At 37.0% G+C, this 72,089-nt stretch overlaps 1 protein-coding gene across 1 annotated transcript; it reads right to left on the bottom strand.

Annotated features, from left to right (window-relative positions):
• Window positions 1-38,151: 38,151 nt before the first annotated feature.
• On the bottom strand, window positions 38,152-67,888 carry TMX3 (thioredoxin related transmembrane protein 3). The gene is made up of 17 exons (XM_041399216.1): window positions 67,678-67,888; window positions 66,930-67,172; window positions 66,655-66,709; window positions 62,408-62,447; window positions 61,290-61,413; window positions 58,353-58,398; window positions 57,042-57,122; window positions 56,059-56,158; window positions 55,729-55,806; window positions 53,503-53,569; window positions 51,454-51,552; window positions 49,407-49,464; window positions 48,642-48,695; window positions 48,283-48,339; window positions 44,736-44,865; window positions 42,507-42,575; window positions 38,152-41,143 (listed from the first exon to the last, which is right to left on the bottom strand). The coding sequence occupies exons 1-17, from the start codon at window positions 67,886-67,888 to the stop codon at window positions 40,877-40,879; spliced, it is 1,779 nt and encodes a 592-aa protein (XP_041255150.1). The 3' UTR covers window positions 38,152-40,876.
• Window positions 67,889-72,089: the final 4,201 nt, after the last annotated feature.

Genomic DNA, 72,089 nt, shown 5'->3' with positions numbered 1-72,089 from the left:
GTGTATATGATCCTTGGGTTGGGAACAGTTTCTGCTTTCAGCCCTACATTAGTATCTTGTACTAAATTATTATTATTCCAATGTTACTCAGAGTAAGAAAGTTACTAAATACAAATAAGCATAAAACCACACTATGTACCGTACCTTGCAGTTCAAAGACAAAGAAGGAAGAACATATACAGGCATGGAATAAATTCCTCCCATCTAAGGCATTGAAGGAAAGAAAGAGCAGGGATACCTGTAAAGTGTTTGAATAGGATTACCTTCTACAAATAAAGACCTTTTCTTAAGTCTGCAGAAACACCTCTGGAAATGCAGCATGAAGGAATCAACTTTTGAAATATCACATATAATGGAAGTATACAATAGATGACATAATATTGCTGCTTAACAAATAAATATATACTTGTTATCTTTTGCATTTTTAATATTTTCACATTTTTCTGATCTGCATATTTAATTGCTATATTTTTATACAATTCATAGTATGTATTCCAAAATATTTTGGCTTATTTTAACACTAAATGAAATTACTACAATGTTTCCTTAATTTAACCTTCTTGTTTGATACAATATATATAACTTAATTTATCTCTATAACTAATGCTTGGTAGGAAATTTGTTCACTGAGTTATGCCTTTCAACATTTTTTTTTGCAGGCAATGGAATATATACAAATAAATCACATTTCACTCTAGTATTTTATGGTATGCTGTCAGCAAATGTCCAAAGAAACACAAACCTAAAGCATTAAAAGTGAAACCATTAACTTGCAGATAAATCATAGAAACTTGTCATTTAAAAAATTATTTGTAAAGGTCTAATGAACTGTTAGGGATAAGAACTGAAAATTACTACATATTAGAATGGTAATTTTCCTCATCTCTAAAATAAATACAACCTTATTTCAGATGGACACAAAAGTAGATTCCACTAGTGTCATTTATACTTTTAAACCACAGAAAGGGTAACTATAACAATGCAAGCACCTTCTTTCATGTTCAGTGCCTAGGGAAAAATGTGAATATATTTCCCTCACTTAAATAAAATTCATGCCTGAACTGAGATTAAAATTAGAAATTTATTCCTGAACACATAAATATGGCAGTACTGTATTTAATTTCTGACGACTATAACTGTCATGCTTGAGTTGGTTTTTCATTCTCTAAAATAGACTTTTTTATGTATTACACCACATTACTGAATACTGTTAATCTTCAATATATTTAATGCATTAGGCAAAAATATTAATTTCTTGTGGGTTTTACTGCAAGAAAATATATTTGAGACAGTCATTTTGGTCTGAATTTGCCAGTTGTGGGGAAAAAAAAACCAAACACAAACAAACCAAGCCACCACAAAACAAAACAGAAATTTTGTGGAAATTTAAACCACGTCTCCTGACAAAGGAACTATCATATAAAACATAGGTTAGAGCCTTCCATTCATAAATGATTAAGAAGATAGTTTAAATTCTGCTGGTTTTGGGTCTTTTTGTCATTATTGGTTTGGGGATTGCTTTTCCTTAGTTGTTCACATGTTGCCCACCCCCTCTGCCTCCACTGTGAGTAAGAGACTGTACAATGGACTTTGATAAGAGACTACGAGCCACCCTTTGTTAATGTCATGCTGTATGAGACAACAACAGCCCCAATATCATTTATTCAGTATTAGAATAATTTTGAACTTAAAGGATTTCTGTCTCCCCCTATGGCTCTAGTTAGAATGAACTTAGTCCATTTTTCAAAAGCAATGCTTATTCAGCATATATGGCAGGAAGAGTGCGAGTGGAGGCTGCACATGCTCTCAAGAACTCCAACGACCAAATCTTTGGAGTTTCTGAAATATGCAGTCAGGCTCTTTCTCAGAAAGTAGAAACATCAGAAAAGTCATGCCACTACTGGGAAAAGGAATCTGAAATGTCATTTGAGACTTATATAGCTATCATGTAGTATTAATACTTTAAAAAAATCACATTTTTTTAAAGTAAATACTGTCACTATCTTTTCTATCTCTTCCTCTGGCACCCAAAGGTTTGTTCATTTTGACATTTCTGTGGATTGAAAGTTTTACAGAGCAAAGGAAAACCTCATGCAACAAGTGGAAAAGTTTAATGAGAGAAAAGAGGATGGCTTCATTTTTCCTCTAACATCACACTGAGTATTTCAGGTAAAGTAAGAAATCTATAGATTTCCCCTAACTTCAGATCTTACTCTGAAGCCTTGTTTTCAGACCTTGAGAAAAGGAACAGGAAATTTAACAGAAATTGAGGGAAGATTTCACAAACCAGTTCACTTCCTCACTTTTTAAGAAGTATTACTGAAAAAAAAAAAAAAAGAAAAGAAAAGAAAAGAAAGAAACCAAAACAATAGAATGACAAGTAGTCTTTAAATTTTTATTTTTATTGTCAGTCAGGCAAAGAAATTCTCAGCACATATCTAACGGAGACTATTGAAACTGTGTAAAAAAACCAAGTCATTGAGTTATGATCACTCTATTACAATATCCAGGCAAATCTTTCTTCTACCATAGTCAGAATTACTATGCAATTGAGAGTGTTGGCATGTTCATAGTTACCATCTGACACCACACTTTTTCAAAATCTTCAGAATACTCAATCTCATTACATAGGGGTGTAAACTACAATGATACTACTGAAATACTATTGCGACATGGCTGAAGATTCTGTAGCACAAGCAAACTTACCTTACCACAAAACCCCACTAACACTTGCTACTAAAATTAATGGACTACTTTACTGAAGACAAATAATGGAGGGATTGGAGGTGTTGTCAGTAAATCCAAAATTCTTACGAGCAGATCTAAAATCCAGGGATTGTTTCATTATGGCAATGTATAATTTCAACTCCTAAATCACCTGGAGAAGGTTAGCACTGGAACAGTACCATCATCTGAAGAAGACACAGTACATTCCATTCACCCTCTTAAACTTTCAGCTGGGAGAGCTGGGTGTTGGAAAGGAAGGATAACATCATACTTCCTTTTCTAAGTTCAGGTCTAGTGATAGATTTTCCTAGCTATACTCAATCAAAAAGGCACAGCTGTGGGATTAGAGCTTTTCCTACTAACCTAAATGCATACAAGGTATGTAAGAAAATTTTTGAAATATGCTACATGAAAAACAGTCAGTTGTGATAGCCAGTATATTGTATTGATTATTCATTGAGTTTTTCAGACTTTCTAACATGACCTCTGTATTCTTGATACTAGGTCTGTAATACATCAAGAGCAGTAAAACTACAATTAATATTTAAAAAAAGAAAAAGGATAAAAAAAGGAGATGCAGTTAAACTCTTCAGCTGATTTGTAACCATTTAGTTTCTCTGTGACCTCCAGAGTTTTCAGTGTTACACAACTAGGGAGACAGAGTGCGCACAAAACTGACCTGAGCCACAACAATGCTGAGGTTCAGTGGCCCAGTGTCTGTTAGGTGAGACATGAGGCATGTCTGCTGTCACCTCTGCAGCATCCCAAGGACAGCACATTTCATGCAGGGAGAGAGATTTGCTATGAGTGCTGTAGCCCAGCGAGATCTGAGAAATGTGCATTGCAAAAAATCAAGAGAAGAGAGAGTGAAAGCACATCATTTATAAAACAGCTTGACTGAGCAAGTAAGTCTGATTACCTGCACCGTGCCACTATTGTCACGACGGCTCCACAGGGAGCACATTCATTTGTCATTTCCACCGTACCGTATCTCAAGACATACAAGTATTACATCGAATGCATCTCTCAGCAGTTGGCTCGCAGCCTGCTTTCTGGCACATCTCAAATCCATAGATAAATGCTCAGGAGCAGCATGCTGCTCTTCATCACCCTATTTCTAACCTCTTGTAAAGCATCTGCACACAGGCTTTATTTCACTGGCTTCAGGTTTTCCCGGGTTACTCTCCGTTACAGATATTTGCGTCTGAAATAGGTGAGAGTGCTCCTTGTGGGACTCCAGGGCCGGCGGGACCCTGCCAGAGCCAGGGTGCTGCCAGAGGGGCAGGACCCAGACCGGGTCAGGGTGGCAAAGGGAGAGGGGGAGGTGGAGCGGGGTAGGGTAGCGTAGCCGGAGCGGGACAAGGTGTAGGAGGAGCGGTTCAGGGAGCTGTAGGGAGGGCGTGTAAGTGTGCCGTAGGTGGCACGGGTGGAGGAGTAGCCCAAGCGCCCCTCGGGGCTCCACAACGATCGGGAGGTGGGAACCCACGTGGAGCCAAAGCGAGTGGTGGTCTCATAGGAAGGGCCCCACTGAGGGCCACACAATGAGCGAGAGCCAGAGGCGCCCACAAGCTGGGAGAGGGAGCGAGAGGTGGAGGCACCGAGGGAGCGGGCTGTGGGACCTGCCAGGGGGCGCGGGGATGGGGAGCACGGCAGGCCGGCAGCAGCCGACGTGTCCAGGGGCTGAGCGGCAGGCGAGCTGGCAGGCCGGGCCCCCGCGGCCACCAGCGAGGCGGAGGTGGGCGAGCACAGGGAGTGGGCTGCGGGGGGCCCCACGGGGCGGGGGGCTGGAGAGCACAGCGAGTGGGATGCCGGGGGTCCCACGGGACGGGACGCCGGGGAGCACAGCGAGTGGGGTGTAGAGGCAGTGCCCACCTGCAGCACTGTTGGGGTGCTGCTGCGGTCAGCAGCACGGGGCGCTGGGGACGCCACAGGGGAGCACAGGCCGTGGGCTACGGCGGCATTCAGGGGCTGGGAGGACAGGGTGGCCGCTGGGCCGCACGCAGGCTGGGTGGTGGGAGAGGGCGTGGAGCTGCAAACCACATGTGAGATGGAGGCACCAGGCACTGAAAGGGGAGTTGCAGGTTGCATGGGATTGCCAATGGTGTGGATTACTGGAGAGCACATGGAGTAGGATGGTGGAGCAGACATTGGGACTGCCTGGGTTGCACCACTGGGACTGGGGCCACCCATGAAGTGGGTCAGCAGCGCACTCACCGCATTATTTGTGGGGACAGAGACAGAATAGGACATCGGCCCCCCTCCACCTCCAGAGGGGTGTGTGGGAGCAGGACCTGTCTCAAAGACCACGTGAGGCATAGGGGTGCAAACAGGGTTGGATGCCGGGGCTGGCATGGAGCTGTACATGGATGGAGCCATTGGAGCACAAGTAGCAGGAGGTACAGTCTCGCATATGACACGGAAGCCAGGATCGCATCCCATCTCAAAACCAGGATTGATGCTTGGATTGAAGCCTTGGTTGCAGATGGAGTTGCACAAGGGATGGCCTGCAGGGAGGTACACAAAATCGTACACAGGCTGTCCCCCTGCACTGCAGTTTGGGTTGCACACTGGGATACATATATATTCACACATGGAGTTGAATGCAGGATCTGCCACAGGGACAGCCGTTCCCGCTCCCCCAGAGCCGTTCATGGGGACTGAGCCATTCTCACACACTGGGAGTGACCCGTTCTGGCTGACAGGCAGGACGCCATTCTGCCCTGCTGAGCAACACACTTCAGCTTTGGCACATCCCTTGCAGTAGGCAAACTTGTGGCACCCAAGATTGGCCAGGAGCCGGTGGCAGCCAAGCCTGTAAGGTGTGAATTCCACGATGGTCCGTGCCTGTTGGTTGGATGCCAGCGTTCCCAAACTGGAGCAAGACAAAGAAAAGTATTAGGACCCTAATCCTTAGCTCAGAGACCTAAGCGCTACAAGATAAGCACACAAATTAAGTTTGATTTGTTACAACATATTTTAGAAACAAACTGTTATGACAACTTTGTTATTCTTGTCTTTTTTAAAAAAAAAAAAAAAACAAAAAACAAAAAAACAAAAACATATTCTCTGTTGTGAAAAGCATGGTAAAAACTTTTGTCCCAAAAGAAGATTTGGAAGACTCCCACAGTCGCTTCTGTAATTGGAATTGGAAAATCATTTGTGGTACTGACTTGAATTCTTAAAAAGTGTAGCACCCTTCTGCCTCAAAGGTGTATTTATTGCTTACCATTTCCAGCAGTTCGACAGGGCAGCTTTGTGGAATCCAGCTCATTACTATTCAGTGAGAACAATTCTTAACTTCTTGCCCTCAAAACTAATCATACTTTTGTCAGTTCTCCTTGTCATGAAAAGAAGCAATGCATATTAATGAACAGCTACTTTTCTTAAGAGTGTTACAACATCTTGGAAGCTTCCAGTTTCCTGTGATTAACGTGTTATGAGCTTAGAATGCATATTGGTATTTCTCACTGTCTTTCTCTAATTGTTCCTATATGTGGTTAGTGCCAGTTCATGAATATTTAGAGGAATTTTATTACAAATTCAATAGCATTGTAAGGGACAGGGGATCCAGCTAGTACTTCTCATAAAGAGAAGTGTACAGACAGATATTTGATGCCCCCACTTAAATTAAATCTTGAGAAAAATGAAGCAGCAGCATTCCTTGCCATGCTTTAAATGATCAGTTTCAAGAGGAGTGAGGCTTTTAATGGAGTCTCAAACTAATAAGAGGCAAAATGTCCTGTCCATGTGCTAAACACCAAAAATATCAGAACTATTTTCTCTCTCAAAACCTGTTCTGAACTTGCACACCTTAGTAAACCCCCAATGTTATCCCCACTTCAAGAACTGATGAACTTACTCAATGGTCATTGGCTCTTTGAATAAACCACAGCCTTCTAATGTCATTACACAATTCTTCATATCCTCCTGGAGAGGATTACAGAAGGAGATCTCTGCAGTACATGGTACTTTCAGTCTGGGTTGGCTCAGTAGCTAGTTAAAAAAGAAACCAACATATTTTATGGTTCTTAATCCTTACAAAATTGATAATGAGGCAGATAAATGGAAAGGAAAAAAATTTAAAAGGATTATTAATACTAATTTCTTTCTGACTTGCTTCTATGTACTATATACATTACTAAGTCAACTGTTTTGCTTTAAAAATCACACCATTCTCACTAACTAAAAAAAAAAAAAACCCAACCAATAAGATAAAAAGAAAAATGTAAAATATTTCAAGTTTATTGGTGTTGTACTTAGGAAGTGGCCAATAAGAGATCCCAGGTCTGTTCCTTAGATCCCAAATTCCATAATTAAAACTACTTACCTTTACAATAACAGGTGGTCTGTTGACCACAATATCCCTGCTCACCATCAGAATTTCTCCACACTCTGGGTCTGAGACAGCAACCACTTTCATAATGTTGTGATCACAGAGATAAGGTCCATATTGATTATATGATATACACAGCGGAATTTTTTTCACTGTAAAACAAATTTATTCCTTTTGGTCTTCTGATTTTTTTTAATATTTCCCCTTTCCTTCCTCCTAAGTTTAATTCACACTTACAATGGCTTAATTAAATATTAAATTATCATGACATCTTTGAAAAGAGACAGAATTTTTCCTGACTTAGGGTGATACATTGCTATTTTCAGCAACCAGTTTCACAGTTTTCAATTCATCTATCAGTGAATTTGCAAGATTAGTTGGTGATGATGATAATGATAATTATTAAGAAAAATTTGGAATCTTTCCTCCCAGTGTAATTCCTAAAACAATAATTTAAATATAGGCAAATTAAAGCCTCATAAAACAGAATTTTAATATCAGCCTGAAATTTTGTCTTATCTGTTATAATGAAAGGGATCTTGTTTCTTCCAGAAAAAGACATTAACTATGGAAACAGGCATTTATGTTCTGCTACACATTTGCACTTCCCAGCATATGGTATGCCTAGATGCTCTAAGCAAGTGTTTTACACTGGGTCATATCTTCTGGCTGAAGGAAACATTGCTTTTCTATTACACAATTTCAGCTTTATCATTGTATTGAGTACAGAGTCCAGAATTAAAATTTTAATGAAACAATTTTTTAAACTATCATAAGAATCTCTAAACTTTGAGAAATTAAGGAAAGACTACAATTTACCTGTCACCATACGTGCAGTATTGACATGGTGTTTATTTTTGAGTGATGTCCCTAAAGGGAATCCAGCTGTCAATATTTAACACTGTACACATCTCTCTTCCCACCACTATTAGGAAGTCTCCACAAATCCTAAAAACCAACTAGCTCCTAAAAAGAACAAACTATTAGACAATTTCACCTTCTTACCTTCCCTTGGACCCAATGTGACATTCACACAGTCTTTCCAAAATTGATCCATTGGGCAACCACTGTAAGTTATAATTTGTGCGCACAGATTAAACTTCAGGGTTTTGTTCTCATTACGCAAATTTTCAAGCAGCCAGTTCAATTGGACATCTTCACCATACATTGGGCAGTTGGCCATCTTTAACCTCATGTTAATTCCAGAGTCACTCAGAAATGGGTTTTTCAAAGACGATAACTCTCTGTCGATATGACAGTTGGAAGCATTGCAATACCCTGGGTGAATCCTTCTGTAAGCCCGGTAATAGGCTTCTTTGTTTTTCACAGAACCTGTTGAAGAAGATATATGATAATGAATCTGCTGGAGGCACAAGAACCCTATTATTATTCTACCCAAATAATAAAGATAATTAAATTTATTGCTTCTTCTTCCTGAAACCCAAAGTAGCAGGTTGTTGTAGAACAAATGCACCAGATAATGAAATATGAGAGACAGCAGACTGAATGCACAAAAGAAAATGAACACCTCGGGGGGGAAAAAAATGATAAACCTTATTTTACTTTTAAGTAGTTAAATATAAAAATGGTCATGTAAATCTCAAAATGCATAGTTAGTGTAAAACTCAAAATATAACTCTATAACTCTTTAAAAGGCTAAGGGTGAATATGAGATGATACCATTCTCTCATAAAAGAAATTATCAATTGTTTTCTAATCAACCAAAAATAAACCAGAAATCCCCACAGAGCTTGCAAATGTACAATCAGCTGTGATCTACTGCTCATTCCTTTATGCAGTCATGCTGGTTGAACTCCTTCCATCTACTGGAATATGAAAATCAGTAATCCATGGCCCAAAGTAAGAACAGCAGAATGTGCTAATACATGACTTTAGTAAGTAGGCATATTTTCTGACAGACCTAGTACAAGAAGAAACAAGTAAGGTGTTAATCCTAAGTTTAGAAGAATAAGTGGGGTTTTTTAGATTATCTCGAGTCTGCTAATATTTTAAACTACTTTAAAGGTGAGACCAAAGAACACATGTCCTGTGAGGAGCATCTAAGAACTTTGGCTTTGTCTAGTTTGGAGAAAAGGAGGCTGAACAGCGACCTCATTATTCTTCCTAGCTTCCTGAGAAGAGAAAGTGGAAGGGGAGCTGCTGAGCTCTTTTTCCTGGTGTCCAGTGACAGGAAGCATGGGAATGGTTCAAAGCTGTGCCATGGAAGGTTTAGTCTAGACGTTAGGAACAATTTCTTTATTGTGAGTCCGGTCAAACAGTAGAACAGACTTCCTAGAGAGGTGGTTGATGGGCCATGGTTGTCAGTGCCTTAAAAAGAGTTATTTAATAGTATGTTTCAACTTTCACTAGTCCTGACATGTGAGGCAGTTGGACAAGATGGTCATTGTTGGTCCTTCCAGCTGAAATACGCTATCCTATCCTATCCTATCCTAATTAGTATGTGCTTTGTTTGAATAATCTAAATAGATTTAGAAGTTTTAAAATCAAAGTCTTTGAAGAGAAAAGCATCTGCCCCTTTCTCAAAAATTAAAAGACAACTTCTGATTGTTTTGCACATTTAAACACAGGAGAGTTTACTTTGATACTTTTATATGATTAGCCTGTAAAATTTCCTCCAACCCATTCAATATGTTTTCATCTTACCTAGTTCATACTTGTAAGCTCCAGTGATATCTTCAAATTGCTCACTGCCAACACTCTTGGTGATTAATCGTTGTCCACATGGCCATGTGTCACAGAAAAATTTTGTTCTTTTGGCATTGTTTTGGGAAAGCCAGCCAACATAGTTTGAATTTACTCGAGAAAACATATGATGACCATCATAATCCAAGTCCAGTTCCCCTTCCCTGATGCTTCGAACCCATGTAGGACCACTGCAAGCTGAACCTAAGCCAGAGAACAAAAATGTTGTAACACATCGTAACCTGAGTAGTAGGTAACTCAGCAATGTAATCTGAGGAAAATTATTCCAACTATAGTAAAATTACCTCTGCCTGTTTCCAGAGGTGTTGGATCCAGACACTGCCAGTCACCACAGCACTGGTTTATATCTCTGCGAGCCATCCAAGATTCATTCCAGCAGTGGTATCGCCTGTAGAATGAAGGAATATTCAATTAAAGACCTCTCTTGGATTGCCAAGGTTAATAGCTATGACAGAGGAAAACCATGTCAGCAATAATTTTTTGATCAGCTGAAGATTTTGTATGTCTAAACACTGTTAATGATGTTTATGACAGGAGTGCTTTTGTTCGCTTTATATCACTTAGGCTGGAAATTTGTTCCAGAACCCCAGAGACCTGATTGCAAAACATGTTTCTTTTAGTAGATAACATGACAACACAGTTCTCCTCTTTAAGTTTAACAGGAATTGAAAGGTTTATAAGAATGAAACAATCCATGACAAGGAACTTCAGGAGGACAACACAGGTATCAACCAAGTGATTATGACTGAAGATAAAAGTCCATATTAGTGATAAATTTTCCCTAGCGTTTCATGATCTACTTTACACTTTTACAGCTACTAAGTTTGATGGCCTTATTTTTTTCACTTGAGAAGGATAAGCAGGCAGCATGGATTCTCACAAGAGGTTTTGCTTTTTTCTTTTTTGAAAATCTACATTGAGTAGATTGCCTCTTTAGTAATGTCATGGTTTTGAAGTGCATTATTAAGAAACCAAAGAGCATTACCACAATAAAGAGATACACCAAAGAGAGACACTGATCTGCTAAATTTATACAGGTTTTTCTATCATATAATTTTTAAAAAGGCAAAACTATTTACCATAGTTTGTCTTTGCCACACAGGTTTTTACCAGTAGAGTCAAAAATCTCATTGATTCCAAGGGGATTCTCAATTGAGCAAGGAAAACAGAAGCTTGTGACAACACGGCTTGGAATTCCCAAACATCTCATCACTGTAAGAAAAAAATATGAATGAATCATTACAAATCACAATTAGTCAGGCAAATCCTTCACTTATTTTATAAATAATTATCTTATATTCTAATTTGCAGTTATAGAAACACAATGAATAGGAAGTAATATTTGGGATGCAGTATCTTCAAAATTCTTTTTAGTTATTTAAAAGCAATTTGAAAAAAAGCCTAGTAGAAAGGAATGGTTTGTTACTCTTCTATCTTAAAATAAGAACCAAAAACATCCACAAAACCAGATGGTTTAAGTTCAGAAATCATTAAGTTGATTTTGCACTAATAAAACAATTTATTTTTTTTTTTTTTATAAATAGTGTGGTACATATAGATTCACCTACAGGACCTCAATTTAACTTTCTTCATTCAATGTAGAAGCAGGTTCAGTAGATAAATGGTACAGAGCTGGAATTCTGTCTGTAGAGTTTAGTGCACTATTATCTAATCTTTTGCATTAAAAGGAGAGTATAGCCTAATGCTCTTGTGTTTTGGGGGAGACATTACTATAGATCTTCCTGTTCATAACTTAATGCTTTTTCTTATCCTTCAAACATCACCCAAAGCATAAATTTTAGCTCCACAATGGGATTGTGGAGGTTGTCTTGTTTCCTTCCAACCCCAACAACTCTATGTTTCAATGATGCTGCACTAGCTCTGTGTTTTAATATAAGTTTCAGTATTGATAACTGCATAATATAAAGGTCACAGAGAAGATGGAACTACTTTTCTTGCTCTTCAATTTGTATAGGAAAGCAAAAGGTTGATAATAAACACTTTATCAGGAGCACGAGAAAAATACTCATTTTCTTTTCTGCTAAAATGCTTATGAGTGAAATTATTCAAGTAGTTTTGAAAGTCAGAGGTTTTTGATCCTTGTTTTCTCTCTTCTTTTCTCTATAAACTAGGTAAAGGCAAAGTGAAATATCATACCTGTGCACATTACTGAAGCAAGAGATCCACAGTACCCATATCTGACTGGCCTGCATCTGCCGCTGTACCACTGCTGTAGAATAGGGACACTTCCATTCCAGCAAAACGGCTTTGTTCCTTTCAGGTAATCATTGTTTTCTGGAATCTTCATGATACTGTTAGTGGTATGGCTGCTTATCTAGAAAGAGAAAAGAAAACCAACCTTTACAAATAGCCAACCATGTCCTCACATTCTAAGCATGCCTCAAAATTATCAGAGGTTATCATTAAAAGATTAATTTTCCTGTGAATCTGAGCAGGAAGGATTTCCCCTGCTCGCCTGCTGTGTTAGATTACCATGCAGTTTGTCCTTCTACAATACAATGATGTGTGACCTGATGTATTCAGAGGTCTCACACCCCCACAGATCTTACCATGTGATTCACCACCATGCTGACATGCACAGGGTCATTGCGCCAACAGTGGTCACGATCAGAGCCATGATGGTAACTTGCACCCATATCTAAGATCTTCAAGCAGATATCCAGAATCCCATCTTCAAACTGTGGAAAAAGACAATAACACAGGCATCATGTTATGATGATGTTGCTAAAGTACCTTTTTTATCAATAATCCAATCTTTTTTCAATTATATGAGTTGTCTTTCACCTCTCCTGCCCCTTTTTTTTTCCTTTTTTTCTTTTTTTCTTTTGTTAAATCAAGCACAGCTCCTAGTAGTCTGCGTGGTGTTGCCTATCTGCCTGAAGGAAAACCAAAGGCAAAACCATGTTTGACCAATGGAATAATTTTCCTTCTGATGCACAGTGTTTGTTTCACCTGTTCCCAGAACACTGTGCAATTTCCCTCATTTTACTGGATAAAACTTTGTTCCAGTTATTTGGGCTACAGTGAAATTCTCAGATATTTTGGTTTGCATATACATAGTCTGAACTGATCCTAAAAATCTTTTCATTACAAATGGAGCATAGATTTCTGAAAAAATATAAACAACACTTCATTTATCAGTATATGGATGTCATCTATTTCTGAAGAAGTGTTAGAAAAATACCTGTCCAAAGTGCCATGGTCGAGAGGTTATGTGCTTGTGGACTCCTTCATACAGTATTCCATGTTCATTCAGAACATATTCTTCTCTATGGGCCTGATTGTCCAAATATACAGGATCATCTAGAAAAGATGAAGAGCTTTGATTCAGACAAAATATGCCTTTCTAGTACTTCTGTGTTTTTGCATCACTGGATCCCTCTTTCCTTTCCTACCAGTTTTTGATGTATACTTTTATGTTGAAGGTTGTGGGTTCTTTAAGCACTCACAGACAATTCATTCCTACTTACAGCTAGATAATATGTTTATTAAGTCTCTCCCTGGTGTAGAACAGATTAATGGAAGAGCTTGCAATTTATCTTCACACTAAGCTGTTCTACAAGTCAAACACTCAGCAACATAGAGTTGTGTATCTGATTTAGATCAAATCAGCACAGACAATGTGAATATTTGTCATGTAATGATTTTGGCAAGGTCCTACAGCCTCCAGAATTGCTTGCTACCTGAGCCAGATCTACAGAATTTAATTTGTATTTGTACTGTATTATTTTATGATGACAACACAGTATTCACAGAATTACAAAATGGTTGAAGTTGGAAGGGGCCTCTGGAGGTCCAGCCAGTTTCCCAGGCCACATCCAGATGGCTTTTGAATATCTCCAAGGATGCAGACTCCACAATTCTCTGGGCAACCTGTGCTAGTGCTCTCCCACTCTCACAGCAAAAATGTGTTTCCTGATGAACAGAGGAAACTTCTCAATGCTTTCTATCCTGTCAAGATTTTGTAATAGTTGTGGGGAAAAAATTGCACCTCACCCCTACTACCACTAAAAAAAGAAATTGAAACAATGGCTTGAGACAGTCTTGAACTTGGAGGAAAAAGATTAAAAAAACATTGTTTCTGTTACTACATCCTTTACGCACCAGCTAAATAATAAATATCTTCAACAGTTTTACTCATCACTAGCTAGTTTTCTTAAAACAATCTGATTGTCATTAGAGATCTTACCTGCACACCAAGGGTTAAAAAGGACATAAAAATCTCCAAGACACCGCTGATATGTGTGACCACAAGATGTGATTTGCATATTGAGAATATAACGGCCAATGCAGACATTGGAAGGAGGAAACACGCTGATACTGATGCATTTTGGCTGATGAACTTTGTAGGAAGCACTCCAGCAGGTTTGATCCAGACATCTGCCCATTGGGAAGGTGCATTTTGTCTCATTTGATTCACAGGGTCTGAGGCCTTTTCAGGAAAATAAAAACCACTTCCATCAGACTACTAAACAAAGTACATGTAAAAGGCTAGTAATTTGCTTAGGCATCATTTGCAAGGCGAAGCTCCCAAGGGTGGATTTCTTTTTCACTTGTCACTTGTCTAGCAGAGTGAGAAAACTTTACATATTAGAAGAACTGCCTGATTTAGGAGAAGGTAGTCTCTTCACATGGAACATGAGTAGGTTATGGGAATATGAAGACTATGAAAGAAATCTTCTGAAGTCTATGGGAAATATTATTAATCAAGAAAGGACTAGCAAAGTCTACAGAGTATTTGGGAGTGACTACCTGTCTCCACGGTGAAAGCAGCCTGGTCCACGGAGTCATCCCAGTCTCGATTTTGGAAGCGAGCATATAAGCTAAAGGCTTGCCCTCTCCTTATTATCTGTCTGTCAGTTCCGAAGAAATGGGTATTATGTATTTGACAGTTGGAAGGACAGTTCAAGTCGACTTCTCCCAGCTCAATAACTGCAGGACAGAGAAAGGAGCACAAAGAAAAAGCCCCGTGTAATTAAGTTCCCAGCTTCGACTGTGGTTAAGATTCGGTGAAAGAGGAGACAACAATCAAAACCAGAGATAACTCTTCCAAAATTCATTCAAGACTTTGTTCAAAATTCAGCAAGACTGAAATTGAGACATACATCCATAGAAGTTCCTTTACAAGTTCACCACTTTCCTAGCTTGCAGATGGAAACTTGTCTAACTCTGATTTTTGTAGCTGTGCTACAAGTTTCACTTCTTTTATATGGTGCCTGATTGTATTATAAATACCTGATGCTGAAAGCCAATATTAGTATCTCTACTTGAAAAGCTGACTTTGCATTGTAATATTCTCTCCACACATTACAAATGCTTTCTACAGATAGTTACAGTTTTGTGCATGCTATCACTTGAGATGTTCGGGGTTTGTTTTATAAAATAAATAAAAAATTAAATAGAATAAATAAAAAAAACTTGATAACGTGTATGTATTTTAAAGCTTAAGTGGAACTCCAAATTATTTATGCAAACAAATATATATATGTATCTATCCAAAACTTAAAATTAATTTTGAATATGCATGCAGATGTCTCAGTCTGCACTTCCAAAGTAATAAAAAGTTTGCAGATATCACTGAGGAACTTAATGGAGAAGGATATATTCACAAGTTGTGACATTTTAAAATGCTGACAATCTATCCCAGGTGCTGTGATTAGCTTGACAAAAATCTTGGCTGATTCCCCCTTAGGCATCCTGCCTGCATATCAGTCATTTCATAGAAGTAATTATGACACCGGTGCCAGAAGGATGGGTGGCAACATTCATCTTTACTTATTTGCATACAACTTTTTTATTTTCCAAAGTTCTTCATTCTAATTGAAGATGAAGGGAGCCACAGATTCTCAGCAGTTTTGGAAATTTGGTTTACTGATGTACAAAGTCTTGTATATTATTATAATTTTAAAGGGTTAAGTTTGGTCCTGCTAAGCCTACAGAAAAATTTAACAATGCAGCTTCTCTAACTAGATGGGTACCTACAGAATTAATATTTAAGGGAAATTAATTTTTCACATCCAAAACCAAGGGTGTATCCACTCAAGGGGAGACTCACAGCTAAGCCCTTGGGATCAGGACATTTTTAACACAAACCAGTGGAGTTTCCCAGGATCAAAATTAAATAATAATTTAAATTAATTGGGGGTGGGAGGGGAGGTGGAATAAGTAGGGAAGAGGCAAAAAAATGCAGGTTTTTCTGAGTAGTTTTCCTTGAATAAAAATAATCTTATTTCTCATCTAACTGCTCAAACATCGTAATGCATTGTTCATTCAAATCTTCAGAGATCAACAGCAAATGCAGAGCTGGGTGCAACTCATGATAAAAATATGCACACGATCAACAATAACCAAAAAATACAGGAGTGCATTACATCACTATTGCTCATGAATGCAACATACCTGCTGACAGGAACAAGCAACAAAATTGAACTGAAAATCTCATATCTTAATGAGAGTTGTCAACCATAACACAAAGTATTCTGGTCAAACTGAGAGTGCTTATAGCACACATGGCAAATTCCTGTGGTCAAGAACCCTGAAAGAACCTGATCCTTTCCTGGTCTCTGAAGGTGTTTATAAACCAAGACAACTACACTTCATCCACTCAGTAATCCAGCTGAACTGGAACATCAGGGAGCTGAGGTATTACATTTCCCAGGGAAGTTCTCTAGAGTCAGCCCACATGCCATGCTTATCAGATTTAAGTATTGCAACTGGATCACAAAGGAGCTAATGATTACTTTCTTAAGCAAAGACAGCTCAGTAAAAATATGAAAGGCAATTCAGTTTCACATTTCTTACTGGTTTGCTGCCTCTGGTAGAAACCTGACCATCAATACCAGTCACAGGTTTTTCTCTATCAATTCATATTTTCCTTCATTCAAGACAGACTACTTCAGGTATTCATTGGAAAATAATTGTTTCTAGCATGAGAATACTGAAAGCTAGCACTCTGTAACTTATGCTGGAAATTATTTTTTTTCTTTTCCATGCTATTTCCTATTTTCAGAATTGGCTGTTGTTTCACTAAATCTTTTCCATAACTCTCTTTTTTCTTCATAGTAGTTTTTTTCAAAAGTTTTTTTCCCCTTTCTCACTAGTTCCACAAAGAACATCCAAACATACATATAATCCTTACACAAAAACATGTGCAATTTTTTAGGTCTGTACACATAATAATTTAATTATTTCTGTTTTCAGTCCTGGTTTAAGGGATATTAAAGTTTCAAGACACTTACCTTCCATTTTTCTTCTACATGTACTGGTATCTGAAGCACAGTACTGGTGGATATACCAGCTCCTCCGCAAGACGCGCTGCAAGGTCTGGCTGATCTCCTCTGCCAGCCAACCTAATTTCCTCTCAGTAACACTTATATTCAGAACTAAGAGGCCGTCACACGTGTTGCATCAACAAAATACCAGTTTTAAAAGAGGCCCCACCCATGTGTCTACTGATGCTCATAAATGATTCATTTTAACTTCCAGCATTATTAGGGAGAGTCCTGCGGCTGAAGGGAGGGAAGAGATGTTGGTAACCTCACCTGTAGCACAGTGCTCTCAGTGTCCCACAGCTTGCCCTGTCTCAAAAATACTTTAAAGCCAGGATGAATCCAAACACATTTCAGGGTAAACCATTATTTGTAGCCATCCAAAGTTGCCATAAATACCAGCACCTATTGTTCCCTTCTGGCTAGACATCTTCAGACAGCTGTGGAAAACAATAAGGAACACTAGACTAAAGCTGAATTTACACTCTCAGAATATGATAAGCAGCGGACATTTTTAGCGTAATGTAAGGAAAAAGCCCAGCTTTAACACAGTCTGCACAGCACTCCCTCCAAGGGGAGGTCAGAACAAAATGATCAGCTACAAACTTTTCCAACTAAATTGTAAAATATGCAGAGAGAATTGAAGTTAACAATAAAATTTAACCTAAAAATTACATAAGTTGTTTATACTAGCACTGTATACTGTTTAGCACTCAGTTTTGCAGCTTCTTAGCTTACTGCATCTCCCTTTCCCTGAAATTTTGAAAAACATTTCCAACAATATCTGCGAACAAAAACCATCTTAATGCTTTAACACAAAATTTGTGCTATTTTATTTAGGTTCTATTTTATTTATATTTAATAAAATAAAACAAAACAACCACAACAGTGTTCTCTTTGTACTCTCAGTGATGAGTAGTTTAGCCTGCAAATAGGAGACATGGATTGAAATTTCTTCTGGCGAAACCAGAATGAACATGTGCTACTAGTTTCCTCCTATCCTTCTTATGCTTCTATGCCAAACTTTACTCCATAAGCTTTCTTTTAAATCCCTCATAGTTATTCTTTGCATAGGTTTTGAAAAAACCTAACCCTAAATAAAAAATAACCCCAAACCAAGAAAAACTAAACACAAGAATCATTCATTGATATAGAAAGATTCAGACACAATGACTGAAGTTTAGTGATTTGCATAAATGCCTGGATTCTAGACAGTGCTTTAAGAAATCATGAAATGAAAAAGCTTAACAAACAGTGAAATAACTTAGTAAGCATAACCTAACAGCTCAGGTATTGTGAAATAACTTCAGAGAAATTAAAGCAAAGAAAAAAATCAGCACATCAACAGTGAGTTTGGAAGAGAGCAGTTAAAAAAGTTTGTATGACTGATGCATATAAAAGCAAATGTAATTTTCAATGTGTTCATATTTTGAAAATTATAAATGTTTGGCTAGTCAGTAGACAGACATACAAGTCTGAATCCTAAGTAGTTCATTCACCTCTCATATGTCGGAAAGTTTTCTTTTCCTTAGTATTTGCCATTTGACTATTGAAATTCAACTCACTGAAAAAAGAAAAAATAAAACCACAATTTTTTCATAAAAAATCATTTAGCAGCCATACACACATAATCAACTTCCAATCAACCTGCAAAATGGGAATGGTAGTGGTCAAGTCAGCCACCAGAGACCTGCCTACAAGCAGATGCACATACTTGCATCCAGAGAATAGAACAGAAAAGTACCAAAGCTGTTCACAGTTTCCAAGAATATATTAAAATCTCCTCAAATACATCTAGTTCAGTCTTCCAACTGAAATATCTTGGTAAATGAAAGCCTGTGACAAATAGAAGAAAACAAATAGTAAGCATCAGTAAGTGGCTGCACCTGTGGGTTCAAAGAGACTTAATTAAGCATTTAAAATAATAAAGACCTGAATCAGGAGAAGAACACTTTCTGCATGGATATGAGTCACTGGCTTTAGTAAGTATGCTTGCTTAGATCCTTGAAGCTGCTTTGGTGCCTATCTGTCTCTGCAGGATCATTATATAGATGCCCAGCCCCAAAGCAAAACCTCCCAGATAGCCAAGTTCCTGCCTATCGGTGTCTGCAGAGCCATCCAATTGCTGCTGCCAGCTCACAGCTCTCAGACTGGTTGGTCCTCTCACTCAAGCCCAAGCCTTGTGCACCTAAAGTAAGAATATTTAACAAGGCAGAAAATCATAGCATTCTGGCTCTCTTGATGCACTCAGTCTTATTTCTTTTTCCTACTAAGCCCTGCATCATATTCCTTGCATTCAGGTCATCCATGCAGCAGGGCCACCACAGGATAAAAGAGCCATGGGAAACTGAGCACAAAGAGGAAACAGATATGGTTCAAAGAAAGGTTTTGCTTCTCAGTTTATGGCCTCTCTGATGTGTCCGGACTGCTGACTTCCAAGGCTGACATCAGTCCAAAGTGTCTCCTCCTGGATAGAAACCGTTCCCCTCCCTGCTTGACAGCAAGGTTGCCAAGCTGAGGCTGATGATCCCTTGGTCCCAGCTGAGGGTGCTTTCTACTCTGCCTCTATCTTTTTCCCTCACACTTTACTCAGCATTCACACATGGTGTCTTTGAGGTTACTACCGGTATCTTATACATCCAAAATTCTCTGACATATACAAAGCAGATTATATGCCTGATGGAAGCCTGAAAATTCTGCAAGATAGCATAATTATGAAGGCACTTCCAGAATTTAAGCAATTTAAGTTGTTAAGTTTAACAACATTGACGTTGGCCTTACAACAGTAAGACTACACTTACCTTTTACAGTGGATTGGTCTATTTTCTTAGATATTACTTATGTTGCAATAGACTGACACACAATGAGCATTTACAAAGTCAAGTGGTGGGACTGTTAAGGGTCCAAAACCCCCATAGCTTTCAATTACCCATTAAGCCACCAGGAAAGGGTGAGGATTCAACAACAGGGCATTGCAATCACAGAAAGAACACCTGTGAATGGCACTGATGCAGTTCCACTGCATCACTAATATATTTGTGAACAGCAGAGAGGTTGCAGTAATCAAGCATCCAAGCTAGAAATCCTTTCAGGAAAAAGGTACACAAAATGACAGATCAACAGGGGGAAAAGGAAGGAATCAGAAATTATATGAACTGAGATTAAAGTTTTTTGATGAAAGTGTCATCTACTGGAAAGCTGGGGTAATTGCAGCTGTTGAAAAACTTTTTTCAACTTATGCATGTTTCAACAACCAGCCCTAAAGTTCAAACCCGCCCCAAAATTTTTTTTTTTTTTTTTTTTTTTTTTTTTTACTTGGTCATATAATTGCATTCTTTTGATCACTGGACCTGGAATTGATCTTATAGCACTGACTGACAATTTAAAAAGATACCTGTCAAGGTAGTGTATTTGAAATCATTAAGTGGCATCACCCTCTGCTCCTGAGAGTTCAGGAATATTCATGTCTAACAAGGAAAGGGGATAAAGAAGAAAAAATCAGATGCCACAGGTAAACCCTAAAATAAGCACATTTGTTAGGAATCCACATCTGACATTTAGAACTTCCATATTACAAGGACTACAGGCTGGCAAACTAATATGAACTCTGTCACAGAACACACCCAGAGTTTCTTAAAATTAATAAATTAATTTGCAATGAAGTTGCCTTTCATTAAAGAGCCTGAAAGCACTGGCAGGTACTCTGTTAAGTGTAAGCAAGCATTACAACATCATATTTACAGATGAATTACGACAAAGAAACGCTTCAAATGGAATCTTAAACAAGAAGTCTGTGTGTTTTAAGAAGTACATGGCAGCTTTGTCTTTCTAGAAGCTGCAGGAAATTAGTAGCATTAAATAATTATAGGTGGTTTCTGACACCACGAAACCACCAGTCCTCATACAAAGAAACCAAAAACTCCTTCAAGGAAGCTCCTATCCATTCAAGCTGGACCATCACTTGGAGGAGTCCTAGTGGAGTTACTTGCTTTCTTGTCTCAGCCTCTTTACTGGGTTTCCATTAACTGTGTAAGCCACTATTTTGCTCTGTGCAGTAGGATGTTTTTTCAATCTCTCTGGTGCAGATGAGGAACACACACACACACCCCTATAATGTTGCAGTATATGCAGAATTCAGAAAGGTCAATTACAGGACATGTACCTCATGACAGCAGGCAACATCATTTGTGCTTAAGGCATGGTGTCAACATATTTGGAATAGAACCTAGGTAAAATGCTAATCCATGTATCTTAGTAGCAACAGTGACCAGGTTAACTGAACAGAATATAACCATAAATATGACATAAGTTTCAATTAGAGTAGGTTATAATAAAAAGAAAAAAAAATATTTGTTTACAAAAAAACCCCCAACAAACAACAAGCAAACCCAAAAAACCAAGGACCCAGCCCCTTTTCACAAACTAAGCTAGAATTTATAGCTGAGTAATTTGCCAGGTAACCTACTCTAAGTACTGTAAGTTCACTTTCAAATGAGCTTGTTCCCAACTATATTTAAAAATGGAACCGGGATAAGCTAGCACTGCTGTAAATTCAAACCTCAGCTCACTGAGCAGTAACTTTCTCACACAGAGAAACCTATAAATCACCCAGCCTGTGATTATAACCCACCAGTCTAACTGCCCCAACAATCCAGTAGATACCATGGATCTGCTGCCTGTACAGGAAATGCTAAATGGAAGAGACTCAGTCTGAGCAGTGGGAATTGAAAGAATAAAACGAGATGAGACATTTACCAGGTTGGCTCATAGGAGATTTGAGGCTCTCTGGAAGAATGCAAATTGACTCCTAGTCTGTTAATTTAAAGCTTTAATTTTTAATGAAGCTTGTTTGTTGTTTAAAAATATCAATTTTATTCTCTAATGCTTTTTTAGTAGGTGTTTGTTTAAAATTTAGTTATATAGGAGTAGAGTTCAGCATCTTGGGGCGCAGGTCCAAAATACAGGTCTACATCCCAGTAAAAAAAGTGAGTCCCAAGTACTGTTATTTGCAATATAAAGAGCTCTTGATTTCAGCTGGGAACTACTTAATGTTAAAAACACAGACGAGGAAATACTTTTATTCTGACAAACTGAGTTCAACACCTGACTGATGTAACTTTCTCAAGATTTCTAAAATTTTCCGCACACTGCTTATTTAAACTTAAAAATATGTAGTTATCATCTGGTTTTATTTTGAGCAGTTGGGAGTAGAAGATAAAATAGAGTTAAAATTAAAAGGAGCAGACTCAAAATTATTGTCCCTTTCAGATCTCTGTAGTAGATATCTTGCACATATGCACAATATAGTTTAAAAAGAAGACAGTAATGTGTATGAAGAGTAAGGAAGATGCCTTGTATTAGAAATGCAACCCCTAATTTTTATTGGTTTTTTGAACATGTACAGGCACACTTTCTACAATGAGAAACAGCATATTAACTCACTTGTAGGCTCTGGTGTCAATTTGGTGTTGCTTGCTCTGCTTGTTCAGGACTAATTAGACAGCAGGTTGGGGCAGAAAAACCAACACATTTGCTGGAATACCAATCAATGGCATTGCTCTAATGGTATTTGCCTCAGCTTTCACAATCTTCCCAACAGTAGGGGATGAGCAATTGATTTTAGTGAAACATGGAGCTCTGTTTTCAGCAGTATAAACACAGTACAAGACACAGAATAAAAAGTGTCATAGCATAAGGAGGTGGAAGTGCTGGTTCAGATGGAGACGGGCAGTAGCACAAAGCAATGCAATAGCTATTGTTTCCCCTTGATGGAAGCATTTTTTATATATTTTTTTAGCTGTGTTATAGGTTCCTCTCCACTTCTGATTGCTCATCCAACTGAAACTCTGCTCCTGCAACAGATTTTCACTTCTAATTCATTACTTTGTCATAAGTGACAGACAGGGCACGTCAACCACTAATAGCAGTGTATGAAAGGAGGTCAAAACATAAATCAGGACTGGCATGGACACAGCTGATGTCTCTCACTATAAAGTAGCAAATACTTCCAGCTCCTGTACAAGCATGGCATACAAACATAGTCTTAGAATGGTGCAGTAAATACTTCCAACTCTTTTACAAATTCAGCCATACAGACACAGATATAAACACCAACACCTTTCTTTGAAGGCCCTGTTCTCCCTTTACTAGAAGTTCCTGAGTCAGTAGGCTTTCTTTTACTGCAATAAACATTCTTGGCCTGCTTTGAGGTGTCTGCCTTTCAGCAAGAAGATCCTTGATGTCATATGTGGTGACACATAAAGCACCTTAACATAGAGTGGCTACAATTAGATTTTTAACACAACCATTTCATAGTATTTTATCTTCTCTACAAGAGTTTCTGATACACACCTAATTTTATATTAAATAAGTTTTACTAAAATACCCATTAATATGTTATATTAAACTATATAGGTGCAAGATACAAGGATTCTTAACACAATTATTTTAAGAAAGGTTTAAGACTAAGAAACTACTTTAGCTTAATTTAGATTCAATATACAGATGTTAATCAGTAAGCTGTCATGCACACAGTGCAGGTGTTTTGGCAAAACTTTGTGTGGTTCTTGGTTCAGCATTAATTTATACTATCAAAAGACATTACAGAATTCACAGGAAGACAGCTGTTTTGGTTGTTTGGTTAGAGATTTTTAGCAAGATGCAGTGTGTAATGTTATGCTCACTGGACTGAATTTTAAGTAAGTTAATAAACTGGGTTTAGACAACTGTAAGGTGTTAGTTACATCTTGCCATGCTTTGTTTTGTCCTGAAAATTGGCATGGACAATTTGTTTTCACAACTTTTAATGAAATTCTCTCACACATTGAAAAACATAGCATAGGACTGAATATGCATTCTTTTATACCAAAATGACCAGTAATTCAGAAGTTATTGGCTGTGTACTGTTCCCCTCTGTACACAGGGAACTTCTCCTAATGCAGCTGAGCAAAATTTCATTATGAAGAAAGTAGAGGAATGACAACTTAATTGCATCATAAAAATAAGCAAGGAGACACCTACACACCCAGATATCACATACTTCAAGCAGCACTTTCCAGTTTTTCTAGTCAGCTTTTAAATATGACTGCATTTTAAGGACGTACTAAAATGCTTTGGGCAAGTTTGCTACCTACAAGCATGGATTATCTGTTTGCTGAAGTTACAGTAGCCACAATCTTGATTTGCTGCATTTTCAACTAATACAGCTGTACTCAGTAATGTCTTGGTCTAATCATGAGCTCAATTATGTTTCAAAGCGTTTTTTTTAACATCAAGTTTCTCAGTTTCTGTGCAAAGAAACTTAATACTCACAAGTTCTATGTCAAATAATTTTGCTACACTAAGAAATCAGTAAGAGTATCGGGTCTATTTTTTTGCTGGTTTCAAACACCACACATTAGAGTGCCATCCTACCAGCCCATACAATAATCTGAAATGAGTTCTTTTTCATAAGCACGCATCCAGCTGAACAGTAATTACAGTGAAATGTCCTGTCATCTCTCCAAAGAATAGTAATTAGGGATATGAGCCTGGATGTCTTGTATGGTTATGGAAACATTTTTTCTTCCCAGTTAATGATCAGCCAAATAGTAAATCATTAAAAGGAAAATGACAAAGGGTGTGGGTAGTGGCTGTCATCAACCTGGTTCACCAGCCCAGACTTTGTCATCATCCTTCGGAAGAGAAAGCCTGATGATGCCAAAGTTTCAATTCTTTGTGCTTCTTTGGAGAAGAAAACAAGGATAGCTAATTAATCTTGTTATTTTTTTATTGGTAACAAGTCTCTTCCTCTTTACTAATCTGGGAAAACATCTTTATATTAGACAAACTATCCCTATTATGGGGGGCAAAAGGAGTCAAAACCATCTCACAGAAAATGTAGCAGTGTATCTATTACTGCTACAATAATTTAAAACACTACCTAAGAGCTCAGGCATATTCCTCTCTGAAACTAACTTAGAATGACCATTACCTTCCACTTTCTAGTCAGATCAATTTTTACTGCTCACGTACTGATTGACAGGAGGAATGGAAAAGACCTCCCAGGGTGTCTCACACCTTCATTTTTTTGAGAACAAGAAAAATTCCTGTTACATGCACAGGTAACAAAGTACCTAATGGACATGAAATCTGGAGCTGGTTTTGGTTTAATGTCATGGTGTCAAATAAATATTTAACAAAGTAACTATTACCAACTCTTGGTACTATAATTATTTTTTTATGATTATTTTGCAATTAACATTACCAATTGCAACTAGTACCTTCTTTGCATTTTTTTGAGTGATGCACACCAGTGTGTTATATGACCAACACACCAGTAACTGTAACATTTTCTTAGGACTTAGGAGAACAAGACTCCAGATAAACAGGAAAACCTGCTACAAACCTAACAGTGTAGGTGTGACTTTAGCTCTTACCTTTCAAATTATGCGTGACCTAATCCTAAAGCCCTTACAGCAAAGTTTTATCCTCTCCACAATTTCAGTGAAAAATTAGATTGTTAATCAAATAGGCACTTTTTTTTTTTTTTTTTTTCCTAATCTCAAGTATGGCAAAATTAGGTGAATTTCCCCTCAATGGGTAAGAACATTCCAATGAAAATATTTTTGGGGTTTTTTTTAATCTACTACTAATCTTGAACTTGTTCAGAATTGTGAGACCTTCAGGCCAGCTGTTGGCCACCACAATAATGATGTCGCTTTGATTTTGGAGGCAGGAATGCGACAGTTGAGAAAAAAGAATTTTTAGAACATAAGACAGAACAGAACATCAGCACAGAAAGAAAACAAAAATTGTGAAGAGGATGACAGCAAAGCAGAATTGAGAGATTGCTTAATAAAGAACGCTTCCCTCTTTTCTAAATACTCTGATCAATCTTTCTTTTTTTTCTTTTTCCCCAAAAAAGTAAATGTCATCAAATCTACTCAAAACTATTCCCCTTGCAAGTATTTGTTTTTCTTCTGCCAAGCAATAATGCATTTCAGGTTTTGCATTTCTTAAGCCAATATACTGTATACAAACCACAGGCATGTTAAGACACAAAGACACACATTGCATTTCACAACTTCACCGTGATGAAGCTGGTTTGTATTGTATATTCCTGGAGCATTTTATTGCTCACATTGAAGAAATTCCCCAAGTGTGATGGCTGCTATTCACACTCGTGATATAAAAAAATTTAAAACTGATAACAGTCCACAACAATATAATTTAAACACAACCCCAGTAAAGTATGATAATAGATAGGACACAGGACAAGTACAATAATGGTTTAGGATATTATGCAAGATTTACAACAATGTAGTTACAATCTGCATTAAGCACCACAAGCAAGCTAATAACACACAGCCCATGGTTTAATCCCAACACAATAACCAGAGATATATATTTTTTCAGATGTTTGATGACACACAAAACTAATTATAGGGATGTTCCCATTTAGCTGTGTGTAAGGAATGGCAAACACATTATAAAAGCCTCGTGCACAGAAGGAACAGGCTGGCAGCACCTCAAGAGCACGTCTATCTAACATTTGTCATTTACCACTGTCAACAAATCACAGAACAGGTTACACATTTGTACTGAAATTCCACTGCTTTCATTATGACATCAAAGAGCTCCAATCTAGGAAAACATCAGGGCTGATCTGGATCTCAGAGCTTGTTTGCCATTATGGCAGTATTTTTCTTTAACCGTTCTTTTCAATGGACATATATGCATTATAAATTGCATATTAGGACAGATCTACAGTTTACCATTCTTTTCTAATGCATGCTGTTGCCCAATTTTCTACCTTTTGTGTTAAAAATTCCAGTAGATTTTCCACACTGAGAAAGATATTTATTTACTTTTAAATAAGTAAATCCAATACATCCTTCGAAGTCTGCCTATACCCCTGACCAAAATATATTCTTCACATGGTTCTTCCCATACATATTCAATTAGTATTTATGAGTTGGTGAAAATCATGACAAATTTATGAACCATACTCATTTGTTTATAAGTCATCTATACTTTATTTTTCAAGTCATTTATAATCTGCTGAAAATTAGATAATTCTTTGCTGCCTTTCAGTGTTTATTGATACAAATTTTTCTTGTTCATATATCAATCCTTGTTTATCTAATGAAAAATCTGTATTTAAATCTGTATCCTACTACTGAATTGATGTTTCAAAAGTATCTGTTCTGACAATCCATCAGTATGATATAAAATTTACACAAGTTTGGCTATATCTGGCAAGTTATCTTTCTGAGACACTCAGTTTACAGTCTTTCAAGTTCATTTAAAGATATATACAGAAATTCTTGGAGTAAAAAGAGTAGGTAAAAATGACAGAAAAAATATCATTATTTCTTACTAGACATATTAACCTGAATGACTTTTCCTTCAGACAAATTTAAATAGATTAAGAAGTTTATTAAAAAAATAAAAAATAAAAGCTCTTCCATAAAACAGAACAAAATTTCATTCTTATTTTAAAAAATGAGTGCTTGCTATACTCTAAGTTGGAATATAACTTCTCATTTTTTATTAAGAATCACAATAAAACACAGCTTAAGAAGTAATCTAAACACAACTGGAATAAAATGTCTTTTTTTTTTTTTTAAATGTCATTATAAAATACAAACTATTTATTAGATAAGAAGTGCAAATATGTAGCCAAGTAAGGCATATATAGCACATTTTTGAATCATTTATGACTTATTTACCCACCATTAATTAGTTGGTTAACTATTACAAAAGAAATAGGCAAAATGTAATCATATCTCAGCTAGTGCACACCTCAGTCCTCTGGGGATTTTTTTTCTTTTTTTTTTCCTATTAGTGAAACAGGCACAGAAAACAAGTATTAAAGTAGAAAATATTTGGGGTCACACAGAGAGCAAAACTTTTTATTGTCTTTCCAGGAGTTCCTACATAAAAATCATACAGAGCTTATGGTCAGATTGCCAAAGCAGCTAACATTTATGTATTATGAGTGTGATGCAGACCTAAGACATGTTTTTTGAAGAGCATTCAGGCACCTATGTGGATGAGGCCATTGGCTTCCTTTAAACTGGCATTCCATTCTTTTGGTGAAGAACTGCCTAAATATCTTACACACTGAGCTATTGAGTACTCAGAAAAAGAACTCGCACTCTACTATTTTGAAGTATATTTGAAAAAAAAGAAGTTGGTAGATGGCTCTAAAAGTTGCATTTTAGAAGAAAATATAGTGTAAGAGTCCCAGAAATTCAGTACTGTGACAATTCCGTAGTGCACCACATGAGAGATGTTTCTAGAACAGGACAGAGTATCTTCATATTAGAAATGCCTACATTCACAAACTACAGATGAGTAGAATTTGTATGAGGAGAAAGATAGTAAAATTAACAAACATCTAAATATAACCCACTTTATTTTCTGCCTCTGTCCCAAATACAGACTACTGAGGAGTATCCCAGCATGGAGAAATATAGCACACTCATGGATGAGTCACAACAGTAAAACCAAATACATGAGTTACAGTAGTCATGCTTCAGAAAAAAAGAAAAATAGGGTTGAATTTGTTCTTTTTTTCTTTTCTTTGCTTTGGAAATAGCATCATCATTGACATTTTGTAAGCCCACTTGGGACAGCACAGCAAAGTAATTTTCAAATTTTCGCCATTTTAAGTGAATAACTTTTCTACAGAAAGGTATTACTTTGGATTACTCAAAAGACACCTGAAGTGGGTAATCAAAGCATTTCTGAAAATTTGTTTATAAAAATCATGCAAACAGCTTGCAGCAGATAATTTAGCTCTACAGCTAATACTACAACTTTGATTCAATCCTAACTTAAAGACATTGAACTATTTTAGAGCTGAATCAAACCTGTGATTCCCTGTACTAATGTAGTCCCTTTTGAGTAGCAGGATATTTTAACCATCATCTTTCTCTCAAATATATGTGTTAGAATTTTAAACAGTTGACCAGTTGACCGATTATATAAATTATTTAAACTGCTGACCAATTACTTTCAAACACAAAGTACTAAAAGCCAGTTCTGGGTTTTATTGGTTGACTTTAACTATGGAGTCACAAAGTGACTCTTCTGAGAGGTGGGGATCATGAATGAATGTTAGAACATTGCAAAGAGAAAACATTAAAGGAAAAGACTTTAAAACATTATTATTTGAATTTTCTTTTTTTTTTTCTTTGCTGTTTTTTTTTCCCCAATTGAATTACTTCTAAATATTCAATTATATTGCAGTTGCCTTGAATGAAGAGGACTGGTTTAGGTTCTTGTTTATTAAGATCCCACATAAACACACAGACTCAGAGACTTGGTATTTACTAATATTACCATGTTAACAGAGAGAAATGGCTGGAAGATTAGTACTTGAAATCCCAATTAAATTCCATGGTCTGTTCTCACAAGCAGTTGTCCAGTACTGTCTAAATTCTTGTTAAAAAATGTGAAGTGTTAACTACAGAGATGTTCCCATGGCATTCTAAAAGTATTTTTTGCCAGGGGGGGAGAGTGAAATCTATATTTTCTCTATTAATCTCCCTAGTAACGGAATCATGTGCTGTCAGAAAATTGAATTATACAAATGACTGATGGTTATAATATTTTTTTGCTTTTTATTCATTAGTGTGATTTTTTTTCCTGAATCTCAGAACATTTTAAGGATAGATAATTAAACGATGCTTTAATATTACCCTCATATGAATATATTAAACTGGAAAGATGCAGATATTAAGTTAAATAGATATATTATAATTTTTACCTGTGTAACAGTAAAAATTATAATATATCTATTTAACTTAATATCTTACTTAATCAGTAAAAATCTGATCTAGGTATAAAATTTTATTTTATAAATGATGAATTTAATTTGAACTTTTATATTTTGCCTCTCATTGGGATTTTCAGTTTTAAAGGCAGTTCAATTGTTTCTATGCTTCCACAGTTCACATATAAAGACATTTCATAGCAACTATGTAGCTATATGGAGTCTATATAATTAAAAATTTAGATTATTTACCATTATGCAGCAACTTACTCTAAAAAAGGATTAAGGTGGTGGTTGTTAAATGGAATGCAAAAGCAATGAGAGTAAAGTATATTAGTTTAGAATTCTGTTTCAACTACTTGTGAAAGTTGAAAGGGAGAGGTTATTTTGCTTTGAAGAATCTGTAGATAAACGTCTGTTTAAGTCACATATTACCTTAGTCTTTTATCTCCCAGGATCATAGTTCTGATATTTCAAGGAACTGCAGTTTACCAAGTTAATACAATTTTTTTCTGGGAGACTTGGGGTGTGGCACAGCCGAAACAGCACCATAAAAAAACTGAACATTTCAGCTCATTGCAGCAGACTAGCAGATACTAGAAATTACATTAACTAGCAGTCTTAATCCCAAGAGTTAATGAATATGGTAAATTAACTTTTGTGATGTTTGGGGGTTGCATTCTACGAGACAGCATTTGCCGAGTCATCATTTTTTCCTGTTGCATTTCTGTAGGTTGCACATAAATTTAGGGCTTGCACAACTAGAAGTTTGCTAACACAGTAACACTGTCAAACAAGCAATTCACAAAAAAAAAATTACCTTGCAAAAAGGTAATTAACTACAGTGGTAGAAACATTTGAAAAATCCACAGAGATCTTATAGTTCTGTTCAAGCATAAACTATTTGGACTAATTGGGAATTATTCCTGTGAATACTACATAAGCACTGATCACATTTCAAACAAGGGAAATGAGATCTTTTCATTCTGAGAGCTACCCTTGTGGCTTATCAATTGCACGGGACACAGTAGTTTCTTTCTAAGGTAGTCTGTTTCTATCTATGTTAACAAAGAAGGGGAAGGAGAAAGAGGTCTCCATGAACACACCTTGGCTATTTGAGAATCAGAGCACCATTACAGCAGCCTGGAAAAACAAAGAACATTAGTTCTGCTCAGTTAAAATAGTTCTGCCAAGAGAGCATCAACTCTTCAACAGTCTGTGTTATCCACAGACACTGTGCCAGTGCATTAAAATTGTTCCCTTCTAGACCACATAATCTCCTTTCTTTAGATTTCACTCAAAACTATAAAAACAGGAGACAAGGAGGAAAGAAAAGGACTCTGAAGAAAAAAAATGAAAGTCCACATTGCTTTTTAAGTCTGGAAAATATATGCTCTACATACCTATTCTAGTTAACAGGTATTCTAACAGTATTGCTGATACTAAGATTAACTATATGAACACCAAGAGTAGCAGATAAGTTTGTTTGTACAATAATCGTGGAAATTAATAAATGCCTAGGGAGAAAGTAGCTTGCAAGACCATGTTTATCATCCGAGTTCAAGATAAAGCTAATCAGCAAATGCTTATCTGTTTGTTTGAAGGGGAGCCTTAAATCCTGCATTAAGTGCAGCAAAAATTCAAAAGGAACAAATATAAAATTCTAGTTTACTAAATATAGGAGTGAAATCTGGTAATTTCTAAGCAAAAACTTCAAAGACAACATGTCTTCTGCACTGCATGCAATCTCAATCTCAAATGTGCAAGTTACCTGGAACAAGTTTTAATCTTATTTTAATAATAAGATAGCCCATTATTTCAACTAAGCCAGTCAAAATTAATGAGCAATACTAGAATATTGAGCATGTTGGACCACTAAGGAAATAAAATCCTTATGAATAATGTGAGATGTCACACAGTAGCCTGAATGAAGATTTCAAACTATTTATTGTTACAGTGTTGTCTGTTTTTTTATGTCTATTTACCACTACTATTATGTAGGGAGGGAAATAATGGGGGATTAAAAAAAAAAAGGAAAAAAAAAACATGGGAAAAGGTAGGGGAAACAAGATGGTAAAAGAGTAAGAACACAAAATACAAAAAGAGAAAAATTAGAGCAATGGGGAAAAGAAGTGAAAGAAATCAGAATAAATTGCTAGATACAACAGGCATGTGATCACCTGTTGAAAGTGCTCTTTTCAGTCACAAGGAGGGGTCAGCACACATCTCTGGCAACTGCTAGTTAAAGGTGCTTTTTGCTTTTCTGTCAAGTTACTAGGAGAATAAAATAACTTTTGGTACTGTCTCCTCTGCTTCTTCAAGGTTACAACCACATTGTTCTCATCTAACTTGGGAAGTGTTTCCAAAATAAAGCATTTCAGACATGTGAGATTTTACATTTGACCTTCTCTTGCAACAGTCCTTAAATCTATCCAGCTCATAAAGCTCTTAGATTCTCATACAGAAAATTATACAAAAAAATTTTGCAATTGCTACATGCCAGATGGATTGGTCTAAAATTCCTTTAGTTGTTTTCTCTATACATGAAACAAATTTTTATTTTAAAATGCAAGTCTAAAAATCCTGTTTCTTCTTATAATGTAACTCCTGCTTCTCTTGGTTATTTGCGTACGTAGTCAGGCACAAATGAAATGGATTGCTGAGTCTGGACTCAGACTTCAGGCCTTTAAGGGTTTGAAATGCACATGCAGAGTTTAAAGCAGAATTTATCTACAAATGTATAACCTAGTGAGTCATCTTATCCCTGTGACAGTGACTCCCCACAGTTATACTCTGTACATCCTACTCTTACCCAGTTACATCCCTTGCAGGATGCATTTTGTCTAACATGACAAGGCTTCAGATTTTTCTTCTTCCATTTTAACTCTGTCCTAGAAAGGAGATGTTAAGAGACATTACAAACAATTTTACTTCACTACTGAAAGAGGGATCTTGGGATAGCAACCCAGAGTTTATTCATTGTAAGGACATGGCCAAACCACCTTTGGTTTCTGGAGGGAGCAAGTAAAGGGCAAAATAAATATCTAAATCAGCACAGCCAGCTTGTCATGAAATACCATTAAAATGTTTCCCACTCTGCTGCTTCCTCCAAACTCTTGCTCATATGCTGTCACAATGTTCTGTCCAAGGAGTTGTATTCACCTGGATCACTTCATTGCTCCACTCACATCACTGCTTTTCCAATAGCTTGCCTGGCCATAATTTGAAGGACAGCCTACAAAGGTATGAGGATAGAAACTCCTTAAGCCAGCACTGTCATTAAAGTTGCAGTATAATGAAACTATGGCCTAAGTAACTCACTTAAAACTGCACTTCGCGTCAAAGGAAGATGGCCAGCAACTGAACTTAATGCTCCATGGCATGTCTACACTCTAATTGAAACATGACAGGGCAAATTTACTGCCCAAGGACCAACAGCACAGACCAACCTCTGTCTATGATCATGAACTTGCTGTCCCCAAAACAGAGTGGCCTTGTCCCAGCTTCAAACAAGCATGCATGGCCTGAGCAGAGGAAACACCCCACAGGCATTTGTATGTGCTCACCTCTGCACCTCATGTATTCTCCCTCACCTTATGATACATCATCACAGCAATGCAATGATGACTTTTTGAAGTGTGTAGAGGCCACACACTTCACTTTCCCCTGTGCCTTCAGGTGGCCATTAAAGCTGTCTGCAGCAGCACACATCTTGGGTGTCAAAGCTGGGGCTCCTAAAGGCTCTGCTACCACCACTTTTCTGGCTCCCGTTCACTGTGGCCAACTTCTAATTCTTTCTGAAAACCACCATGGGGTGACCCACATGTGTGTGGCACAGGCTACCAAAGCTGCAGTTCACCAGAGACGCTGCTTTCTGCAGTCAAGCTCCTGCTCCTGGGAAATAGTGTGAGAAAAGCAACCGACTTGGAGAGCAGCAAGTGCTACTTCACACCAAGGATCAGCACGGAGATATTCCTTCTTCCAAAGGGAAGAAGTGAAAAGAACTGCCAGTGCTGTGGAAACTTCCCTTTTCCTTACCAACAAGGTGCATCATATCCTGACACAACCACAGGCTTATTAACACTCTTTAGAGATGACTGGCATGGTAGAGTAGCATATCATTTGAACGTGGATATTACAAGCTTCTTTATTTTATTATGCATTTACTTCACAACCCTTTCCTAACCTCCACTGCAGCTGAACATGAGGAATAGTCTTACTTCGAGATCACCATACCTTTAGCTCTCATTGCAAACTCCCTTCCCTTACAAGCCTTGCTGCACATTTCTAGCCAAGATCACACCTTTTAGATATAACAGTTAAGAATGTCAGTATGAAAAATTCCTCCCACCTCTTAACCACCATTTGCGAAACCAAAAGAAGGCTTGCAACTTCTCTTCTTGAGATTGTTTAAGTCACAAATAATCACTCTCCATTAGCTAACACACAATGCCTGAGTTGGATTAATTTTCCTCACATGGCTTGAGACTTTGCCAAGCAAAGTGAGCAACTCAAAGTATTATTTTTAGTATATCTTAGCATTTAGATTTCTGACATCTGAAGCTGAGGCAGCTACAGCCCACAGAAAGAACCCCATGCTTCTGAATTATGCTTGAATTCCAGGTGCTCTCTGGAAACTAAAACTAAACACAGATTCACATTAATGCACTGACAGCTTTCCTAAGAAAGACCACTTAAATTATAACAACACATATGCAACGTGTAAAAACAGAAATACACTATGTTCCAGACTGATATCTTCATTTGAATCCTGTTCTAGAAATCAAGAATTACTTACCCTTCCTCTGCTAGAAACCCTTCTATTTTAAATCATGATAATGTGATACAAGAAGCTCCCAGCTCCTTAAAGATCCAAAAAGAACTTCTCATATTCTGGTATTTTTGTCTGTCAAAGGAACTGAGAACAATACTTCTATTTACCTTTAAAAAAATACTACCTCTTCTTCAATCCACTCCAAAACACTTTTGATCTTGTTACCTCACAGTAGTATCAGATAAATCTCAAGAAGTCAACATCACAATATATTGAACCATCTCTTGTAACCCACAGCATTTTTGGATGGAATTGAGGCATGTGGGGATTTCATAAATGAGCCATGAATACTAAAAATATGTAATCCTTCTGCATTTGTTTTTTAAAAAGGTATTTTTAAAAGATGGGAAAGCAGAAGGGAAGATATGCACCATGACAATGCCATCTCAAGGTTTTGCTCAATTTTCAAGTGTTTATTTGCATAAAGCACAACTTTGCATGAAGACAGCATAATTTTTAATTATTTTATCCACCAGGAGCCAGACACAGCTTTTACATGTTAAATCTGCTGACGGCAATTTATCTCTTCCTCCATCTTAGAAGCAACTAATGCATTGTCAAGGGCTTGTCTGGGCCAACAAGTATTTCTCCCATCTTCTGCAGGAAATACCCTTAAATTTAATTTTCATAGTGACTGAAAAGAAGGCAGCCTTACCTTTCTTCCACTTTATGTAAAGAAGATCTCTTCTTTTCCAGTAGAGTTTTATTCCCAGAAACTGTATTTCTATATAGACCATCTACACCCTTTGAGTGGCAGTTTGCCATAGGAGCTGAAGTACTTTTTGCTGAAATTTTGCTGAAGTATCTCCCTTTCTACCAAATGTTCTGTTCAGGGACAGGAAAGTTATTACGATACTTGAAGATTTAACAGTTTGTTGACAAAATAATCTCAAAAATGTCTTACAAAAACACTCTGATATTTTAATAGTGGTCTCTGTATGGGGATTTTATTTTATTTTATTTCAGCTTTAGTCTGTTTTCAGAAAATGTTACTGAGTAGATTATAGTATCAACCTGAGGACAACAGGCTATGTTCAGAGAATTGTCTGAAGAATCACTAAGGAGAAGCGGCTCAACTGGCCCACTATGCAAAGTTAAGATCAAAAAAGACATATTTTACAAAATCAAAGAGTAAATGAACAAAATTACCCAGTAGCCATCCAAATCATCAGTCTGCATTTCAATTTTTCAAGTACAGTATGCTGTCACAATACTCAAATAAATGCTTTCATAAAAGCATGCTAAGAAAATAAAAAGATTAACAGAAAAGGTACAGTCAGTTCCAAGCGAAAATGACTCAATGAGAAAAGAAAAAAAGAATTACTTTGGGAGGGGATTAAAAACTTAGGTACTGAAGTCATAAAGTCTTTTTGTTTTCTCTTAGTGTTGTGATGAAGTTTTAACAGTCTATGAATAGCATATTGTCTATTTTAGATTGAGTCAACATTTGCTATTCAAGTAAAGAGAATAAAATTGCAGCCACTATTGCAATATATGTATTTTTTAATTTAGAAAAACACAAGCCACTTCTTCAAGATGAAAATATACATTCTATACTATTGATTAGATCTTTAATTCCTGAAAGCATTAAGACTGCAAGTTGCCACCTTAGCACAAATTTAAGTATGCTACAAATTGTCATTCCTTTAAAGTAGAGATGTAGCAACCTAAGACAAAAGAGAGTTGGGGTTCGGGTCTTGTTTTGAACAAATGATGACCATTAAAGTATCTTGAGTAACCTCAAAATAAGGTGTACATTTCTGTGGAGAAATGGCAAAAACTTCCAAAAATAACCTTGATTTGGTAATAATGTCACTCACTGTATGGCAGGCAAATTTAACAGCCAAAGGCTCTCTGTACAGCAAGTAGAGAATAGAAGATTTCTTTTGGAAGGACTTACATGCATGCCAGTGGGAGTTTATGTTAAACATCGCTCATAGCATAAGACACTGGTATGAAAACATATGGCCCTCCTCCATTCCTTTCTCCCACTCCTATTGCTTTTGTCTATGCATTTTCATCTCCTTCATGTGTAAGCTACAGAGCTTAGCAAAGCTTCCATCTCTTAACTCAAGACAGCCTAAAACCACCCACCATTTTGGCCAGGACAGTCATCAACCCCAGATGAAGCCTACGCCAATCTTGCAACTGAAATACAAAGAAATTCTATTCTTCTTGCTAGCAATTCCCTTAGAGGTTTTCTTGCTTCTCTTCAAAGGTTTTATTCCTGAATATTTTTATTGCCACAATTCTCCATTCAAAAATGTTTTATGTAAAATACTTGTAGTATATGTATCCTTGGACATACATGACTCAAATCCATTCAACTATAACTGATTAAGAACGCACCCCAACACTTGCTATTCCTGCATTTTTCTCTACTCAGTGTATAAGCAGAAGGAAGTTTGCTAGCAACAGTAAAGTACACATCAGTTGCTAAATGGTGCTTTATGTCAGTAAACTTTATACAGGATAGTCACAGTAATCCTTTAAAATGGTTAAAATTTCAGAAATCAGAGAATTGTTTCAGGAACATGTACATTGCCCAGGCAGCTTAGGAAAACCTCCCAGGAGCCCAACAAAGCATTCAGCACAATACTGTCAAAATTGTCTTTGCTGGTTCCAGCAATGTGAGGTGCCCCAGCTCAGTGTGATTCGATCTGTAACAGATGTGCTCAGTTACGGGAACAAACCTGCAGAAACTGGCTTTGCTCCCCAAGAAGATTTGAGTGCCAGTACCAGTCTGTCACAGGATAATACAGCCTGAAACATCTGTAGTCTCAGGAGATTTCAACAGCTTAAGGGAAATACATTCTGGTTTTGCACCCTTTTCACTGACTTGAGCTTTTGGCTGTCAACAGAACAATTCTCCACCCTCCCACTTCTCCAAATACAATTGCTTCTCCAAACATGCTGACTAAAGAGGAATTGGGTAATTAGTTCTGGACCAAAACAGAGCAAGCTGAACCTTTTACTGAAGTACTTCATGAGAATTAAGCACTTTTGTGCCATCTTCATCACATCAGATGTCTGAGTGCCATCCTCCCATCCTTTAAGCAGTGAGCACCACAGTGTGGACAAGAGCTGTTAAAACAGCCCAGGTAAATAATGAAGCAGCATGAGACTGTGCACGTCCAAGCGCCAAGACTACTCAAGTGCTTCCAGAAGGAAATGTAAGCTAGGACAGGCTGACTCAGGTTCCCTTTGCTACAGAAACTCCTGTAGGTCTGGTATTTTAAAATTTCTTTTTTTGGAAATTCATTTGTGTTATACTGCTAAGAGTGCTCATTAAATCACAGACAAGCAAATATAAACTCCTACCTCTAGACTATTTTCAAAATCCTGCAGAATAACAGCTGAATTTCTGCACTGCAGGACTGGGGGCCTAAAGTACACTTACAAGAGACATCCCAGGAAACAGCCTCCTACACAACACGTAACATCTGAGCTTGACACTATAAATTAATCCAAAGGAAACAAGCTCTTTTAAATCCTTTTTATTACAGAAAAACAAAAGGCTTACACTTGACTTAAAAAAGCATCATTATTTTATGAATCCAAAGTCATTACAGTGAAGTTGCTTTAAGAAACCTCTAGAGACTGAAGAAAAGAAAATGCCCCTCCTCAGACAGCACTCTAGATTACTTGAGTGACCACAGCAAACACCTTAATGTCACATCACTTCTGACACCCAGTATATGTCCTGTCCCCTTTTTTTTCTCCCCACGACTTGTTCAATGTCGCTGAGGGAAGGATTTGATGAAAACAGCAATACATTTCAAGTCTAATTTTCAACAGTTCACTACACATCTGATAGATATTAGAGTTCAGAAGTGACTGACATACAAGCTTTCCTCCTAACTCCAGCTATTAAGTGCTACAGTTTGAACAGATCCCAGCGTGATCCATTTCTTCCACAGTATTTATCATTATTCAGGTCCACATCTCAGAATACTTCCCAGCTAGTCATTATAAACATAAACAAAAATAACCACAAAAAAGAAGGCTCCACGTTGAAACAGTTCTTAGCAGTGCAGCAGAACTCAGGCTTTTTTTTTTTTTTTCATTACACTCCAGAGAAGGAACAGCACAGTTCCAGTGACCACTTCAGTATTTTTTATTAAGTCAAAAGCTGCAGGTTTCCAGCCTGAGCCAACATTAAATATGCAACTGATCTGTACCAAAATCTTAAGAGACAAAGAAAACATACTACTGCCTTAATAGTCCTACATTTTGACTACCAGCACTGAGTTGTGCAGAAGCTCAAAGAAATTTACAAGTTTTTCATTAAGTGATTTTTAACGTTTTTTTTTTTGATAAACAGCTCAGGAGCTTAATACCATTAAAAAAAAATACCCCTTTCTAAACACATTTTTAAGCACCTATTCCTCATGTATATGCTAAACCTACACCTCTCAAAGGTTCTACCAAAAAAAAATAAAACCTCAACAAAAAGCAAGAAAACTCAAGTTACTATGTACAACTGGCTATAATGACAAAAATGAAAAAAAGGCAATTCATAGAAAGAAAACAGAGAAAACATAAAAAGGGGGGGAAAAACCGTATCAGATACCTACTGCTCAGTGTTCTATGACCTCACTTATAATCTTTCCTTCAAAAAGGAAAAGGTTTGTATTCATAATCAGACATGGAATTTTTCCAAAAAAATTTCCTAATCTCTTTACATGTTGTTTATACTGTTTGACAACCACAATCTTTCAAGTCAGAGATCTGCTTAAGGTACTCTGCATGGCCAACCTGAAGCCTGCTGTTACCAAGCTACATAAACAGAAGAAACAAGTTTCTTTCCCACAGGGAAAAAGAATGCAATACATTTTCCCTGGTTGTGATTCTACAGCATCATCAAATTTACTCAAACATAGAACGTGTCTATTTAAGCTTACTCATGGTTACTATTTAAAATTGTTTAATTTAGTGCTATAGCAGTAAATAGCAATTTCTCATGTGATCAAGCTGCCTTATAAAGAGGACCTAATGTTTTGTATTATACAGTAATATATCCTTTAAAAAAAGGGAAATAAAATGAAAAAACCCAACATGAATAGTTTGAGGCAGAGAAATATAAGTTTTGTTTTTGTGGTACTTTCCATGACATTGCTGTCAAAGGCTGCCTTATAGCTTATCATTGGAGAGTTTTAGCCCTGGACACAAATTAGTCCTTTTTGCAGTCATGGGTTTGTATTAATAGTGGCTTTTATGATGAAACAGGTAACAAAAATGCTTTATACTGATCAATCTCTATCAATGTTAATATTAAGCTTCATTAACACTCTCCTTCAGAGTAGGTAACAGTCTCAAACAAAACCACCTATTTCAAAGATATATAACAATCTCAAGTAAACATTGTAAAATAAATAAACACTATTCAAAAAGCATGTCATTAGAGAGTTATACAAATAGAAGGTGTTCATATTGACATCTTCCTTTATCAAGCTGTGCTGCAGATTCAGAAATCTTACAGATCTTTTGCACTGTAAGTGTGCAAGCACCCACAAAAAGTAATTAACAGGCAATCATGTTCTAAAAGGTTTTTAACATAATTTTCCAATATTTTTAGCTGCTAAAGCACTAATAAACACTTCGTATGTAATTCCCACATCCTAAATCAAGTAAACATTCTTGACTGTGAATAATTGTATTATTACATGGTAGAACAGTCCTCCAATTCCCAGAAATTTACATTTAATTTGAAGAAATATAAAAGTTTGTTGTTTTGGTTTTTGTTTTTCTTTTCCCATAATAATGTGCAACAGGTAGAACATGTGACTTCTTAGGAAACTTTTAAGTTGTCTTCAGCTATCAGGCTCTAAAACACTTTACAGCTCTCTTAACCTTTCCTTGTTTTCAGCTTTAATTTTATATGAATCAGTGCATAGCTGGGCTATATTAGTACATATAGTAAGTAACATTATCTCTGTTCTGGAAATTAACAATTCAAAACTCTTACAAAAATGGTACAGAATTGTACCTGAAAATTTCTTCAGTTTAAATTGCTCTTTGTTAATCTACTAAGGACAATTAAGAGAACATCCATTTTTTTCTGTCAATTTCTGAGAAAATGTGAACACATGCAAGTCAAAACTACCATTATGTAGATAAAACGATCCTCTTTCATGAAGATAACCAATAAATGACAACTGCCAATAAATAAGTCTATTTGGACTAAACAAGTCTTGCTAAACAAGTTAGTCTTTTTTCTTTTCCATAATGTCTTTCTGTTTAAGCTCTCCATCTGAAAGTTCTGTGTATTTTCCATTCTTTTCCTCCTCTTGTTCTTCCTCACTGCCTTCATCTGTGAGCTCTCGATCACCATTTTCTTTCTTGGCTCCCTCATGCTCAAATACCTCTCCCTCTGTATCAGCTGTGCAGATTCCATAACACATGATGCTGATGACCCCCAAGGGCAACCCAAAGAGAAAGCATCCCAGCAGTGGTGAACTCTTGAACACTGACTGTTGAAATAGAAAGTAAAAACCACTTTCAGTGAATATACAAAGTTACTGCATTACTTCTCTTACCACTCTGTGTATTTATTCAAAAAACATCCAAAACGAAAATCAGTGTTTTTCGGAGGGATTATGAAATCAAGTAGTTTGGAAAAGATCTTTCAGATCATCAAATCCAACCTATAACATAACACCACCAACAAGGGCACAACACTAAGTGTGTGCCCAGTCTTTTATTAAACACCTCCAGGGATGGTGAACCCCATCACATCCCTAAGCAGTTCATTCCAATGCCCAATCACCCTTTCAGTCAACAACCTCTTTCTAATGTACAACCTAAACGTTCACTGGCACAACTCAAGACTGTGTCCTCTTGTCCTAATGAATGTGTTATTTTGATTTTTCTGCTTGTTTTGTCTGGGTTTTATTATTGCTGTTGCTTTGTGGGATTTTTTATAAGGTTTGTTTGTTTGCTTTCTTCTGCAAAAATGGCAAGAAGTCCTTAACTTCAACAATTTCTACTGTAAGTTCATAAAAAAATGACACAAGTTCAGTATAACAATATTGCATTGGGATAATTCATGTTTACATGCCAACTGCATATCCTATGCATTCCTTGAAGTTTTAGAAACAATTGTTCTAAGAGCGTTAAAATCCACTTCGAAGAAAAAAGCTTCACCTCTTACTTGTGTCTTGTCAAAAATTAGCCTGCAGAAAATTCTAGAGAGCTTCCTGTTGAGGAGTAGTAGCTTAATGGCACAGGAAGAAGGATTAATGGTTTCAGAAAAACATTTTACTTCCACAGAAGTTTGGAAGATACTCATTTAGAAGCAAGTGAGTTTCAACTTAAATTCACAGCACACGTTTATTTGCTTGTGTAGGACAAGTGAAGAAATGGATCTGTGTACATCTTCCCACAAAATTTTGTTAAGCATAATTTACTTACGAGAAAGATAATAAAAATGTTTGCTTTAAAACTACACAAATAGTAGTATTTAATCCCCTTATGCTCTAAGTAACTAAACAAAAAATGTAACATTCCTCAGAACAGTGAAGCACCAGTTTCAGGAAAGGATGTCAAAAGGGTCACGGAAAAGATCTTGAATTCTGTCTGTTCTATCCCTTAAAATACATGTCAGGCATACAGAAGAACACTAAAAAATGAAGGAATTACGATATCTTGAATATTAATTATACATATTATAAAAAAATTTCATCAAGAAGTTCATTTAGCTTAAACCTATACATATACCTACAATATATACACAATATAAAACAACTCATATAAAAATATTTTTAAAACCCTCTGAAAGTATTTGTATCCTGACTGACAAGGGCACCATCTAATTCAATGAAAAATAAAACTCACCACTATAGTAGACTTGGCATCATAGATTATTCTCTTGATTCGTTGCAGAAGTCCATCACCACCCTGTGCCTGAAATTTCAAATGGAACCATGTCAAAACTGCTGACACTTTTCAGTTATGATTCCAAAAGTTCATTCTTCAGACCTTGCAATCTTAAGTCCCTTTAGAAGGAAATGAAAAGTAATTATTCTTACATCTCATGATGCCCAGACAGTCCAACTTGCCAAGCTTGGATAAAGATTATTCAGTAGTCTCATGAAAAAGTCCCTCACAATTGTTTTAAACTATCAGTGCCAACCAGGACAATGGGATGACACTCTCTCTCTTACCATAAGCAAACACTAACAAAAACTAGCAACTTCTCCAATGTAACAATGTAAAACCGCAGAGTTCTTCTGAACTTTCCTGCAGCTGTTGAACGTCCACTTATGGATCACGACAGCACAGTTAAAAACATCTAAGTACTAAGCAAAGAGAAGATATGAACGTGTAATGAATAAAACCTGTGTCAAGCAATGACAGGCTATACCTACACTGTCCCCTAATTCAGCAGTGTTCAAAATAATTACATGAACAGAGGGCAGTCTGTCTGCTGAACAGGACCAGTTTTCACCTTCCTTGAGTAGCCAAATAAAGAAACTCATATGTGGAAGTCAACTCATCAGCACATGATCTGACCAAAAACCCCTCAAACAGCAAAAAATGTCCACAAAGATGAGACAGACTCACAAAAAGTTACCTATAGTCTTACAGAATAACAGTATCATCCAGGTGAATAATCGAACACTTCCCAAGGAAGAGAAGGGGGAAATCCAGACTTCTCAGAAATTTCGCTGTGGTTCAGAAAGTCTGCAGCCTATTAGTTTTTTACCAGACTACTTTGAAGACTCTCATTCTTCAAGAGCTGCACAATTTCTTGGGCAGAGAATGCAGCCAAAGTAGTGCAATTTTATGTCTACAAACACCTTAAATGAAGTCATATCCCATATTTTTGTGTTGTACAGAGATGTGTATTTAGACTGACCTTTAATCACTCTAGCTGAGATACTGCAAACAAAAGGTAGCAAGACCTAACTGACACTACGGCAACAGACATAAGGCATCACAAATAATTCTTCTCCAAGTAAAAAAAAAAAAACAGACAGAAACCAATTACATTTGTTGTTTCAACCAGAAAGAGACATACAATTAAGAGTCTAATTGATGTTGATAACTCAATACACTTAAAAACCATTTAAAAAGCGAGAACTCAAGAACAAAGAACCACCAAGTTATAGTAATACTGCTCACACTGCAATGGAAAGCATGGCCAGTAAAGTCCTGAGCAGCACATAAACCCACCTATGTCATGTTCTACATCAACCAGGCAGATTAAGTAAACCAAATTAAACCCTACATGACAAATATCTTCTGTATGATTTTCTATTACCAGCCAATGTTCTAAAACTACAGGCATGAAGTGGGATTCAGCGAACACAGGAAGCATTCAATACACAGTCAGTTGGGGCTTAAACCAAAAACAGGCTTCTCCTAGGAGGCAGCCAAATTATTAGCTACCAAGCTCCCCTCTGTGGCAAAGCCTTCCTTCCCCAGAAGCACAAATGAAAGTTCTGCTCCACGACCTCCTTCTTCATTCAGACAACATAGCTTTCTGTTCAACTTACAGTACATTGAGGGAATAAATACTCAAAAAATATCCAAGTCATCAATTCCAATTAACTTTGTTGTTTTAACAAAATACGTATTTTTCTGGTTTTAGAGCACAGAGGAGTAAGCTTGTGTCCATTTCTAACATTCAAAGCAAATATAATACTGTTTTTTTGACTCTGAAGTTGTAATTCTTCCAGCTATTTGATTTATTAATTTTCCACCCAAAACAAAGGGTGCCGTTCAATTATGCACTATCATTCAAAATTTTAAACAAATACATTTAATGCAAACCAGGAGATGAATATCCAACTCCATTTACAACTGCACCAGTAAAAGGAATATCAAAAGAAGCTGGCTACCATTATGCTATAAACAAAAGAAAGCAGGCTTTGTACAACATGCAACAGCATGACTCCAGAATTTACAATCACATATTCAGAGACAGCACCCAAGACAGTACAACAGGACAGGAATATTAAACACACACATAACAATCTGAGTAACCAGTTTTTTTCCTTACTTTAGCATATAAGGAAATAAACACTAACCAATATATTCCAAGCTACTATGAAGACTTACTTCAGCTGTACCATCCAGGATATTGTTAATAAATTGAACCATGTCTTCTGTGCTCTCAATGTGCCTATCTGGTAGAAAATATTGCTGATTGGAGGTATTCAGTACAACAATAGTAGGGATTGTCAAGTCACTGGAAACATAAACAAACAGTTTATATATTTAAAGAACTACCATATAAAAGATTTCAATTCAAGTAATCCCTACATCATTTCAGAAGGGAATCTATTAATCTTCACTTCATGTGTGCTCTTCATAGTAATTCTTTAAAAACAAGAAAGCAAGAGAAAAGGTATGGGCATGGTATGGTATGGATGTGAATGGTAGGGACACATTTCTCATTAATATTATTTTCCTTCACATCTGTGTCAGTGACACTATTGAAGTTTACAGCATTTTACATAATCAGAATAACTGCAAATCATGTACCTTATGACTTCCAAATAGTAAGAGAACACAAACAGCAGCCTTGTATACGAAATGCATTAAGTATTTAAGTTTACAAAGGCAGAAGTGTAACTCAAAAATGTAATCCCACACAACCATTGTCTAACTGATCACCTTTATCAATCAACCTCAGCTGGTCAAGTCAAAGAATAAACCATGCAAAGCACAGCTTTTCTATAGCTCTTTTAGTTATGGTTTAAGAGGAACCATAATTTTTAATAAACCATAATCTTTAATAATTTAAAGAATTATTACTCAGCAGTTAACCTTCATGTGCATGTGCACATACATCATAATTAGAAAGAAAAAAAAAAGTTAGAAATTATCTGTGGACACAAACCAGTATAATCTTCTATTTGTTGTAACACTAAATTCAAAATAAGATCAGGTTTAAGAAGTTTTAATACTGCAAAAGTAGACTGTTCAAAAAGAAAGATTTAAACATATTAAACAAGTTTAAGATCTCCTGTAGTTTTTATCAGTATTCAATTTTCTTTATCAATTATAATTCTGTCAATAATGAATTCAAGTACTTCCTTCACAGCAGAAGCAAAGAAAACCTTGTTTTTCTATGTTTTCACCCTTGTCTAATGTGTCCTATCCATGTACTTTTGTAATACATGTAAAATTGATGATGATTTCAGTCTTATCTGTGGCTATCAATTAATAGCAAATTATTTAATGAAAATACTGGTTATTTACTCAAGATGCCCATTTTTCTTTGGAGTCACTGAAATGATCCTAAATTTACTCTCACATTTTAGGTGAGGCTTTTGGTTTTGATTTAAATTCAAATGCTAACCTAAAAGTGACAAAGTTTAATAATATATGACGATTTTCTGAACTTCCAGAAAGCTGAATACTTAAAAGATTTAAGGTGCAGATTCTCTTTCCAGTACTGAAGCTGAAAGCATGGTGACACCTCAAAAAACGTAAGGGCAATTAGAGGGATAACAAAATAATGCCATCCCTTAAATGGAACTTTAGAAAAAACAACCAAATAACATAACTTTGTACACCAAGGCAACCTGCAACATAAGAGTCAATAAATACAACATTTCCCCTTGAAATTTTTATTCTCTTCTTACTAGGGACAAAAAAGAAATCTAAGTAGAAGGCACTCAAACCAAGTCACTGTTTTTGCAAGCATCTGGTAACAAGTTCCCAGTTCCTGCCAAAATATGTCCTTGCAGCAAAACAGAACAAGTTTTATTAATTAGATGCAGTGTTTCTGTTGCATTTAACAGTGTGGTAACTGATGTTCTTGCAGTTGGTTGTAGAGCAGCTGAAAGTTAACCTCCATATACAGATTCTTTATACTACACAAAAGTTTATAAAAACATATTTAATGTGTTACTTTCAAAAGCAGAGCAGAGTTCTACATATACCTATAGCTGACCATGATATTATACACCTTAGCTTATAAAAAGCTGTAATTTTCCTTTTAGTAAAATAATGAAAAGCATTTTTAAGTAAAATTTTAGGTAAATTATGTATTTTAATTAAAATACACAATATTCTGATTTCATCTTTGTGCATGACTAAATGTACCATTTCTAATCCAACAAAAGCATGTTCATATACTGCTGAAAAGACAGAATTATAATGTCTACTAATGGAGTTACAGTCAAGTTCATAAATGTACTTTTGTCAAGGTCTTATTCTATCCCCAGAAATCATACAATATTTTGTCCTTTGTAAAGAACACAGAATTTGCTCCTATGTGCATCTAATACACTAGAAATTGTTTTGTGACACATTTACCATTATTCAGATTTTTTCTATTTCCACTTGCTGCCACCTCGTGACAAACTGAAGCAGTTGCAATACTTTTTATTTTTTTTAAACTCGAATTATTCATGTAGCCACATGAAGAGCCACTACAACGAACATAATTTGCTGCATTCTTTTGCAAATTCCTACTCATGCTTGAAAGGTATACACTGGGTTTATAAAATAATTAAAAGCTGGTGAGTACTTGAACCAGAACTTTCCACATACTACAAATAATAAAATCAGGCATTTTGCAGATTCAGTGAAACAACCCAGCTGAACAGACCTTGCCACTAGATCACTACCACTCCAAGTGGCAGTTCTGTCTTCTTTCCTTTCATTTCCTTCCTCCCAGGCATCTCATCTCCCTCCCCTACTCCTCTGCACATCTGTGCTGGTACTCAGCAGAGGAGCAGGGAATAACATTGTTGAATCAGCAAAATAACTTCCCTACTTGCCCAGACAGAAAACGAAACACTTTTCTGACAGATAAACAGGATGAAAGAGCTCAGCAGACAGACATAAGAGCCTGCACAGGAGAAGCAATTAGCAGGTGAGGAAGGTCTCACTTTTGGAAATTATAAAGCACTAGCTCAATCAAATCACGTAATTTTAATGGAGAGACAGTTGTTTTTAAATCAGGTGTTAATCTACAGACATGCTATAAAAATACAGACCTTGTGCTTTTGGGTCCATATGAAGCTCCTAAAATCTTTAAGAGGCATGAACACATGCTTAATTATTGTTTTGATCCCTGAGAAATGGATTTGGAAAACTTACAGAATTATAATACTGACTCCTGGTTTTCCTTTCTTTCAGACTTCCAAAGGCCAGAGGAGAAGCAGCAGTTAACGACAAATGCCAAGCAACTCAACTCTCTAATTATGTATTTTTTAGAAAAGGAAGGGCAACTGTCAAGCATCTTGTTAAGCCACTTATATATTTCAAAATATACCATGTACATATGAAATGCAGACAGCATCTTCCATGCATTCTATGCTTCTCTGCAGAAGTGCATTTCTATGCATGTCATAAAAATGCATCAAGAACGAAAGCCTCACAACTCTTAACAGTAATTTAACAAAGTAGACCTAAAAGATGAGCTTTGTCCATCAGCATTATCAGTAAGCCAAACATCTAACATTAAATTATATATTTATACACTTTAATTTAACACGGAATTGATACTATGGTACAGGCTGAATTCTGATGACAGTGTTTTTTTCTTAAGTCATGAAAGCCAAGAACTTTTTGTAAGATTATTTTCAATTAAATGCATTTGGTAACAAATGCAACCAAAGAAAGAATATTCAAGTAAGAATTTACTTACTCCATTAGTAAACTATTAATGTAATCATTTCCATCCATATGGCCAAACTGGAAATCCCTGAAAGAGAAGCAATTAAAAATAAAATGATGAAAAAGAAAACAATAGTGGGTTTCAGGAAAAGTTCTTCATTAAATATTTTTCCTATAACTGAAAATGAGAGCACACACTCAGAAATGTAATTCAAAAAAAGTGAAGATCTAGAACAGAGCAGTTAATGAAATGGTCCTATTAAGTATCAGTAAAAAAATATAAAAGCACACACTGCAACATTTTTCACTTAGAAAAAAAAAAGTGACTGATATCTTAGAAAGATTAATGCACAAGTCCAATTAAAACATCAGAGTCCCATGTGTATCTACCTGTGAAAGTGATCCCGATAATCTCTGGCAACTTCCTGAATAATAGACTTTAATCTGAAAGGAAAAAAAAAATGCCATGGATATCCAGGATAAACTCCTTCTAAATACAAACAATAAACATTGAGATTTCCCCAGTAAGCAGCAATTCATACCTCATCAGCAACAAGGACTATCAAAAAAACACCTTGTTCATCTTGCTTAGTTCCTAAAGGTTGAAAATAGCATACACAGTACTTGAACAGTATTTTTTTAGTCTGTATATGCAACCAGAATGGGACAAGGGAAGGTCTTGCTCCTCTCAGCCTCTTTGGCAAACTCCAACCCCAGCAAAAACATCCCTTGTTTAAACAGACATTTAATATATAAGCAATGCTAGCGTAATTTTCAATACGAGTGAACTGAAGTACAGTCATTTGTTTAAACTCACTGAGTTCATCTCAAAGTCAGTCATCTGAACTCAAGCACTTTTGTCTTTGTTTAAAAGGTGACACAATAGCTTTTAAAAGCTATGAGATCATCATTTGCTCCTGTGATCCCATTAACTAATGGCAAAAAAGTGATACAGGAACTCCCACCATCTCAGTGAACTCACACGTGCTTTCAACCAAGCTATAAATTAAGTAAAGTTAGTACACTAAGTCAGAACATTTACAAGTTAAACCCATTTATTTAACCTATATTTCTCAATATTTAAGAAACTTTCAAACTTCTCTGTGTCGTACCAGCACATTTTTCCCACAGTGTCACCAATACTCAATTCTGTACCTGGTATGCTCCACTGAAGAGTTTTTATCATCAATGACTGCAATAGCCACAAGTTTTCCTAAAATAAGGAATAAAATTCTTGAAACCATTTAAAAAGAAACACACATTCTCCAATGGGAAATATGTCAACTTAGAAGATCAGGTACTCTCCAGGGACAGGAATTAGTTTATAAGTATAAACAAGCCTCACAACCAAAGAGCCTTTTCAAGCTGACCAAGCTGTGGTCTTGAAGCTACTGAAAATAAATTACGATGGGGCTTAATGGCACACCACTAGCGTTGCATGAGAAGCCTATCTATAGAAAGAAATTAAAAGGGAGAAAATGCAGATAAAAATTAATTTCCTACTCAATCTATACCTAAATATGAGGCTACAGAGACCTGCATTACATAGCAGCAATTACAAACTGATTATAAGTGATTAAATCACTATTGTATGGATTTAATAACAACTATTTTTCATACTGTTGTGAGCATTAAGGAAAAAAAAATTGGAAAAATGTCCTGGCAGAGCCCAGAATTCATGACATCAGAAACACAATTTAGCTCACAGCCCTCTGTCAGACGAGCTTAAAGGTCAACACCACAATATACCAATCTCTTCAAGATTTACTTTGCGTAGTTTTTCTGATTAAAAGAAAAAAAAAAAACCAAAAAATTCCAAACCCGAAGAGTGATATGGTCAATCAGATGAAAGTATGTACAAAAAGCTGGCCAAAGTTTCTCCAGACCAAGCACTTGCAGTTAGGAAAGCAAATCTGTTAACAGTGCAGTCATCAACCAGATTAACCCAAGGCTCCAGAGGGCTGATTTTTCAGTTTTCTCAGATGCCACAATTCACTCAAAACCCTCCCCATCAAGACAACCAATTGCTCAGTTCCTACCTATCACCATGCCACAGGAAGCATTCCCCTCAAAAGTAAAAAGTCACTCTTGTTCAAGTAATACTGAAGAGTTTTAAGGGCAACACCTATGATTCATTCCCATACTTGCTTGTGAAATAGCAGTAGCTTCTCCCCATTCCACTTCTTCCACACATCAATTCTCACTTTTTCCCCACTTCTTTCCAACCTAAGATGCTACCTAATAAATACAGTAGACAACTAATGACCTTTTAGACTATAAAAGATTGTGTAAATAAATTCCAGATACTATATATTAATACATAAAGCTCTTTAAAAGTAAATTATGGCTTTTCCCATGTATTAATAAAGTTTTGTTGTTTTGTGGGGGTTTTTTTTGTTTATTTGAGGAATTGTTAGACAAAAATGTAACAGGAAGAAATATATTTAAACAACATTTAAACAACCGCATTTCTGTAAATAACCGTTCAAAAATGTAGGTGTAACAATATTAGCTTCATAAACATGTAAGAAAACCTGAAAAAACTCAGTGTTGATCGAATGCAAGTATTTTGAAATGGAATATAGATGATAAGATGTCCTGGCCTGGAAAAGTCAACACTTACAGCATTTCTACTGGTACCTCAGAGTATGTATATACCTTAAGAGCAGTACAAGTGATGCGCCTTTTCCAGAGGTCACCTGGCTGCAAAATTTTCATATGGCCTGCAGAACTTTTGCTAAAGAAAAGCTGAAGTCTTCTGGGACGAGTCCACTTCAATACACGCTCCTCTCCCTTTCTTGCCACATCTATTTCAAAGATACCTAAATCCACTAGATACAAGATATCTGGATAATCCATATTTGATACTTCTAAATCTAGTTTTAAAATTCCCTACATGTATTCCAAGAGGTAATATGCAACTTATGCAAAATGTAAGATGCTCTTAAAAGTCCTACTAATTTTTGTGATTACTACAGGATTAGACACACTGACTTGTACGTTGTGAGGAATGGACTAGTGCAATGGACTGTGTGTGAAACCTCTAGCCACAGGTCAGTCCAACATAAACAAAATACTGCCACTATCAGCTCTAACCTGATATTGATTGATTTCTACAGTTTAAAAACATGTTCTTAGTACTCTTTTGACTTTTCTAACTGTTTAGTACACAGTGTCAAAGGGTTTAGCAGCAGCATCTCACCTGTATCTCCAAGTTCATACAGAGTAAAGCCATCCACATGAAGGTAACCTTGAAATCTTTCTCTGTTTATCCAGGATGACAAATCACCATCTTCATACTCTGACATTAAAAAAAAAAAAAAAATAATTCTTAAAAGGTGAGTCATCAGATTTACTATTTCAGTACTATTGAGGCAAACACTATTTTTTCTCCCTTTTTCCTCTTGTTACATCAATTATCACACTTTTATGGGCATTTAAAGTTTTAAAACTTCTAAAGCTATTTTCAATTTTTGAACAAAAATGTATTATAGAAAACATGAAAAGTTGATTTGATAATTTTATTTTCTAAATCAAGGATAAATGATACTACATGAGAAGTTAACTGTGACCCAGTCCAGACAGTAACAGGTTCAAACCCTGCTTTTAAAGGGGTGTGCGTACATAACTTTTCAAGTTTCAAACAAAGCAGAGATACAAAAATATAGAAAGCAGTATTTGTGAGAGTCCTTAAACGAAACAGAAAGATCAAGAAAAAGCAGATGCATTAAACAGCACTGTGAATGTAAATGAACAAATAATCATGTATGACTGACAATCTACTGAAGGCTGGTTTAAGATCCTAGATGTTTTAACCTATTAGGAATTAAATTCTAATACATACCATCAATTAGATCTAAACCACAAGTAAAAAAGAAAAAACATATATACATATACGCTGCATTTTATGTGAACAAATGCACAATAAATCATTAGTCTTAAATTCTATCATGAAGACTGAAGTATCAGTAATTTCAGGTTAACAATTATCTGCCATAAGGTAGTAGCAAGCAATTCCAAGCATAACGCATCCTGTGGAACTGCATCCATTTCCCCTACTATGGAGAAGGAAAAAATCCAAACCAAAACAAGACAAAGGTCAGAGCACTGAAGTGCATTTTGCTATAACTTTTTCCCTATAATGAGCTCTTCATTTTTCTGCCAGTCGTAACATCTGCACATAAAATCTTATTCAGTCTCTTAAACTGCGTCTTCATGATTTGTTCGACTTTCAAGAATGTTTCTGGTACATTATGAAAAAGTAAAATTTTTACAAAGTAAATTAAAAGCCTGAATTATTACAGTTTTTGCATTTGTTTTAGAAGGTGTGGAAAAAACAAGAAGGCCACACAGCAAAATAAGTGTTTCACTGACAAGCTTTCCTTCTCCTCAATCTCTAAAAGAGATCAAAAAATTAAATGCAAATCACAGAGGCTGTAGAGTGAATTTTTATCTGGAGGCAACAAACTGAAGAGGAAGACAAGTACATCCATTCTACAAGGTCACAAAGAATACTCTTGGTGACTAACCTGAGATATTTTGCTGTGCCATTATTTATCCTAAGAAATTAAACCTGCAGAATAATCTTCTGAGTGATATGTTTTCAACTTAAAAGGAAAACTTGCATTTGAAACAATGTGAATCAAGAGTAGACGCTTTTGAAAATAAGTGGTGTGCTTACAAGCCCAGGCTATGCAATGTAACTATGAGTATGTGTATGTGCTTTTAATACCTTATGGTGCAATCTAAGTACAGTAGAATACTTCTATAAAGATATGTACCCATATATACAGAAATACACTTTTACAGCAGTGGCAGGTGTACTGCATATATACACTGTAGAAACAGCAGTGCAATAAAACACTACTAGTTTCAGGTGGCCTTTCTACAGCCTACACTAGCCTGAACAAGCTAGGCAGTCTATGTATATGATGAATTTGTACAATGAGAGAAGAAGCAACTTTTCTCAGTATGTTAATGCAGTCAAAACTGTAATATTGGAAGCTACACCTTACTGAAAACACAAAGGAAACATCATCACTTCTACTTCAGTATTGATAAACAAAATTCCTTCTATTTTGTTGCGGAAGAATTAGTAATTTTTTTCTCTTTTCCTTCACAAAGGAGTGCCTATTTATCCTAAGACTGGGGAATTTCCCAGCATCCCTACATACTCTTCAAAAAATCCCAACTCCACCAGTTTCTCCCTATATGCTTTAAATATCTTAAGTTAATGTCCACTTTTACTTACCATCATAAACGAAGTAAGTTCCATCTTTGAAGACCATAACTGCAGGCAATTCAGGCAACGTCACATACTGAAAGAGTCAGGTTTCAATTAATTCATGGAAAACTAAAAGATTTTTAAACAAAAAAAACCATCTGAAAACATGTAAATGTAGTTCATGGGGAAAATCTCTAAGGACACCTAAATATTTCCTGTTTACATGTACTAAGATAAATTCATCAGCTTTTGTATATTAGAAGTAACACAATATAAATATATTTTTAAGAGGTAGATTTCACAAAGTGTAAAAGAAACGTGATTTTTTTACTGGTATCTGCAGTAGCATGAAGAATAGTTTATGGATTGGACATGGACTTTAGATAGGAAAATGTAACTTGAGGGTTTTATCACTCATACTCTCAGTTCCCAATTTGTGCTCTTGTCAGCATACCTGTCATACTGCTACTTCTACTAAATGGACACTCAATTTTGCAGAGTAAAATAGTACCACCAGTAACATGTGCCACTAAATCTGGGCTATTTCCTGTGCTTCAGACTGATGGGAATATAAAGCAACAGCTTCAGCACACAGGGCTGCAAACAGACCTAATTTAGACAAATAACAAAAGCCTGTATTACCATGCTGAATGTAATATTTACAACAGTCAGCAACATACTAAAAAACAAGCTGTAGAACCTTTCTTCTTAGAACTCAAAACAATTTTATTCAGCTCATGTTTTTAGTGAATTGCTACAGACAAAAAAAATACCGCATCTACTTCTTACAGCTTGCTACCATTCTAAGCTAAAATTTTAACAGCATTTGTGTTTAAGAAAGAACTGCATCATAAACTTAATTTTGATCACGTAATCTGAATTGTCTGATTTACTGATGTTTTGGAAAGGTAAAGGACAGCATCAGTTCCAAATGATATGCCTTCTGTCACTCTGCATTAACTTTCTTGCAAAAGCAGTAATTTATCATAGAATAGCTGATATGAATAATCAAGAAGGTAGTCCCAGATGATGCTTTGTTTTCTCACTAGCCCAAAACATAATTTAACATTGTTGAAGGACAAATCAAACTGTGTACAGCTTAAAGCTTGCAAGAGATGCCTAAAGCTTGGAATAATATTACATAAGTTGATGAAACAAAGCCTAACAGTGCATATCATAATGCAAAGGCTCATTACAACTCACGACCACAAATTTCTGAACATTTTTGCTTCTCTCCATAGAATATTGAATATCATCACTCTTCAGCTTAAATGACTGGTGGGAAATTACCTTCTGCAAGAAAAAAAAGCTCACTGCTTATATCAGTGTGATCACAGAACCTCAAAGACTTCCAGGCTTTTTTACTCTTTCCACTGCATAACTGAACAGTACTTTTCTTGCTCAGCTGGAGCTGAAGTGCAAATAGCAGTATTTAAATTAAGGTAGCTTTTGATACCAGGCTTCTGCATAACTAACAATAGACTATTTATAATGAGGCCAGTTTTACTTCTGGTGTTGTAAAATGCAGCTGCCTAAAAAAAAATCAAACCAAACCAAACCAACAAATCAAATTGCTAGCTCTCACCCCATTAACCACCAACTAACTTCAACGTCACATGTTAGTAAGCTTGGGGCGGACTCAGGCCTCACTTGGAGATAATAAATGAAAAAGTCTTTTGATGTTGCTACAACAAGTAAGCAACAACGTTTAGACTCACTACAGTAATATCAATTTTTTTCCACCCTTGTGATGAACTGTAAATAATTTCCTTATCTCAGAATCCTCAAAAAAAGCCACAAGAGAATTCTGCAGCCAGTGGACTGGACTGGTTGATCCCCAGACAGATAAATGTGTTGATCAACTGTACTGTACAAGATGAAAATAACCTACCGCTTCACTTACTTCTGATTACTGATTCATGCTACAAAGCTCGTAATTACTAAGTATCTACTTTCTTGAGCAAGTTCTGTGGCCCACATTGAGTTCTGCTCATCATCCTCTGATTAATTTTATTAATATGACTGAACATGTATTTTGGCCAAAACAAAAGCAATGACAGACTGAAATTTGGGTTGTATTCTTTCCCCATATATAATCAAACATTGCATGTTTCAGTGTAATTACTTAGATATCTACCAAAACCGAACATATTGTAAGAAGCCACCTCTGTGCCATCCAAACTTCAAAATTACATAGATGAGGAAAAAAAAAATCCCATTTCTGGGGAAGCACTAGGAATGGAAACAACTTACCTCAGGCAGCACATCTTCTGAGGCAGAAAAAAAGTATGTATAAACTATTAGTTCTGAAGCAACCTCAATGTATTTTTCCTGAAAAAATACAAATAATGTTTTTTTAGTTTCTGAACTTTTAGTATGTGTCAAACAAAAGCTTTGTCATATACCTTATCTTCAAAGAGCAATTTGAAAATATGTTTATGGCATAAGATTGTAAAAGCACTTTAATAAACACAAAAAAACCCAAGAATTTGTTACAAGCATGCACTTCAGTCTTTTGAAAGATTTTTAAAATTACTCCCTAAATAGTCAAAAGAAGTAACTTTATTTAATTGAGCTTCAAACCTTTAAAGGAGATTCACCACCAACATACACAAAAAGTACACGATGTCTCTTTTGCACATGCTCAAACATATGCTGGCTAGGAAGTGGCCTGATGAGAGGTCTGGGAAGACAAACAAATACATAGAAAAATCTCAGTTTGTGCAACCTGTAAACCTAAACAAATAAAAATTCACAAGAAAACGTCATACAGTTTTTTGTGCTGTTTTTCAAAAAATAAATTCCAAAACGCAAATTAATTGAGTTTTTCAAGTTACTATTCTATTTTATACTGAAAGAAATAAGAAAGTTATTATTCTATTTTATACTTCTCCCCTCCCCCCCACCAAATAACATGTTAGTTCATCAAATACAACACTTAACTATGAAATTCAGATCTTACTACAAAATGCTGCTATGATGTAAACATGCATGCCTTTTACTGGTCACAGAATCAGTCTGGGCTAGACTGGAAGGGACCTTAAAGATCCCAACCCTGCCCCCATGAGGAGGGACAGTGTTCAGCGGACCAGATTCCTCACAGCCCCACCCAAACTAGCCTTGAACACTTCCACAGATGGGGCATCCAAAACTTCTCTGGGCGACTGGGTCCAGTGTCTTGCCACCCTCACAGCAGAGAATTTCTTTCTAATATTTTTTCTAAACCTGTCCTCTTTCTATTGAAAATCATTTCCCCTTATCCTTGTCAGTACAGACCTTGATAAAAACTCTCTGTCTTTCTTAGGAGATGTCTTTATAGACGAAGGCCACAATAAGGTCTCCATTGTTTGAGAGAGAAAATTCTGAATGTAAGCACAACAGCCAGGAAATGTGGCCTCAAAAATAAATAATCTTAACTCAGCACCAGTCTCCCAGGCAGCCACACACATAGTACATATAGTTTTTTACTTCAGTATCTTGTTCTTTTTAACTAAATCTTGGCTCATCTCAAAGTCCCACGTAACTTTGAAGTCAGCAGAACCAGTCTCTGAGAAGAGTATACTTACCCTGCCACTCTATTAGCAAATTCAATTATATCATCTTTGGTTCTAGGTCCTCTGTAGTTGTATGCCAAGTCACCTTTCAAGCTAGATAAATAGACAAAAAAAGAACAGAAAAGCAATCATCTAAACTACGTTCGTACATGTATGATTTCTCAACCTTCACATGTTTACTACAGTCACCTTTCAGCAAGTGATAAGCAGAAAAAGTGATCACTAAAATATAAAACTCAGTAATGCAATATAATGGAATCATGGAATAAAAGCTTATTTACACAGTATCTGATTTACTGACTTGTTGAAATACTTTAAATTCTTTTACAATTATTTCTTCTAGTGCACAGTGGTCATTTACTTTGTAAGCATACAGGTAATTTAGAGCACTTGGTTATGACCATATTAAAAAGCCTCCCTAAAACGATGAAACACCCCACATGCAAACCAAACCCAACATACTCAACATTTATACTACTCAGGGATTACTCCTTGTAAAAGGAAAGCATATAAACTTCTCTAATGGTTGTTTTTTTTTTATAATTGCAGTGCATCAAATAATCTGCAAAATCTTGCATGAAATACTTTAAATTCTTTTACAATTATTTCTTCTAGTGCACAGTGGTCATTTACTTTGTAAGCATACAGGTAATTTAGAGCACTTGGTTATGACCATATTAAAAAGCCTCCCTAAAACGATGAAACACCCCACATGCAAACCAAACCCAACATACTCAACATTTATACTACTCAGGGATTACTCCTTGTAAAAGGAAAGCATATAAACTTCTTTAATGGGTTTTTTTTTTTATAATTGCAGTGTATCAAATAATCTGCAAAATCTTGCTAATTTATGTATTAAGCTTCAGTGAAGTGCTGGTCAGCCTACGGTATCCTGCTGAGAGTGGATGTAGCATGCTTGCATTGGCAAAGTATTCAAGCAAGTTTTACTAATTCTAACAGGCTTTCTTTGAATCCATAGAGGTTTAGGAATTTCAGAGGAATTTTCAATACCTCTATATGGCATGAAAATTTTCATCCTTAAAGATTATCAAACTGAACATCTCTGCTTCCTTTTTGAAAAAACTAACTTGACTTGATTTATTATCACCTATTAGGAATACTGTTTGCTTAAACAATAACCTGCTAAAATCACCAGTACATCCACAGTAAAAAGTACTCAGAACCACTGAGTCTTTATTTAACATGACATTGTACCGGACTATACATTACATGGGTTTGAGACTTCTAAATGGACAGGGCTATTTTTAATTTTTTGTCATGAGACCATTAAAAGAAATTAAATAGGAAGGAGCAACTTACAGCTTAATTGTTGGATAGCCTCGCACTCCAAATTCAGATGCAATACCTGAAAGAAACGAGTTCCATGCTAAAGTGAACCAAGACTTTTTTTTCTCTCCTACCTTAATCTTTAAACATGTTTTACTATTCAAGCCACATAAACAAATTAAAAAAATACCACTTAGCTCAATATGGTTTACTTTACTTGCTTACAAGGAAAAGCTTGATGTTATTAAGCTACATCATTAAATTTTGGACTTCTTTCAGAGGTGCTGCAGGGTGCCAGGATAGACTCCCAATTCATGTGCCACAACTCAAATGTCACAAGAATCCTCTGGAGAGACATGCTTGGTCTGCTTTCACCAAAAGTAACATGCATTGAATATGCACATAAAATTGACAGAAAATAGAAGAGGCAAAAATTAAGCATTGAGGATGAAGAGCTGCAAATACTAATGCTTGAAAGAAACAGAAGACAATTAACTACTCAAGTGCTAGAGTAATGGCTAATGAGAAGTGCAGTATCGTACTGCAGTTATTTCAAAAAAATCATATTCCACACAAGTAAATGTCTACTACCTTACCAGTAGCAGGCACTTTCTAAGCAGATACTTACCTGCTACTTACTGAAGTGGTTAAAAGTAAGACAACTGCAGAACTTTTTCCCTCACCTCAGATCTTTTTAAAAACTTCCATCTTGCTTCCACCAAGCAAGATAAGAGTATAATTTGCAACCACCCTTCCACTTGTGAACATAGCAATAGCCACCTTAAACTATATTTTCCAGCAAATTCAGTTTTTTCCAAAAACTAAACTACAGTCTCAAAAAAGGATTAAATAAGTCTAAAATCGTGGCAATACTTGTGCAATTCCATGTTGAGTAACAATCTCTGCACTCAGAACGCACCTAGAATCAATGCTTGTTACAAAACCATTCTGAAGCTACCAACAACGTGCCACAGCAAGAAGATGTTGGATGACTTGTGTGCAAAGAGTTTAGAAAATGACCCTAAGGTTGTTCACCTGGATCAGGTGCAAGTACCGTATTGCACAGCACTACAAATAAAACTAGCAGCTCACCTACAGGCGTCTAATCAAAGACAACTGACAACATCATCACTCTACTTCTTGATATGAAGAATACAGTACAGGCAAACAGCAGCAATTGTGCCAGCCCTAGGTGTGATGTGTTTCTACTCTGCTAACACACAGCGGACTCCTGAGGCTAAACCCCCAGAAAATCCAACTGATACCACAGCAGGTGACTGCTCTGTTGATATAAGAGCTGTATCCCCATTCCACAGAGCCACCAGAGGCAACATTTACTGGATGATTTATATGTTCACCTGTGATCTCAACTCTCTGACAACAAGCTTCCCAAAGTTCAGCTCTTTCACACTATTTCATATTCCTATTATAAACACAAACCACTCATGTTCCTTCCTAGTGACACGTACACATTACAGCTGCATCTCCGTCTGATATTTTCAAGACAGAACTACTTTGATTTCAGAGAATATTTAGATTGCAAAGGTATTAAGCAGAGTTGACTTGAGTTTTTCATATTCAGATGTAAAATTTCCACTTTCAAATGAAAGCACAAAACTGTTTCAAAAGTTTTATCAGACACTATGAAACCAGTAGCATATCTGAAAAGAAAAACTTTTCCAGGGCACAAAGGAACACTTGCAGCTTTTAATGATTTTTATATAACTAAAAATGAATTATATTAAAAAACATAGTACCAATTCTGTTCTAGGTATAAACCACAAGATTTCAGTAACAGGCTGACAAATACAAATATTTCAGGCTAAGACTTTATACAATTTATATGACTTAGAATTTTATATACATGACTGGAAAGTTAGAGAACCATGAAATGTATTCCCAGTTTTAAGTTACCTAGTTGCATGACCTTGAAATTTCTAATTCTCCAGACTTACTTTTTTATAGAAAATAAATATCTTTAAGATGAAACATGAAGTCATATTTATTTGGTTTTATAGAAAAAGATAAACAATAAATTGGTCTTTGAGACAAAAATCATTTTAATCTCAAAAGACCAAACTCTCCTATATCTAAGAATAGGAAAAACTGGAACACCACTGAGAAAAGTATTCTGAATAATATTTTAGGCAAATACAACAAACCTGAATAATCAGATTTAATGGATATTAACTAAAAACACTACATGTATTTACAAAATTTTATTACATGCAGATCTTACTTGGGCCCCACTCATCCCTACACCTCTCTTTTAAATATCCTCCTGGTTCAACATAGATTTAAGCAAATTGACAATAAAAAAGCACACAAACACAAAGGAAGTAGTGTTAAGCATTCAACAATCCTCTCACGTCTACCCACTTCTCTCAGGAATGAAGGTTTGGGGTTTTCTCTGAAAAGGTTGATACATATGAAAGGCATCAGCAAACAAAATAGCACTGAAAGCACTGAAATTGGTTATTTGAGAAGACATTTACAGAGAAACATGGGAAGAATCAGCTGAGCAGTGATCACTGATGCAATGAATTCAGCTACTTCAGCAGGCTTTGTGGAAGAGCTGCAGGACCGATTACCTGAAATGAGTAAGAGCAAGAACACGGGCACTCCTCCAACAGTAATAGAAGGAACCTAAAACTGGATGCTCTCCAGAGACACACCACATAAAAATGCTTATATAACAGTACTCTAAGAGGCATATCAAAAGCAGATCTTTGAGAAGTTTTTACCTTCCTTTTGTCAGGAAGAATTCCCTACTCAAGCAGAAACAAATGTGATAAAAAGCATATACTACAGAAAATTGTCACTTTTAGAAAGAAAAATAATCAGGAAATTTTTTTACAATTACTGTTTACATATTTGTGCTATGACACAGAAGAACAACTACAAGAAAAAAAAATAATAGTTTCAAAAGAGAGGCTGTGATGAAGTTACCCCTAACCAAACCATACTTACTAGAAAAGGAAGTTGCATCCATCTTCCCAACTTTTACTGGAGAACCCATGTTTCTCATTTCTATGCCCACTTCATTCCACACAGGTTCCAGTTTCTTACAGTGGCCACACCAAGGTGCATAAAACTGAGAAGCAAACACATTTCACAAAAAAAAAAAAGAAAAAAATTAGTAGAAATTGTTCCTACAATTAACCCTCAGCAAGATGTACTTTCCAGTCATGGTACTCCTTATCTCTTAATAAAATTGCAAGTTAGTTACAAGGTTAGCATGACAAGCAGCATTTATGATTTAGTCCTACTTTTAGTATGAAAGCACAAGTTTGAAAAGAATACATTAAATTGCTGCACTATTATACGATTTCTTATTTAGGAACAGACTGCATGGTAACTTTATTTTTGTAAGTTAAAAGATCATACAAGCAATCTATCCAGAAATATGAATTTATCAACAGGCAGAAGATATCCGTGTTTTGGTATAACAAGATAAGGTCACAATTTAACAAAAGTTGGATTTTGTTTTGCTATACATTGCTGATAACTCCAAAGTAGCTTGTATAGTTTTTCCCACTCAAAAATCACTAATCTGAGTAATACAATTTTGAGAATTACAGTACATATTTGGGTGAGAAAAGAAATGTTACCTCATTCACAAGCAAATCTTTTTAAAAACTCTTTGTCACTGAAATAAGGGGCACTGAATCTTTCCAAATAATTTAGAAAAGTAAAAGGGGTCTCATATATTTGGTCTTTCAGTACTAACAGACGTCTAGAACACAAATCAGCTGATATAATTAATGAAAGGAACTATAAAAATTTTCAACAGAGATTACCACCTCCTGAGTGTGTTAGGCAATCTGCTTTCCATTTTAAAGGACTGCAAAACAGACTGAAGTCTATTCAGCAGGCTATTCAGCAGTCTATTCAGCCTATTCCTGGTTCACCCTGAACAGCAGACAGATTGCTTATCTATCCTGTCAGAATTTCTGTCATGAAGCTTTTCTGCATCATATACAAACAATTTTCCAAGCGATGAAGCAGCCTGACTACAGGCTGTAGCACTGTACATTCTGTCTTTTGACTTCCACCAGCAGATCTTCCCATTTTTCTTATATACTCACATCTACAAGCCAGATATCATCTTTACGGTTTTCTTTAAACCTGGAAAAGGGAAAAAATGAAAGCAATAAGTTATGTATCTGAAAATAAAATAGTGAAATGCATGTGTGAAAAAGTCTACAATGAGGTTAATATAAAGCTATAGATACAAGATAACTGGTTTGTTTCTTTCTTTGAGGGTGGAGAAACAGAGAAGATGCTTATTGTTTAGCATAATATTGCCCCTGTACATGACACTACAGAAATCTAATTGGCACAGTGTGTGTATTTCCTAAGATAAAAAAAACCCCAAAACTCCAAAACAGAACAGCAAGAAATAAGAATACACACCAAAACACACAGAAGGTATTTGACTAGCATGTGGTATCTAGGGGGAAGAAGTATTTTTCAGTTGACTTAGTCATATCAAATATATTTGTTGTCGTGTTTTTATATACCAATTAATACAGACTCTTTGAGCATTGGTTTAAACTGTTAATCTTAGCTTTACTATATGTAAACTAACTAAATTATCTTTAATATTAACATGCAAAGCAATTTTAGTTCAACGTCCTTTAACATTCTACTATAGGTGTGTCAGTTTATAGTTCTATTAAAGTTGCAAACCAAGAAACCAACTTAATGGAATAAAAATGATCAAGTTATTGATAAAATCCAGAGATACACAAGTATTACTGAATTTTCTTAATGCTAAACAAATGGCATTTAAATGGTGGCATTTAAAGACTGGTTTTATTAACTGTAAATCTGTCACTGAATTCTAAAATCTCTAATACAAAACTAAGCTTGATAAATCAAAGTTCTTTGGTATCTCCCAAAATGCTGCTTACACATTTCACTGTTGTCACTACAAGATCATATGAATTACTGCATTAGTTAACTAGCTCTGTGCAGAGAATTAAATTAGCTAGAGCTTTAATCTAAGGTTTATTTTTGTAAAGGACAGACTTCCTAAGTGACTAGGACTGGGAATAAAGTCACAAACTATAACATACGTGATACAATATTTCTACTGCACCACTCCTCCTACAAAATGAGATAGTTACTATAATTATGCAGTAAGCATGGATCTACACTCTAAGATCCAATTAATACAAGTTATAGCCTAACCTGTCAGTTCCCAATATGCAGCATGACTATAAATGGCCCATAAGCAGTAGACAGAATTCATTATATTTCATTTAAAGATGAATCTGTAATAGTCCATAATGGTCTTGAAGAAATACTAATGCTGATATTGGCTTACTGTTTGACAGAAATAATTCAGAAATCATGAATACAATCTAATTACAGTGTTGAGTGTTTGAAACTCAGAATTGCAGCATTTCACTGGTAAATTCCAGCCTCTTTTATTGATGGCATACCAAAGCTGCTGTGCCTGTACAGCAGCAGGAAAGGTATTTGCAGAGACTATGCTATGGAACTGCTAAAGGAAAGCAGCATTTTTAAGTCACAAAATTGCTTAGTTGACAACCTCACTAAAAATTTACTTCATCCTAAGCACTGTGGAGCTAATGAAAGAACCAGTAAGAGCCATCTCCTGAGAACTCTAACAGAGCTACAGCTAACTTCCAATTACAATGCCAAATAATTGGCTATGATGCAAGAGGCAGAAAGCAGTTACTGAATCACAAGATCCTAGGCCGTGCTTCAATTTAAAATATCGCTTTTGCTTTGTATAAGAATTTACAATTAAATGTTCTCCTTCCTCTGCCACAGTGCAATTATTACGGCAAACTGTAAAGAACATTTAAGTACTGAGAAAGGTAGACTGCAACACTGCCAGCACACAGAAAGAAAAGAGAAAGAATGAAACATCTGGAGGCTGAGCTTTCCAATAGAGTTTAATATTGTATAAAAAATACTGTAGTTTTTACAGTTAAAAATTTCAACGTACTTCTTATCTACAAGCACCTATTTAATCAATTTCCACAGAAACTAAAATCTGAAGTGTAACAAAATCCTATCAAAATTCACTCGATTTGCTAACGTCAGTGATTAAATTACTAGACAATATTAAGGAAGTTCACTTCCACACTAGTGAAGAAAAACAGAAATCTCTCTACAAATGAGCAGTGAAGCATTTTCTGAAGATACTACTAGACAATATTAAGGAAGTTCACTTCCACACTAGTGAAGAAAAACAAATCTCTCTACAAATGAGCAATGAAGCATTTTCTGAAGATATTGTTTCTAGACCCTATAAATACGTTTTCCATGCACAAAATTTCAGTGTCTCTTTTTAACTGTTCTGTGCAAGCCTCTGTCACCTGACAGAAACACAATCACGCTGATAGAAAGATGGCATAAGTGTTGCACACCCTTGAATCAAAATTATTTGTCTCAAACCCATACATCTTCCCAGCTACACGATCAAATGTTCTCTCAGCTCTCACTTAAACAAAGCACCACACTTAATCATGAACAGTTAAAAGAAACCAGCTTGCAGCAGAACTGAACACCAAGGTCACAGTTCCAAGGGCCTTAAAACAACCCAGCTACTGTATCTCCTCTTTACTTTCCCCTTGCACAATTTCTGATGCTTCTGATCCTGGCTTGAGCTACCCCAGAGACAGAAAAACACTTCCTTTTTAAGTCACGTTACTTATCTGCTTCATTATCACGCTAGAACAAGTCCACACCCATCACAAGAGGCATCATCACCCATCAGCACCCATCACCTGAGGCAGCAGATCTGCTATCAGAGCAGCATAAGCCAAGAGGAACCACAGCTGGTTTTGTCCATCCCTCCTGCAGCCCAGCTGGGCACTTCTGACAGCTCTACTACTTGTTTTCCTATATCCTATAAGCTTAGGAAAGGGACCTGCACCTTGTACTAGTCCACATTGTTTACAGCTACTAAAATTCAAAGAGAACACAAATCTTTCAGCAACAGCAGAATGTCCATAACATTTTGGTATCTATAAAATGGAAAACTTAAAACTTCACCATTCACTGCTCCTCAGCTTGGACCAAAATTAAACTAAAATTTAAACTGTTTAAATTAAATTTTAATTTCCATTAAATTTAAATTGTTTTCCTGACCTCTCTCACCACTTGCCAATTAGCTACAAAAAGTTCAAAAAATCCCCCACAAAACCTGCCCTGAACAATTCTTCAATTCTTATTCTCAATTGCAAACACATGCATCTTTCCATTCCAATAATCATGCTGCTTTGCAGCACTTGATATCAACCTCCTAATCTGACAAAAAAAAAAAAAAAAAAAACCAAAAAACATTTGGGTAATTGTTTTAGGAAACAGCAATTATGTAGCTACCAAACTGCTACAGCAAACCAGTACACCAACAGCAACAATACATAACCAAGTTCATGGCAGGACTAGCCACTTCAAGTCTGGCACAGTCTTGGGACTAATTCTGTTATAAAAGCACATTTTTACACAAATATTACTGGCACTTCAAGCAGCCATGAACTAGTCCTGCAGCCTCCTTCTCTTCCGTTTCTGGCCACGCATGAACACACTCAGACTCATTTTCCCAACCCCTGGTGGCAGCCACGCTGCAAATTCTAATGAAGAACTTGGTTAAATACAATCAGCTTTTCCTTGGGGCAAGCACCAACACACCAACATATTTACCCTACCAGAAAGAAAGAACAAGCAAGAAAACCTAAGAATATTTCTGGCAACACCATCACAGTAACAGCTTTAAAGGAGCTGAAAAATTAAAATGTTCCTCAGCTTCATTAATTGAACCTCCTGAATAGGTGAGACTGAGGAGAGACCTCATGGGAGTCTACAGATTCCTCAAGAGAGGAAGTAGAGGTGCAGTAACTGATCTCTTCCCTCTGGTGGCCAGTGGCATGACCCAAGGGAACAGGAGGAAGCTGTGTTGGTAGGTTTAGGTTGGATATCAGGAAAATGTTTTACACCCAGCCGGTGCTTAGGTTCTGGAACAGACTCCCCAGGGAAATGGTCACAGCACCAAGCCTGGCAGAGTTCCAGAAGGGTTTGGACAACACTCTCAGACACATGGTGTGACTTTCCGGGAGTCCTACGCAGGAACAGGAATTGTACTTCAGTGATCCTTTTGGGTCCCTTCCAACAGAGAAAAATCTATGATATTTTAGGCCACAACCTTTCTGTTCTTCCTGCTACAAAAATCACAGTCTTTTCCTGTTTCTCGACACCAGCACAAAGTTCAAAGCATGCACAAAGTCGGGGGTCATGTTCCCCACAAGAAGACTAACAATATCTTGGCAATTAGTCAAGACACCCCAATACTTACGACTCATCTAGATCCTCCACAAAGCCCGCACCTGACGCCACCACATGCGCAACCACTGCGAGGGAAAGGAAAAGCGTTCGGTGAGTGATGCCCGAACCAAGCCGGGGCGCTCACCCGCGCCAGCTGACAGCCCCCCTTCGCTCCTGGCCCCTCACACCCCCAGCGCTTCCCTACACTCGTGCCTGCCCCAGCGCTGTCCGCCTCCCAACCCCACCGCTCTTCCCCGCTGTGCCCTGCAGTCCAGCCCGGCGGAGCCGGCACCCCCTGCCCGTCACCTGCCGCCCAGAGGAGGCAGCGCGGCCGCCCGCCCGGCGCCGCTGCCATGTTGACAGAGCCGCGGCACGGCCGGAAGGGGAAGCGCCGGCCTCTGCGCACGGCGCAGGCGCGGAGCCGCGGGCGGCGGGGCGGGCTTCGGGTGCAGCGGCAGCCGCGGCGTCGGCCGGTGCGGGGTGCTCGCCGTGCCCGAGGGGGCCGGGGGGGCGAAGGGGGGAGACGGGGAGGCAAGCGTGGCACGGTGACTGAACGCGGGGTGCATACACTCCATTATCTCCCCAGCGGGGAGACTCTCGTTCTGTTGAATCAATGCTCTGCTTCTTTGGGAGAACAAGCGTCGCCCTCCCTCCAGCAGGAACACGTGTGCCGCCTGTCGTGGTGCCGGCTCCCTGCCCTGGGTAGAGCTCAGCCCTGCCCTTGCTGCTCTCTCAGCAGCCTTCCTTCAGCACGGGCGCGAAACTTGCTCACTTCTATGGTGGTGTCATTCCCTCGTTCGTCGTAAGCTGTTACAGTCTTTCCTGTCTTCAGCTATGGTTTTGTAGTTTTTGGGTTTGTTTGTTTGTTTTTTGGGGTTTTTTGTTTGTTTTTTGGTTTTTTTCGTTTTTTTTTTTTTTTCTGTCAATGCAGATCTGCAGGTCCTGGTAGGGCAAGGAGTCCTGCTTGTTTAAAAACTTCAATTAAAGCAGGTCTGGGATTGTTCAGCCTGGAAAAGATAAGGCTCAGGGGAACCTTATTAATGTGTGTCAATACCGAAAGGGGCTGCAGATAGACCGAAGCTGGGCTCTTGGCAGTGGTGCCCAGTGACAGGACGAAAGGGAACCGCCATAAAGTGAAACAAAGGAGGTTCTCTCAGAATGTGAGAAAACACTTCTTCCCTGCAAGGATGACTTGAGTGCTGCCCAGCAGTCTCCCATCTCAACAGATACTCGTAAGCCACCTGGACATAGTCCTGAGCAACCATCTCTGAATGGTCCTGCCTGAGCAGTGGGTTTGGACCAAATTACTTCCAGAGGTCCCTCCCAACCTCAGCTACTCTGTGATCTATCCCATTTCAATTTTCTTCCCTGTAGTGTAATCTCTTATTCTTTCTCCTTATACTAGAATTACTTTCCTCAGCTGTATGTGCAAATGTTTGAGATCTTTGTCAGAAAAGGGTGCATTCTGTCCTGGGACCATCCAGTTCCTCTGAATTAAGTGTTTAAGCCTTTTTGTCTGATGATAGGGTCTATTATCACTTTGAATAATGTCTACAAGCTACAGACACTGAAGTTGCTTCATTTTTGGGCTGCTCTGTGCATGTGTGCACATGTGCTTGTACTTACATGGATGTAGATACATGTTCTCTTGGCTGCTCATTGCCTTCCACACTGGGCCATACCGGGTCTGGTGAAGATGTACTGTTCACTTAATGCTTTGTGGATATAGCCTGTTGGATTCATCAAATAACCCCAAAGTTGTCCAGCTCTTTGCAAAACCCATCTTCCATATTGTAGGCTGAGAAACAGGTCAAGGCCTGAGAGTATATGCCATAGCTCACGTTAGAATTCTAAAATATCTGACTCTGGCCTACAGTAGACGCTTTTTTTCCTTCTCACATTTTACTGAAGGATTTTGCAATAATAAGACTATTTCACTTTTTCCCCCCCCTCACCCCTCAAGCTCCAGTGGTGGGAGAACTACAAGTTCCAGACATCTGTAGTGAATAAACTGTGACAATTACTCACTGAATGCAGAAAATTTCTACAGCATTTCACCCTCAGTACACCACAGTTAGCTAAGTGGTGTCTGTATGCCTGACAGACATATGACCAAATGAGGGATGGCATCTTTTTGATCCTAATCTAACTGCTGTCTAGACTGAGACAATGAAAACTATTTACTCCATCAATGCGTTAGTAGAAAATCCATATGGGAGAAAATGAGCATAGCCAAGTAACTTAAATTAGTATAATCCTGTTCTCTTACTCAGACAGTTCATGACTGGCTCTAAAAAACTTTTAAAGGGACATAAACATTTTATATAGTTTTGTAGAGATCTGAATGAAGTGCTTTGTACACTCTCTAGGTCCTATTTGCCAGCTTATATTCTTTTTGCAGGTAATGGAATATGATTGTTCTAACTTTTGTATTTAGTGAGCTAATGTGTCCTGCAAAAAACCAGCCTGTACACTATTCTTGAGCTATTTTATCTTGAAATTGAATGAGTTGCTGTATCTTTACTTCTTTCTAACTAAATTTATGCTCACATAGACAACTCTTCGCTATATTTATACAGTTCTTGCTGAAGCTTTACTGTGTAAAATCCATATAAAAGCTTGTTCTTGCACTGCAGCCAAGTAAAAGGATCATGGGGAAAACATGTAGCATGTGAACCAAATAAGCTGAATAATGATAGATGGCATCCAGAGAAATGTCAAGGGTTTTTTGTGGTTTTATTATTTCTACTATGGACATTTTGTTAGAAGAACATACAGGATTAATGTATTACTATTAATAGATTATTACATTCAGTGGAGAATTTAGTGTAGAAAAGGGGTGATTTGGTATATGAACTGAACAGGAGATATGAAAAGAAAAAAAACAGTGAAGGGTAAAAAGAAAAAAAAGCTCAGAGAATACTGTTGAAATCCTGGGAGCTACTGCAAGGAAAAGTGGAAATTACAGGGAAATTAGCAAAAAATGAAACATTGGAAATTGAACATACAAAGGTTCAAAGACTCCTTCCAATCCATATTGGGTAGGATGATTTAATGGTCCTGCTGTCCCATTTTTTTGAACTTCATAGTGGGGAGTTTCAACAAAGACAAGAGCCAGGCTTTGTCTTGTGGCCTTGCCTTGAAGGGGGATTTGCAGAGGAATTTTACTATTGCAGGATTTTCAGTCTGTTTATACAGGTTGTGCACTCTTCTTGCTCTGTATGAAGGGCATGGAAAAAGGATTTATATGTGACTCTGTCTCAGTTATAGAAAATGGACTTAGTTTTACTGGAATGTATTTTGCTTTAAGAGAATTAATATATTTCAAATAATTTCCTTTCTAACTTTCATTAACATTGTAAGTGGAATATCAAGGTTGATTTCAATACACAATTGTATAAATAAAATAATTAGAAAATTTAAATTCTTTGTGCACATCTTTATTATTTTACAGGGAATAATGTATCAATGACACCATATTCAAAGAGACTTTCCTGGGGGAATGGCAAGGAAAACCAAAGGCAATGCAATAAAAAGGGTAACTTTTAAAATGAAGCTTGAGGGAAGCAAATCTTGACACTACCTCTGTCCCTGTACTAACAGTGCTAAACTTATGGCCTGTGAGCTTGGTATGACTCACCAGAACAGTTACAGAATCACCGAATGGTTTGGGTTGGAAGGGATCTTCCACATCATCTAGTTCCAACCCCCTGCTCTGGGCAGGGACAGCTTTCATTAGACTTGGTTGCCCCATCCAAGCCCCATCCAACCTGGCCTTGAACATTGCCAGGGATGGAGCATGCGCAACCTCTCTGGGCAGCCTGTTGCATTGTCTCACCACTGCCTCAGTAAAGAATTTCTTCCCGATAACTAATCTAAACCTGCCTCTTTCAGTTTAAAGCCACCTCACCTTGTCCTGTCATTACCTGCCCCGTAAAAAGTCTTTCCAGCTCTCTTGTAGGTCCCCTTCAAGTACTGGAAGGTGCTGTTAAGGTCCCACTGGAGCCTTCTCTATGCTGAACAACTGCAACTCCCTCAGCCTGTCTCCACAGGAGAACTGCTCCAGGCCTTTAATCATCTTTGTAGCCCAAAAGTTATTTTATAACTTGCTTCTGATGTCTTCCTTCATTCCTGAGAACCATGAAAGCAGCCAGTGGCTAAATCTAGTAAATTATTTGTTAGTGTCACTATGCTCCCAGCCACCATCTTGCTAGGACAAGTCAGGAGCAACTTCAGGGCAACTTCAGGACATGTGTGTACTTTTTGCAGTGAATTAAGCCTGTTAGTCCTAGGAGTCTGATCCAAGCTTGTGTGCATGCACCCATTTTTTTGTCATCTTGGGCACATTCATTTCCTCCTTTGCCTTGGGAAAACCTGCTGTTTCTATTTGGCCAGAAAATTTGTGCATCCATTTTCTATGCTGTCCCTCAGAATTAAAAGAGCAAAAGCTGAGGTGCTTGACTGTAGAGAACCTAAAATAGGATAAGTCTAACAATCCCACACATGACTGAGGACTGTCTTAGTGTAACTATTATATAAATTAATAATGTCTGCAGTCCTAACTCTGTCATACATAACAGCCAGTAGGCTGAGCCTATTTACTAGCACTGAAAGAACCAACGAGTCTTAATTCTAGCATTTTTTGATGGTAAATAGTAGTAAGTCACACTGATTATAAAGAGATGAAGACAGCAAAGAATATTGAGAGAACTCACAAATTTACTAAAATTCACATCACAGATTTCCTTATTTTTGATCTTCCAGTAACTCAACTAGTTTTTTTCATCAGTTCACTGAAGGAGTCAAACTCGATCATCCTTCTGCATCCCTTCCAACTGAGATGATTCTGTGACCTGTACCGTGGCACCAACCCTCACGTACCCCATCAATCCGGCATGGCTGCTGTGTTTGGGACCCCAGCAGCCAGAGATGGCAGCTCTGCCTGTGACTCACCAGTCTCACACCCTGCCTGTCCCATGGCAGCCCTGGAAGCCCTAACCGAGCTCTCCCCACAGCACAGCGTGGCCGCAGCTCCCCCAAGGCCAGGGCACTTCACTGCCCCTTCCTATGTCCTCGTTCTCTGGCCAGGGCCTCCATGGTTCTGGAAGGGAAGGCATTAGCAGGCCCAAGCCCCTCTCCTGGCCCAGAGCTACTTCCCTTGCATTGCAAGGCAGTGTTCAGGAGTTTTTACAGTGCTCAGGAGTTGAGGGCAAAAACAAGCCCTGTGGCAGAGGTGAGTAATGAAGCCTCCACCCTGGGCACACCTGTGCTGACTCTGCATTGTCCCCTGTGGCTGCTCTAGCTCAGACCTCCAGGAGCCTGGGAAGGAACAGCCACAGCTCATCCTCTCCAATCTGCTGGCAAGACAAGGCAAGGCAGGGCAAGGTGTTTTTTTCCCCTGTTCCTGCTGACTGACAGAGTTTTGGTGAAATGATATCCTGTTGTGATACAGGCAGAGGGAAGGGA

The sequence above is a fragment of the Onychostruthus taczanowskii genome, unplaced genomic scaffold, assembly GCF_017590055.1.
Source record: "Onychostruthus taczanowskii isolate IOZ18803 unplaced genomic scaffold, ASM1759005v1 scaffold16, whole genome shotgun sequence".
Classification (NCBI taxonomy): domain Eukaryota; kingdom Metazoa; phylum Chordata; class Aves; order Passeriformes; family Passeridae; genus Onychostruthus; species Onychostruthus taczanowskii.
This window is presented reverse-complemented; position numbering and strand designations above follow the sequence as displayed.

Bases quoted from the DNA above. Each gene is read 5' to 3' on its own strand.
- TMX3 (XM_041399216.1), bottom strand. From the start codon at position 67,888: ATGGTTGCTCAGGACTATGTCCAGGTGGCTTACGAGTATCTGTTGAGA. The intron at 58,399-61,289 runs GTAAGTATGGTT...CGTTTCTTTCAG, and splicing joins GGATGCAACTTCCTTTTCTA to GTATTGCATCTGAATTTGGA. The intron at 53,570-55,728 runs GTAAGTTGTTTC...TGACTCTTTCAG, and splicing joins CAGAAGATGTGCTGCCTGAG to TATGTGACGTTGCCTGAATT.